The sequence below is a fragment of the Quercus lobata genome, chromosome 7 (assembly GCF_001633185.2).
Source record: "Quercus lobata isolate SW786 chromosome 7, ValleyOak3.0 Primary Assembly, whole genome shotgun sequence".
Classification (NCBI taxonomy): Eukaryota; Viridiplantae; Streptophyta; class Magnoliopsida; order Fagales; family Fagaceae; genus Quercus; species Quercus lobata.
This window is the reverse complement of record NC_044910.1, coordinates 16,851,269-16,923,357: the sequence shown is the minus strand read 5'-3', so window position 1 is coordinate 16,923,357 and position 72,089 is coordinate 16,851,269. Positions and strand designations below refer to the sequence as shown.

General features: G+C 33.4%; 1 protein-coding gene and 1 pseudogene across 2 annotated transcripts; both read right to left on the bottom strand.

The window, feature by feature from the left end:
- Positions 1–34,752: 34,752 nt before the first annotated feature.
- LOC115952456 (WUSCHEL-related homeobox 11-like) lies at positions 34,753–36,908 on the bottom strand. 2 transcript variants are annotated; one of them, XM_031069633.1, is made up of 3 exons: positions 36,254–36,908; positions 35,273–35,448; positions 34,753–34,793 (listed from the first exon to the last, which is right to left on the bottom strand). In XM_031069633.1, the coding sequence occupies exons 1-3, from the start codon at positions 36,816–36,818 to the stop codon at positions 34,776–34,778; spliced, it is 759 nt and encodes a 252-aa protein (XP_030925493.1). In that variant the 5' UTR covers positions 36,819–36,908; the 3' UTR covers positions 34,753–34,775. The 2 variants fall into 2 exon arrangements, with proteins under 2 accessions (XP_030925493.1, XP_030925492.1); XM_031069632.1 differs by lacking the exon at positions 34,753–34,793 and having other exon boundaries at positions 35,252–35,448; positions 36,254–36,818.
- Positions 36,909–48,685: 11,777 nt separating this feature from the next.
- LOC115951681 lies at positions 48,686–67,974 on the bottom strand (annotated as a pseudogene).
- Positions 67,975–72,089: the final 4,115 nt, after the last annotated feature.

Sequence of the window (72,089 nt, the reverse complement as noted above, 5' to 3'; positions counted from 1 at the left end):
TTCGGGGGGTATTAAGTGAGAACCAGAAACGTGATTTATGAGTGCTAATGATTTGGCCCAAGCATTAGCAAAAATTTTGTAAAATGTTTTTTAAGGTTCTGGCAGCCCGTTAACTTGGCTTTGGTGAAGAGAAATATATCATCTGCAAAGAATAAATAAGATATCTGAACTTGCCCTCTAAACACAATGGGGTGGATCTTATTGTCCCTAACCGCCTCTTCCAGCAGAATGGAAAGGTATTCTAAACACAAAATAAAGAGATATGGGGATAAAGGATCACCTTGACGCACTCCCCTACTAGGGATCACTTCTAGAAGCAAAGATTTGTTCCATTGGCTAGAGTATCGAGTAAAGGAGACCATGTTCATAATAAGTGTAATTAACGTTGGCGGGACTTGGAAGAACTCAAGCGATTCTTGGATAAAAGTCCATTCTAAGCGATCATAAGCTTTATCTAAATCAAGCTTTAGAGTTATGTAACCCCTTTGTCCACTTCTACGGACTAGCGTACGAATAATCTCCTAAACCAAAATAATATTGTCACTAGTTCTATGACCAGGGACAAACCCTACCTAACAAGGTGTGGGTTCTTTTTTTCTAAATAGCATATAGGCCAAAGTAGAAGAATAAGGATCCTGGGCCCTGTGCTTAAGTTTAAGGGATTGGGCTTGGTTCACCGCAGCTAAGATGGGCTGATTTCGAACCAGGTTGTGCATAAAGCATGAATCCTACAATACATACATACTAACACATAGAAAATATATACGTATTGCATAGTAAAGAATAGTAAAGAATGATATAAGTAAAGAGGTAAAGAAGTAAAATGTTAGGGATCCTCAAGGTAATAAGAAAAGCTTCATTATTTTCTTAAGTTTCTTAATACATTATGCTTTCATTGCACTTACAAGGTCCAAATAAGTTCAAAAATCACAGACTTAGATAATTCTTTTAGGCTTCCAAGACTTGTGAGGTTTGAATCCCTTTGAATCCAAGTATATTCTCTAGTATCTCTCACAGGATCCTGGATGGTGTTTTCCCTCTCTTTTCCTTTTTGAACTCTAGAAGAGTTTTCTAAAGGATCTTTTCCCTCTGATTCACTATTGCTGAATGATTTTCACTGTTGGCTCCCCCTCCTTTTATAGTGCCATCTTAGGGTTTTTGGTGTACCACTGATTCCTTCCATTTGTTGCCCAGAGTACCAGAACCAATGTTGTGTCTGCAACATTAGTGGCTGGTCCCTTCCTTATTTTCTCATTATTTTCCTCTTTTGAGGTTCCCTCTCCAAAAGCACCTAGCTGGCCTTCCTCTTCTAAGAGGTCCCAAGGGCTGACTTCTAATCTTTCTTTTCCTAAAGCTTCTAGATAACACTCTTCAGATCCACCTTTTTGGCTGCTTTACCTTTTGTCGTTTTCTCTAAATGGGCAAATTCCCTTCTATCAGGATGAAAGATCCTCAGCCACTTTCCTTCATGGTCCATCTTGATAAGCCAAGAATGTATTGATCCCTTGTGATGAATTAATCAATTAATTAACCAAGTTAATTAATTAATTCAATTTGCATGCAATAAGCGTGGTAGTACAAATAAATCACCAACTAAATTAAAATGCAGTGGAAAATAAATTGACACAATGATTTGTTTACGAATGGGAAAAACTTACACGGCAAAAACTCCATCGAGTGATTTTAAGGTCACCACTCTCGAGAATTCACTATTATTACAATAAGCGGTTACAAGTAAAGGAATTCCAATACCTTATATTAACTTACAGTTGAATCCTTACCTCAATATCCAATTGGAGTTTTTCTCTAGTGACAATATCTCATTTCAATGTACGGCTCCCAATACGTGACTAACCAATTCGATGCACGAATCCCAGTACACGACTTACTCACCAACTTGAGAAGGATGTTGGCTACAAAGTTCTTCAGTTCATCAACATGATGAAGATCATGAAACTCCTTGGTTACAAAACCCTACGATGTACAAAAACAACAGCTTCTTGAATAGAAAGATGAACTAGGGCATATGTCTCAAGTTCACAATATGCTTGTGAAAATTTTTTGTATTGAGTTGCATCAGCTGTAACGGCCCTTAAAACAATCCTTATATATGTTTAGGGTTGTGAGAAAAGAAAGCTTAAACATCTATTCAAGGATTGGAGTGAAATTAGCTCTAAAAAACTAAATTTCGTAAACCTCAACAGATAACCTATCTATCGAGCAGTTGTCGAGCATCGAGCTGAAACAGCCTTTTAAACCTTAATAGATACTAGCTGTCGAGCTTTAAAATCCAACACTTCTTCACTTGTTTCTTGGACAGACTTGCATGGTTTTAACACTTGAATTTGAAACCTTATTCCTTGAAGCATTAGACATATCCTAGATTTACCCAATTACAAGTAAAGTGCGTTTTGTCAAAGGATTAACCAATTCTATATTGACATATGTTCCTAACAATGAATCACATATGTCCTAAAAATCTCCCCCTTTGGCAATCTATGACAAAACCACAACAAATAAATGAACATATGAGAGAAGTCATAAATCACTCAACTCATACTCACTTGTTGAATACAATAAAATTTATCATAACACAAACTCTTGAAAAACTTTACAAGAAGAGAGTTCATGGCAAGAAAACTTTGACAACCTGTATTTCTGAAACACTTTAAACAAAACTCATCACGACATCTTAGTGTGAAACAGAAATAAAAGATATAAGAATTATGTGTGTAAAGAGATAAAAGAAACAACACATGTAAAGATAGGTGAAAGAACTGTAATAACAACCTCATCATATATATAGCATCATAAGTACGAGGTTTGCTATCACAATGTAAGAACAATGTATCTCTAAAAGAATAAAAGAAAAAAAATACATAAGTCCTCATTACATCCCTTAAAAATATAGACACTCACCCTAACAAAAATCTTCTATACTAACTCTCACCCTATGTATATTACTACTCTCATATCAAAATTATTCCCCCTTTTTGTCACGAGTGACAAAGGGTAAGTAAATCAAGTAGACATCTCATCATCACTGGGCGAGCTAGCATCCTTATCCTTAGCATCATCATCGTCGTCAGAGTCACCGTCATCATCCTTGTCCTCAGATGCCTCTGGAGAAGGAGGAGACTCCACGAAGCCACCATGGCGAGCCTGCCATCTAACAATACGGCCGACACGGGTGTTCAACTAACATAACTCATCATTGAGGGTGTTAAGATGAGCATCCATGCGCTACAATTGCGCTATGACTGCCTCGAGGGTTACACCACCCACCGATGAAAAAGGTGCGGATGTGGAAGGAGCGGAAGAAGTTGGAGGAGTTGTTGTCTCTGTTTGTGGCCGCTTTGGTTGAAGTTGGGCCTCACTCTGTCTGAGGGTAGCCACATCTATGGCACACATAATCAAGAAATGAGGAGACACGGGATAAGAGACAGAAAAATGGTGAAGGATTCGCATGATAGCCGAAGGAAAAATGAGCTTATCACGGGTCGCTGTATCCCTATAGACATCTATAAGGGATAGGATGAAGTGAGAGGGAAAATCAATAGAAAGTCTCTCAAGAAGGGATAACAAAAATCGAGCATGAGGCTCTGTGATAGAGTTATAGTGAGACAATGGATGGAGAACGAATGTCATCACCATGTGAAGGAATCTTGGACCTTTTGCAAAGCCTGAGCAAGGGGTGTTTTAACGGTCACCCTCAGATGAAGGTGTCTCACAAAATAGAGATGAGAGTTCATCTTTGGACATAGTCCTCAAACAATCGTAGCTAGGATAGTCAGGATGCGCTACCCTAGGAACGTGTAGCACCTTGGCTACAATATTCGGAGTAACTACGATGCGCGTACCTCAAACGTGAGTAATAAAATGAGGTATTAAAGTATCGAATCTGTTCATATTGAAGTAAAACTCCAATATGATCATGGAGGGACAAGTGACCGGGATGCCACGTAGTGACTCCTAACCCCGACTGTAGATGACAATGGGAAGGTCAACATCAGAAAAATCCAATAGAATGACTTAGCGTTCCGAATGAATGCCGCGTCGTGAAAAGTTCTCCGAGATGTCCGACTTGGCCTTCTCATCATGGAACCTAACATGGGAGGGGGTAGGATCAGAGGAAGATGCCCCAAAACGAAAAGGGTTCTGAGATGGAGTGGATTTTCATTTAGGTGCCGTAGAGCAACTAACCAAAAGAGAGAGAGAGAAAGAGAGAGAGAGAGAGAGAGAGAGAGAGAAAGAAACACACAGAAAAGCACTAATCACAGATCAATATCAAAATAAAGAAAAATGAAGGTACGTATGCATGAAAAATGCATGAACATACAACATGCAAACTTAAAAACATCATGGGCTCAGCCCAATCCAAACCTACCAACACACATCATTGCAACAAAGTAAACACGCATCTAAAATGCATTAAACATTGTTATAATGTAGATGCGATGCAATGCATGATGTTTTAAACTCATTTGTACAAAAGCCCATTCCAAAAATTTTGCAAAAACCTCAACAATTTTGAAAAGAATCCCAAATAATTTCAAAAACCCCAAAAGTTAGGTCAAAAGATATGAAATGCATGATTTATGAGTGAAAAAGCATCATACCAGAGAAGAAAAATGATCTAGAGGCCGAAGATCTCTTGGGAATGAGGTTTGGAGTGAGAGAGAGGTGATTAAGAAGGTAAGGAGAAGTTTTCTGTTGAGAGAGATTGGGAAGAAATGAAGAAAACATTGCACAGACCCTATTTATAGGAACTCCAATTTCTCAATGGATCGAGTGTTATCAAGATCTGTCGAGAATAAAAACGCGAGAAACAGCTATCGAGCAACTATTGAGGATCTGTCGAGAGGTGTCCACAGCAAAAAGAGCTTGATGGATTGAGAAGCTATCGAGCATCTAGAAAGTTCCTCGATGGATCGAGTAGCTGTAGAGAAGCTATCGAGAATGCGATAAAAAAAAGCTGAAAGGGCTCAATAGATAGCCTAGGTATCGAAAGGTGTCCAGCAGCTATCAAGATTGCTTAAAAGTAGTTTTTCAAAGAAGATAAAAATACAGATATGAATGCAATCAAACACGCTACTCAACTAAAGATCCAACCAACATTTTAAGCTCTCAAAATCATCTCTCAACAAGAAAAATGTCAAGCACATAAATCCAAAACACACACACACACATATAACAAGTCTAACCAATTTTTTATTTCAAAAACAAGTTAAGACAGTTTAGTGAGTATACATTAACACATATATTCCTTGTGATAGCCAAATCACATTGTACCTACACATGTATCAAAAGTAGCAAAGAATATCGCGTGTTGGGTGTGAAAAACATCACAAGATTGCATAAGTGTCTACATGTTATAACGATTTAAGATATGAGAAAATCACTTTAACTCATACATAATCATAACTGTTTGATGGGGACTATCACCTTCGAGGTATATCTTATAACTTCCACATCTCCTAAAAGACATGCTTGTAATCATATATAAAGCATTTTGATTCTATTTGCTTTTTATTTGTCTTTGCATATTTTTCTTTTAAGCAAACCATGCATGGGTATATAAGAGATAAGAAAGAAATACCCAATGATGTTATGCTTTTGACATTCCACTTTTGCTATGCCGAAGCATACAAATGTCATTTCATGATTAGTGGGCAACACTGGTGAGATAATTATTTATACTTTTCTCTTAGGATTTTCTAGTTCTTCCCATCAAAAAGAGTGATACCAGTGTCAAGTATAAGAGATTACTTAATCTTACTCATCACAAACACGAGCTATAAAACTCACTTGCTTAGTTTTGCATAGAGATATGCATCTAAGCTACAAAAAGAACATGTATTAAGGATGGATTTTATGATGTTCATGCATTGTTTTATATTGTTGTTCATAGTGTGCACACTAGGTGTTTGATAAAATGCCTCTTAGGCATTTTCTCACTTGTTTGGACTTCGACGAGTACCAAATTTTGGGGTTTCTCATGTTTCCTCATTAGGAACATGTTTAGTTCATTGGTTGTGTAGTTAACATACCTTGTCCCACATGTGCATTTTCCATGCATTGGTCATGCATTGCACATAGCCATCTCTTGCACACACCTTTTCTACCTTTGTCATGCATTGGTCTATACCTTGTTTCTTCATCCTAGCATGTCATTTTTACCTTATACTTTGTAGTATTTTGTTTTTTCTTAGGTTTGAGATTCATTTTCTCATTCATCTCACACCCCTCATGCATCTTTATCATTGTTCGTACCTTCATCTCTTGCCCTCTTTTCTCCTTGACCCCTTTGTCTATTCGTATCAAAAAGGGGGAGAGTATACTCTAGAGTAGTATACCGGAGAGTTTTGTCATTTCTATATGACTCTTGTGCACATTCTTGGGGGGAGAAATTCTAGTTCTCATGCACATTTGTAAGGGGAGAGATATAGGGGAAATGTATATACCAAGGGGGAGAAGGCATTATGTTAATAAGAAAACTATGTTCTATTTGTTTTCTTGTTGGCTTTATGGTGCTTTGAGTTATGCTTTGTTGTTCTCATCGCATCATGTTTGTATATTGGACATGCATACATCCTTATGTTATTGTGCTTCATTAAATGCATGTTCGGATGATTATTTGCTTTACTATGTGATCATTGTTGTCATTTCTATATGACTGTTTTGGTGTATGATCAAGTTGCTCAAATGTTTCACATCATGTTTACTTGACTGCAATTTAATTGTTACATTATACTTGTCCTTTTATTACTTGCTTTATCTTGAGGGTCTAATGTATTTTGTGAAAGTGTTTCAGGTTACAGGTATATATGTTCCAAGTTCATCACAGCTCCTATGATTCATGATAGGCGGAGTGATAGGAGAAAGAGAGAAAGAGCTTTATGTTATGTTAACTATGTTTTTTGCTTTGCTCATAGTTCATGATTATGCTTAGCTATTTAATATATATATATATATATATATATTTTATACCCATGCTTTGTAGTTTTGTACTTGTTACTAAATGTTATGCATTTTCTTTAAGTACATCACTCTTGTGCCCTTTGTTGGATTTTATATCCTTAATGCAATTTCCTTGCGTTGTTGCATTGGTTCAGTGTTGGACATGCAAATGATACTTTACAGTGAGCTTATTAGCTTGCATGTCCGTATGTTCATTCCTTATGTGAATGAGCATTGTGGTCACTATTTATAGTGATTGTTCGTTTTTGGTCAAGCCATGGTTTATTGCTTAATTCCATTTTGCTTGGTCGCATTATGCTTGCTCCATATGCATTACAAGTTTTCTGCATATAATGATCATATTGTGTTGTTGTGTTTTCAGAAGATACTTGTTCTTATGGTTCAAGAGCTTCACAGATTCTAGAGTTAGGTATGAGAGAGTTTTGTTCAACTATTCCCAACTCACATGTTAAGTTTAGAGTTTGTTTTAGGGTTTTGTCACTGAATAGCCAAAGGGGGAGATTGTAAGGTTGAATTTAATCAACCATTTTTTTGGCTTTATTCCATGCCAATTTGCTTGTAATTCAACACTTAGAAACCCTGTATTTAGGTGGGAATCATGTAAGGGTAGTGTGTGAGAGAGTGTGAAGAAATGCTCAAGATTGTGCACTGAAACAGGGACTCACGACTGGCAAGCTGCCAGAGGATGCACACAAGTGAAGCATGCAGAGAAGCTGAACCGTCATGCCAGTTATAGCACTACACGACAAAAAGTCCAGACTGGCCATTCAGTTAGGTCACGGCTTGAACTCGCGACTTAGTCAAGTTGCAAGGCCAGGTTGCTAGCCAGCTCTGTTTTGAAAAACTGACTCTTCGCATTCCATTCTCACATAAGTATAAATACCCCTTATACCCACGAAATGTAGAGAGTTTCGAAAGAGAATTTTGAGAGAAAAACCCTAGAGAAAAACAAGATTGACTCATCCACAATCTTTACATAGTGACTCTTCAAATTCCTCAACTTTTACCCTCTCCATTACTACATCCTTGAGAGGTACATTACCCAAAACCTTTTCTCACCATACCCATATCTGTGAGAAGGTTATTTGGTGTTTGGAAAGCAATTAGGAAGGAATCAATTGATATTGATTGATGCTATGGTCTATAGCGAAATCCAGTAAGCTAGAGAAGATAAAAGTTTGGCGCAACCTCGTTGGTGTAAGAGTTTCAAGGGTTTAGGTACACTGGGTAGATTAAGCTTGGAGGGTCTTCTGCTGTTCATGTATCCCAACTTGATTCTCTAGTCGATTATTGACCGCTTGGAGGGCGACAGAGAGGTTTTACGCCGAGAGCTTCGGTTTCCTCTTCGATAACACATCGCTGTGTTGTCTTTGTGTTTGCATCTCTCTTTCCTTAATCTTTGCCATTTAATTTCTGCTATGGATATGATTTTATATGGTTTAGATTGTTTATCAATTTTGTTTTAAGCTTATGTTCATATTCCGCACTTACATTATTTGATAATAAGCTTGAATTGGTAATTTGTAATTTGGGGGTCTAAACATTCATAGTGTTTTACATGCTATTTAAACTTTCAATACTCAATAGGCAATTGTTTTATTCTTATCCAAACAACTGTAGTTGTAACTTTGGCTGTACTAGGATGGAAATCCACCTACCATGCTTGGACATGGAGGTATTGTTCACCCACAAACCATGGACCATTGATGAGTGCGTCATGATAATCCCTTATGGCCTGTTTGGAAGTTTAGAGAGGGAGGAGAGTAGAGGGGAATGGTTCCCCTCTACCTTGTTTGGATGTTTTTAAAATTAGTAAGGGGGAAGGGAGTAATTAGTCATTCCCCTTATTTGGATGTTTTGAAAATTAGGATGGAGAGGAGAGGAAATGATTAAAATAGACAAATTTACCCCTATTTGAAAATGGACTTGCAACATTGATCTATTATTAATTTAGAAATGGTAAATTGGGAAATTTATCTAGTCAATAATTTATCTACTCTACTCTCCCTCCAAATCTCTCCAATTTGGGGAAATTAAAAATGAGGGGTTAGAGGTGGTTGAAACCCCTCCAAACTCCTCCCCCTCCTTCCTTAAAAAACTTCCAAACAAGGTAATTGAATTACTCTCCCTCCCTCTATTCTACTCCCCCTCCTTTTTTAAACTTCCAAACAGGCCATTAGGACATTAAATTTCATAATAAAGTATCCATAACCGATATCAATTAAATGCGTGTTACCTATTGGGCGCCATATACCGATATCCGAGTTGTTTACCCATAAGTTTCAGAATAATGCTAGTTTGCCACAGTCCTGACATTTTTCGCTTCAGGTCTGCTAACACATGTATTTCCCACTCCGCCTCATTCATGTGGTCCTCTTCCTTGGGCTGCACCTCATCTTCCACTCTCCTACCAGTCCTCTTGGTTTCAGCTTCCACTTCAGTTATTGCGTTTTCAAGCTCCGTTTCGTGCATAACAGCATCCAAAGTAGCTTCAGCATAAGATTTTTTCCTCGAGTTATCTTTTAGATAGGTAGTCACTGGGTCCTCGGTCTCTTGGGGTGTGTTGTTCATGTTGAGAGCATTTTTTCTTTCTTTCTTTCTTTTTCCTTGGTGTTTATTTGGTATTACGTTCTCAAACTGTACTTTTTTAAAATTTTAATTTTTCTCTCCTAAGTGTATATAACTTTCTTAACGAATCCCGTTTTCAAAATGTTGAAAAACAAACTCTATCAAATGGACCTAAATTAAGGTTATGGATTTTTTTTGACAAGTAAAAGCAAGAATGATGTAAGTTTTTAAAGTATAATACCACATCTTAAATACATCCTACGTACTAACTTTTCCCTATAAATTACATAATGAATTGCTTCAATAAAATTTAGATTTAGGCGAAGATGATGTGAATTTTTCTCAGGATGCGCTGTCCTAGCAAGCGAATATCTTGTGCAATGCATGACTATATTTCTGAGAACAATTTAGTAGTGTTATCCAATGAAATCTTGTTATTCTATGAAAATCTTTTTCTCACGGATTATTACTTTACTACTACTAATTCCACCGTCAAATTTCATTGAGGATTACATGTATATAGAATACATTTTCTTGACCATCATTTTCCTATATATGATTGTTGGGTTAAAAAAGATTGACCACGGTTAATTAATTAAATTACTCAAGTTGATTAATTAGGTCAAATTACAAGTAAATCATGGAGGCATCAACAAATCACCAATTAACTAATACTTAGTTAAAAATAAATAACTCGGTGATTTGTTGACGAATGAGAAAAACCTCTCGTAAGGCAAAAACCCCACCTGGTGAATTTAAGGCCACTATTTCCAAGAATCCACTAATCAATAATCAAGTGGTTACTAGTATGAAGAATCTTACCACTACCCTGGCCTATCACATAATACCAACCTACAATTGAACATTCACTTTAATATCCAATTGAACTTCTTGTAGCAAACTTTTTTGCTTTCCACAAATCTCCAATCAACTAACTCATTTGCATAGATCCTAGTACGTGACTGATTCCAGCAACTTAATTGATTGTTATTGGCTGCAAAGTTCTTCACTTCATAAATAATGAAGATCAAGAAGCATTTGGTTACAAAATCCTAAGGCTTATAAACACAATAGCTTCACACAGAGTATATGAGTTTTAGGTCTTTGTTTTCATATTTGATGACTTTTAAAATAAGCCTTATATATGACTAGGGTTGTAGAGAGAAAAACTCTAATCATTCAAGTCATCATGGGACAAATTTCAAATCAGAGAATTCTGAAATTGTAGTTCTCGATAGATCGAGCTTATGTCAAGCTTCTTCATTAATCTACAATAACAGCTAGTGTCAAACTTTAATGAAAAAGCTTTTCGTCACTTGTTTCTTGGATCAAACTTCATGTCTTTAATGAAATAGCTTTCCCTTACTTGTTTCTTGGATCAAACTTCATGTCTTTAATGATACCATTTGATATGTTAAAACAACATACTTCTTGATACATAAATCCAACTTAAATCCACCTAAATACAAGTAAAGTGTGTTTTGTCAAAAGATTAGCGAATTACATAGAAAATATAACCTTAACAATCTCCCTAATTATGAGAGAACTATAAAGCAACAATCTCCCTAATTATTACACATAAAATTACATAAGTCTAACTAATACAATGAACTCTTGAAAAACTTTGCAAGAAGAGAGATCAAGGTATGAGAGACTTGCAACTTGTCTTAGTTGAAACACTAAACAAGATTCATCAAGGCATCGAGTGTGAAATATAGACAAGTTATATAAATAAAGAAACATGTGTATTAAGAAAGAAGAGAAACAACACACGTGAGATAAAAGTGAAAACATACATCATCATCATATATATCAAGAGAAGTACAATGTTTGTAAAAAGGTCACAAGACCAAGGTACATGTAATTAGAACTATACATCAAAAACCTTACTACATATCTCAAAAGCACTATCTCCCTATCACTAGCCTAGCTCTCCCCCTAATAACAAGACTACTTTCTCATAACCAAAACCACTCCCCCTTTTTGTCATAAGTGACAAAGGGTGAATCATTGAGAGATAGTCATCTCATCATCATGTGTAGAGCCAAAAACATCATCTCCACTATTGGAGGACTCCACAGAGGGATCAGGCGAGGGAGAAGGGATGAAGCCACTGAGGCAAGACTATTGGCGAGCGATACGACCAATCCTAGTGCTCATCAGACACATCTCATTAGAAAGATAGTCAAGAAGACTACCAAAATCAACACGCATGAGATGAAGTTGATCCATGATAGTGGTGAGAGATGCCTCTACTCCAGAAGAAGAAGATGGAGCTAATGTATAAGAGAGTTGAGAGGCAAAGACAACATCCTTAGTAGCTCGGAAAGTAGCCCCCTCTTGCTGGGTTAGAGTAGACTCTTGACGAGGCCTCTTGGCCTTGGCCACCAGCTGTGTAGCACTCCTCTACATAGATTCCATACTAATAGCACCCATAATAGTGAAAAAAGGTGAAGAAGGAATAGGAATGTGCATGTGTGAGAATGCGTGTGATAGCTAAAGGGAAGATTAGCTTATCACGTGTAGCAGTATCTTGATAGCTAGATATCTATCATAGATACTATCATATGTGAGGGAAAGTCTATAGAGAGACCTTCCAAGAGAGAGAGAAAAGAAAACGAGCGCAATACTTAGTGATAGTGTTATAGTGAGACTGTGGAGTGAGAACAAAGGTCATCGCCCCATTTAGGATCCTTGGACCTTTAGCAAAGTCGTGGGTGGTGAAGTTAAGAGTATCATCCCACAACATAGGTTGCCCACAAAAATGTGAGGTAAGCTCGTCTAGAGATATAGAACTAAAATGAGGTGCATCAGGGTAGTTCTGATGAGCTACCTTAGGTACATGTAGTACCTCGGAAATGAGCTCCAGTGTAACTACAATACGTGTTCCTCGGAATACCATAGTAAACTGAGGAATAGAGGTATCAATAGCGTGTATGTTGGAGTAGAAATCCTATATAAACACGCCAAGACATCTATAGGGTTTCTCGTATAGAGATTCCCAACCCCAAGAGCTAAATGTATCGGGTAGAGGTGTAGAAAAAACCACAACGTGAGATCAAATTCTTAGAAGGGATAGACTTTTTGGGTGCCATAGTCAGGAAACTAAGGAAAAGAAGGGAAAAAACACACACACACACACACACACACACACACACACACAACCAAAAGAGATGCTCAGGAAAAGAAAGAAACGAAAAAGAGCAATGCATGGTAATGCATGAGCATGTTACGTGCAAAAATAAATTGCATCATGGGCAAAAACCCAATCCAAACTACAGCACTCACATTGTTTAATCAAACACAACCTAGAATGCATAAAAACATGATTATAATGCTAGAGAATGCAATGCATGTTCATGTGAGATCAACTCAACAAAACCCAACCCAAAAATTTTAGCAAAATCACAAAAACCCCAAATTTCCCCAAAACTTTGAAAACCTAGGTCTAAAATGCATGAAATGCATGAAAGATGAAGAAAAGAAAGGATTTAGATCACTTTCCAACAAATTTGAGCTTGAAAATGGTTGAAAACTTGAAGAGAGAATGATTTTTTTAGAGAAAAAGGGTTTTGGATCTAGAGAGAAGAGAGAAGTATCAAGATGTTTGAGTTTGAATAAAACTAGGTTGACCTCGAGTATATATAGAATTAGGCATCTCAATAGATCGAGCAGATATCGAGGAGGTGTCGAGAATAAAAGCTCGATGTTTCAAGATGTGTCAAGCAGGTGTCAACGGCTAAAAACTTCGATGTATCGAGGTAGGTGTCGAGCGAACAAAGAGTTCAGAAATTTGGCTCAATGGATCGGGCTATGTGTGGAGAGTATCAAGAGAAAACCAAAAAATCTCGATAAAAAAGGCTTATGTTGAGAGGTATCGAACTGCTATCGAGCTTGCTATTGAGCTAGTATCGAGCAGCACAGAAACATGAAATTTCAAGGGAGAAAAGACATGATATGAATGCAAATAAGATAAACACCATACCAAACATTAAAGAAGCATGTTAAGCACTCAAACACATCAAAAGACTCTAGATGCAAAGCAATCCTAGATCCAAAATACTAAACAAGCCTAACCGATTTTATTTCTAAAAACAAGTTAAGATAGTTTAGTGAGTTTATATTACCATATGTTTTCCTTTTAATGGCCAAATCACATTGTACGGATACAATAGTATCAAGACTAGCAAAGAGTTGCATGTTGTGTGTGAAACCTTTGCAAGAACGCATAAGTTTTTCATCATATGAAAATAATGATATAAGAGAATAAAAAATATCCACAGACAATCATAATCGTTTGATGGGGACCATCACCTTTGAGTTACATCATATAACTCCCACATCTCTTAGAAACACGCTTGCAACCATATTTAAAAGAATTTTGATTGTTTTTGCTTTTCATGTTCTTTACATAATTTTTAAGTGTAAAAAGACACATCATGCATGGGCATCTGGGAGAGAAAAAAGAAATACCCAATTATTTTAGCCAAACATCTTGTTCTTGCTGTACAAGTACTACACCTTACCAAGTTCTACTTTTGAGAGTTCCATATAGATGTTTTATGATTGACAAGTTTTAGTGGTAAGATGGTTATTTATGCTTTTCTCTTGGGATTTTTTAGTCATTCCCGTTAAAAAGAGTGATAAAGTTATGTTTGATAAAAGATTAACCAAATCATTCAAATCACATAACGAGCCATAAAGCTCACATTGCTTAATTGTACATAAAAATGTTCATCTAAGTTACAAAAGATACAAAGTTAAGAAACCTTATTTCAATGGCCATCTAAAGGTACACAAGTACTGGTATACACAAACACACAATGTTTTTGTATTTTTCAAAAATTTCCCTTTTTTATTTAAAAAATAAATAAATAAATAAAACACAAACAAACAAACAAACAAGCATATTAAAAAGCCTTAAAAACTAGACTGACTCAAAATAGCAAAAGCACACAAGAGATGCAAGATAAGTGAGTGAATCACTTAGAAAAGTCTTTTTCCTTCCAAACAAGAGATTTGGGGGAAGGGGAAGTTTTCATTTTCTAAGACCTCTGCTTAGGTGGATAAGAGGGAGGATTAAACCCATTGAAGGTTGTTAAAAAAAAAAAAAAAACAGCCTTAAGAAGTTCTCTGTTAGGACATATGTAGAACTTGTTAAAAATATATGTCATATAGAATTGGCTAATCCTTTAACAAAACATATTTTGCCTGTAATTGAATAGATCTAGGATGTGTTTAATACTTCAAGGAACAAGAGTTCAAATTCAAGTATTGAAGCCATGCAATACTGTCCAAGAATCAAGTGAAGAAGTGTTGTTTATTAAACCTCGACAGATAGCTCGACAAATGTATCTATCAAGATTTAATATATGATTCTCGACAGCTCTCGACAAAAGCTGTATCAATCGAGAATTACGAAATTTAGATTTTTAGATCTATTTTTCACGCATATCCAAGCTATTTGTGTAGGATTTCTTTTCTCACAAACCTAGACATATATAAGGATTATTTTAAGGGCTGTTAAAGGTGATGCAAAGTGATTATTCACTCAAATTATGACTAGAGACAATTTGCCCTAGTTCATCTTTCTCTTGAAGAAGCTGTTGTGTCTTTGCACCGAGGGTTTTGTAACCAAGGAGCTTTTTGATCTTCATCATCTAGATGAACTGAAGAACTTTGCAGTCAACATCTTTTTCAAGTTGGTGTGTTAGTCACGTACTGAAAAACTTTGCACTCAACATCTTTCTCAAGTTAGTTTAAAAAAATAAAAATTAAAAAATCAGAAAAATACAAAAACAATATGTGTTTTGTGTACATTGGTACTTGTGTACCTTGGATGGCCATTGAAACAAAGTTTTCTAAATTTTGTATCTTTTGTAGCTTAGATGAGCACCTCAATGCATAACTAAGCAACTGAGTTTTGTGGCTCATGTTTGTGATGAGTACAATTAAATAATCTTTTATACTTAACACTTATATCATTCCTTTTTACGGGAAGGACTAAAAAATCATAAAAGAAAGGCATAAATAACCATCGCACCACTAAAGCCCGCCAATCATGTATAACATCTGTGTGCTTCAGCATAACAAAATTATGATGTTTAACCTTACATAATTGGATATTTCTTCTCTCTTTTATATGTCCATGCATGATAAGCTCAAAAAAAAAAAAAAAAATACATGCAAAGAAAAACAAAAGCAAAATAAATTAAAATGTTTTTAAATATGGTTGCAAGCGTATTTCTAGGAGTTGTGGGAGTTATAGGATGTACCTCAAAGATAATAGTCCTCATAAGCAGTTATGATTGTGTGTGAGTTAAATTAATTTTTTCATATCTCAAATCGTCAAAACATGAGACACGTATGCACTCTTGTGATGTTTTCACACACAACACGCAAATTCTTTGCTACTTTTGATACATGTGCAGGTACAATGTGATTTGGCTATCACAAAGAATACATATGTTAATATATGCTCATTAAACTGTCTTGACTTGCTTTTGAAATACAAAATTGGTTAGACTTGTTGTGTGTGTGTGTGTGTGTGTGTTTTGGATCTTAAATGCTTTGCATATTTCTTGTTGAGAGATGTTTCTGAGAGCTTAAAATGTTGTTTGGATATTTGATTGAGTAGCTTGCTTGATTGTAATAGGCCAAGAATGTATTGAACCATTGTGATGAATTAATAAATTAATTAGCCAAGTTAATTAATTAATTCAATTAACATGCAAAACTTGTGGTAGCACAAACAAATCACCAATTAACTAAATGTAGCGGAAATAAAATTGACACAGTGATTTGCTTATGAATGGGGAAAACCTACACAACAAAAAACCCACCAGGTGATTTTAAGGTTACCACTCTTGAGAATTCATTATTATCACAAGCGGTTACAAGTAAAGGAATCTCAGTACCTTATACCAACCTACAGTTAAACATTTACCCCAATACTCAATTGGACCTGTTCTGTAGTGATAATCTCTCCTTTTAATGCATGGCTCCTAATACGTGACTAACCAATCAATGTGCGGATCCTAGTACGTGGCTTACTCACCAACTTGAGAAAGATGTTGGCTGCAAAGTTCTTTAGTTTATCACACGATGAAGATCACAAAACTCTTTGGTCACAAAACCCTACAGTGTACAAACACAGCAGCTTCTTCAAGAGAAAGATGAACTAGGGAAAATTCTGTCTCCGGTCACAATTTGCATGAACACAACTTTACTTCACACTCGTGCAACCTTTGACGGCCCTTAAAATAATTCTTATATATGTTTAGGGTTGTGAGAAAAGAAATCCCAAACATATACACACTGATTGGATGAAAATCAGAGCTGAAAATCCATTTTTCATAAACCTCAATAGATAGCTTATCTATCAAGCTAGCTGTCGAGCATCGGGCTTTAGCGGCTTTTAAATCTCAATAGATACCAACTATCGAGCTAACTATCAAGTTTTAAAATCCAACACTTCTTCACTTGTTTCTTAGATAGACTTGCATGATTTTAACACTTAATCTTGAAACCTTGTTCCTTGAAGTATTAAACACATCCAAGATCTACCCAATTACAAGTAAAGTGCGTTTTGTCAAAGGATTAGCCAATTACATAAAATATTGACATATGTTCCTAACATGATTCACATATGGCCTAACAATCTTTCCCTTTGGCAATCCGTGACAAAACCACAACAAACAAATAAACATATGAGTGAAGTCATAAATCACTTGACTCATACTCACTTGTTGAATACAATAAAATCTATCCTAACATAAACTCTTGAAAAACTTTGCAAGAAGAGAGTTCATGACAAGAAGACTTTGATAACTTATATTTCTGAAACACTTTAAACAAAACTCATAATGATATCTTAGTGTGAAATAAAAATAATAGATTGTATACAATAAATAAGAAACATGTGTATAAAGAGAGAAAAGAAACAACACATAGAGAGATAGGTGAAATGTGATAACAACATCATCAAATATATATCAGAGATAAGTACAATGTCATAAGATCGATGTACAAAAGATAATGTATCTAAAATAGAAAGAAAAGAAAAGATACAAAAAAAAAAAAAAAAAAATCCTCACTACATCCCTCATATACACTCCCCCTATCACAAAAATCTCCTATACTAACCCTCCCCCTATGAGTATGACTACTCTTATCTCAAAACTACTCCCCTTTTTGTCATGAGTGATAAAGGACAAGTACATCAAGTAGACATCTCATCATCATTGGGTGAGCTAGCACCATCATCACTGCTGGAGCCATCATCATTCTCATCCTCGGACGCCGGTGGAGATGTAGAAGAAGCAACAGTGAAACCACCCATAATAGCCTGTCGTCGTGCGATACGACCAACACGAGTGTTCACTTGACACAACTCATCACTGAGAGTGTCAAGGCGAGCATCCATGCACACAAGCTGTGGATGCTCACCTTGACACTCTCATTGATGATATGAGTCAGGTAACCACCCGTGTGGGTCGTATTGCACGACGTCAGGCTTGCCTTGGTGGCTTTGTTGCATCTCTCTCCATCTCCACAAGCTTCAGAGGATGAGGACAATGATGATGGCTTCAGTGATGATGATGATGATGATGAGGATGCTAGCTCTTCCGGTGATGAGGAGATGACCGCTTCTTAGTGACTTGCCCTTTGTCATTTATGACAAAAAAGAGTAGTTTTGGGTTGAAAGTAGTCATATACTTAGGAGGAGAGTTAGCATAGGACTTTTTGTTAGGGGGAGTGTTTTATTTGTTAAGGGATATAGTGAGGATTTATGTATCTTTTCTTTTCTTTCTTTTCAGATACATTATCTTTTTGTATACCGGTCTTGTGACCATTTAGTGATAGCAAACATTGTACTTATATCTTTTTTTATATATATGATGATTTTCACACTAAGATGCCTTGATAAGTTTTGTTTAAAGTGTTTCGTTTAAAGTGTTTCAGAAAGACAGGTTGTCAAAATCTATCATGCCACGAACTCTCTTCTTGTAAAGTTTTTCAAGAGTTTTTGTTAGGATTAGATTTTATTGTATTCAACAAGTGATTATGAGTTGAGTGATTTATGACTTCTTTCATACTTCATTTGTTTGTTGTGGTTTTGTCACGGATTGCCAAAGGGGGAGATTGTTAGGACATATGTAGAACTTGTTAAGAACATATTTCATATAGAATTGGCTAATCTTTTGACAAAACGCACTTTACTTGTAATTAGGTAGATCTAGGATGTGTTTAATACTTCAAGGAATAAGAGTTCAAGTCCAAGTATTGAAGCCATGCAAATCTATCTAAGAATCAAGTGAAGAAGTATTGTTCATTAAAGCTCGAAAGATAGCTCGACAAATGTTTCTATCGAGATTTAATATGTGATTCTCGACAGTTGTCGACAAAATTGATAGGCCAAAAACGAATTGACCCCTTATGATAAATTAACCAATTAATTTAGCCAAGTGAATTAATTATGTTAATTAACATGCAAACGCATGGTAGCACAAACAAATCACCAAATAACTAAATATGCAGTGGAAAATAAATGACACGATGATTTGTTTACGAATGGGGAAAATCTAACAACAAAAACCCCACCAAGTAATTTTCAGGTCACCACTCCTGAAATTCCACTATTATCACAAAAAGTGATTACAAATAAAGAAATCCTAGTACCTTATATCAACCTACAGTTGAACCCTTACCCCAATACCCAATTGGACTTGTTTTGTAGTGACAATTTCCCTTTTCGATGCACAGCTTCCAAGTACGTGACTAATCAATGCACGGATTCCAGTACGCAACTTCAATTACCAATTAGAGAAGGTTGTTGACTGCAAAGTTCTTCAGTTCATTAATCCATCCTAATGATGAAGATCAAAAAGATGCTTGATCACAAAACCCTACGGTGCATATACACAACAACTTCTTCACAACAATGATGAACTAGGGCAAAACTTTGTCTCCGGTTACAAATTGCTTGAACAAACTTTGCTCAACACTTGTGCAACTTGCATACATTTTGACAGCCCTTAAAATAATCATTTTATATATCTAGGGTTATAAGAAAAGAAGACCCAAACACATAATCATGGATTAGTCAAAACAGAACTGGAATTTTGTTTTTCATAAAGCTCGACAGATAGCTGTCTGTCGAGGTGCTGTCGAGCAGCTGTTAAGTCTCAGGGCTAAAATAGCTTCTTAAGCTCGATGGATAGCTAGCTGTCGAGCTTTAATGAACAGCACTTCTTTAGCTTGAATCTTGGATAGACTTGCATGTCTTAACACTTGATCTTGAAATACAGTTTCTTGAAGTATTAAACACATCCTAGATCTACCCAAATACAAGTAAAGTGTGTTTTGTCAAAGGATAAGTCAATTACATAAAATAGTGACATATGTTCCTAACAAGTAAATCACATATGTCTTAACAAAAAGCTATACCTATCGAGAATTACAAAACTCAGATTTCGAAATCTATTTTTCACACATATCCAAGCTATTTGTGTAGGGTTTCTTTTCTCACAACCCTAGACATATATAAATATTATTTTAAGGGCCGTCAAAGGTGATGTAAAGTGATTATTCACTCAAATTGTGACCGAAGACAATTTGCCTTAGTTAATCTTTTTTTTGAAGAATCTGCTGCATCTTTACGCTGAGGGTTTTGTAACCAAGGAGTTTCTTGATCTTCATCGTCTAGATGAACTGAAGAACTTTGCAGCCAACATCTTTCTCAAGTTAGTGTGTTAGTCATGTACTGGGATCCGTACATCGATTGGTTAGTCACGTATTTGGAGTCGTGCATTGAAAGGAGAGATTGTCACTACATTACAAGTCCAATTGTGTATTGGGATAAGGGTTGAACTATAGTTAGGTATAAGGTACTGGGATTCCTTTACTTGTAACCGCTTGTTTTGATAATAGTAGATTCTCGAGAGTGGTGACCTTAAATTCATCCGATGGGGTTTTGCCTCGGTGGTTTTTCTCATTCATAAACAAATCACCCGTGTCAAATTTATTTTCTGCTACATTTAGTTATTTGGTAATTTGTTTGTACTACCACTCTTATTGCATGAAATTGAATCTAATTAATTAACTTAGCTAATTTATTGATTAAGTTACCCAAGGGGTCAATACATTCTTAGCCTATCATTCTCCAAGAGGAGCCAAGAAATTTTGGAATTGATTTTGGCTTCCAAAGGATTACACACTATTACTTCATTGACTAGCAAGCCACTTATAGCAATTTGGACGAGTGTGTTGCGATGCTCGACAGTGATGACAGAAATGTGGTTTCTTTAGTTGAGACTTCTTATTGGCGGAGTGATTCTGCTTAGTCTCTTTCTTAACAATTTTAGGAGGTGCTCCTAGAATGGATTTTCCATTATCAAGTTTATCCTTACTAACGATTTCTATCTTAGGCTCATTTATTTAAAGTACTAGAGGAAGTACTGCAAGAGGAGAGAGAGTGATCATACCCGAAACCAGTTTTGTCAGATGCAGCCTTTTAAAAATTGAGCATTTCATACAGCTTGGCACTTGAAGCTCTTTCTAGTTAAGGTCTTACTTGAAACGGTTCTGCATCCAATTTCTTGGTCTTTTCAGCTAGGAAGTTTTTTTCAAACCGTAGTGCTCCAATGGTTTGGTTTGCTTCATCAACTTTGGTAGAAAGTCCTTCTCATTCTAACTCCACTTCACTCAGCTTCCTCGTAGCTAGCCTATAAAACTTTTCATATTTATTAGAATTTTTGTAAAGCTTTGCGTAGATAGTATGGATATCATCTTTTTCATCCATCTTCTCAAATTTTAACTCCATCAATTCCTCTTCCTCATCAACTAGTTCTTCAGATTCCTTGGGGAATTCAATTGTTTCTATGAAGGCTATGAATGTTCCTTCTTGATTACTATCCTCTGAATCTACTTCTAGTTCGGTATCACTCAAGGTGGCAACTAGGGTTTTGCTCTTGCCAGTTGATTTGAGATAAGTAGGACATTCTTGCTTCATATGTTCATACCCTTGACACCCATAACATTTTGGACCAGTCAGAGTGTTTCTGCTTTGTCCAACTTCTTTGGATTCTCTCTTGAATCTATCTTGAGACTTAGATTGAGAAAATCCATACTGTTTGTGATCCTTGTCACTTGCCTTGACATTCGCATTCTTGATGAACTTTTTGAATTGTCTAGTGATGAATGATTTAAACTTTGAGTTCTCATCTTCAGACGACTCATCTCCTTCATCATTCTTCATTCTTACCTCCCTTGCCAATCCTCACTAATCCTAATTCATAGGTTTGCAGATTTCCTATCAGCCTTGTCAAAGGAGTGGTGTCAATGTTCTTTGATTCTTCTATGGCAGTGATCTTAGCATAGAACCGCTCTAGAAGTGATCTAAGGATTTTCCTTACAATCTTAGGTTCTGGAATCCTTTCACCTAAGTTAAAGCCGAATTCACTATGTCCTTGAGCTTGGTATAGAATTCATGGAACGTCTCATCATCATCCATCCTAATTTCTTCAAAGCTAATGGTAAGCCTTTTAAGCTTGGTATCTTTCACAGCTTTGGTGCCTTCATACATGTTTTGAATGATTGTCCATGCTTCCTTAGCACTTTCAGTTAATGATATTTTCTTAAACTCCTCGTTAGTCACAGCACTAAATAAGGCATTCAACGCTTAACTGTTAAAATTTGCAACTTTGATCTTGTTTTCATCCCATGACGCTGATGATTCAATAGGTTTGGTCTATCCAACTTCAACAGCCAGCCATACCTTTTCATCTAAAGACCGTAAAAAAGCTCTCGTGCATACTTTCCATTATGCATAGTCAGTACCATAAAAAAGAGTAACAATGGGGTCAATGGATCATACAGAAAAGATTAAAACCTAATTAGAGTGTACCCGCTCTGATACCACTTGTTAGGTTAAAAAAGATTGACCCCGGTTAATTAATTCAATTAATCTAAGTTAATTAATTAGGTTAAATTACATTCAAATTGTGGAGACACCAACAAATCATCAAATAACTAAATGCAGTGGAAAATAAATAACTCGATGATTTGTTGACAAATAGGGAAATCTCTTAGTAGGAAAAAACTCCACTAGGTGAATTTAAGGTCACCACTTCCAAGAATCCACTAATCAACAATCAAGCGGTTACAAGTATAAGGAATCTTACCACTACCCTTGCTTATCTCAAAATACCAACCTACGGTTGAACCTTCACTTCAATAGCTAATTGAACTTGATATTGTAGTAGACTTTTTTGTTTTGCACAAATCTCCAATCTGTGACTAACTCCTTTGTATGGATCCTAGTATGCGAATGACTCTAGAAACTTGATTGATTGTTGTTGGTTGCAAATTTTTTCACTTCATAAACAATGAAGATTAGGAAGCACTTGGTTACAAAACCTTAAGGCGTACAAACGTAATAGCTTCACACAGAGTATATGAGTTCTAGGTCTCTGTTTCTATACTTGATGACTTTTAAAATAAGTCTTATATGTGACTAGGGTTGTAAAGAGAAAAACTCTAATCATTCAAGTCATCATGGGCTTGTGGGCGCAAGGGAAAAAGAAGTGTCAAAGTCGCCACTTAGTTATATGGTTTAGGAATCATGAATATAGCGTCCTTTCGAGGAAGGACCTTTGGTCTTACTATCAGAGTATGGGTTTGGAGTTTAGGTACGCTCTTGGAAAGGTGTTAGGCACCCAAGATCGCCCAACCCTAAGGTTGGCCTCCCGTCATTGTGTCTTATGTCCTAACCTTATTAAAAACATGTTTAACACTTGTATCTATACTCTCACACACACTAGTATACATCTAAGCATACAATCATGGCATCATTCATCCCAAAACACATACTTATCTACCCTTAAACAAGAGAGAGACAAACACAAAAGAAAACTTAGCATTCATCTAACATATGAAAATCCTATCATACATCTAAAACAAGGCAGCAACCTAAACACGGTAGCAAGGCATTAACGTATTAAAAACCCTAATCATGCATCTAAGCATGTTCCATCATATCATCAAAGTAAAACCCTAACACAAATGCATGGACATTGCTAATGTATGACTTACCCTTTACTTACCTCTCAGTAGCACAATACCTATGGCATCAATGCATAAGCATGTGAATGAATGTCACTAAAACTAAGAAAAACCTAATCTAAACATGTGATAACAAACAAACATATTAAAGGCGGACAAACAATTATGGGGCTTAAAACATGAGAAAAAGAGGCTACAAAGAACAAACATGTGAAAGAAAAAACAAAACAAACAAAGATTTAGGGTTCCTGGGTAACGACATCACACATGCTAGAATAAGTCTGCATACGCATGAATTCAGCTTGCGTGTGCAAGCTAAATCATGCATACGCAGTTCCTTACCTAGAAAACCTAAAAACACAGAACCAAAGCATAACTTTAAAACAACAAACTAACAACCTACGTACACAAAAAAAGAAAGGAACAAAAGGGCTAAACTAAGCAAACAAGTATGAACATAAACCAAACCAAAAACGAGATTAAAACAAAAGAAGAAAGACAAAAAATAAAAAGAAAAATCTAGAAAGAATACCTTAAAGCAAAAGCTCCTAGGCTTATTTTTTATCGTTCCCTTTAGTCAAATCTATCACAATTCAATAAAATAGTGATTAGCAATCTTAAACTCAAAGCATTGGGGCCAGAAAAAGTCTCAATCAAATAAAAAATGACTTGAGCATGTTTTGTGAAAAAACTCCCTTTTGGTTCACTATTTTCTAGTGAATCTTAAGTTTTTCCCATGAGATTTTTTGTGTGTTTTGAAAATGTACCATGTAAGGCCTTTTATAGTTGAACAAATGGGGTTTGGAATGGCTCCCAAATTATGTGGGATTCATTTCAAACCTCGACCATTATTGCAAAAAACTTGTCTTTCTTATACTTCGAAACCCTAGATACGTACGCAGGAGTGTGCCTGCGTACGCATGCTTAAGCTTGCATAAGCAAGCCACAACTCACGTACTCAAGCCGAGGACCACTTTGGTTATTTAATTTTCCAAAAATAGATTTTCGCTCATTTAAAATGTTATTTTTTTCCATTTTACTCCTCAAGTCAATTTAATATCTAATTGGGCTCTAAACTGGCCTTATACCTTAAAGTTTGAGCATCATTGGGGAACGGGCCCTAAGTCGTAAGAGGTACAAAATGCGGTGTCTACAGGACCGAATTTCAGAATTGAGAATTTTGAAATCATAATTCTCGATAGATCGAGCTTGTCGACAGCTTCTTCATTAATCTTCGATAGCAACTAGTGTTGAGCTTTAATGTAACAGCTTTTCTTCACTTGTTTCTTGGATCAAACTTCATGCCTTTAAATATACCACTTGATATGTTAGAACAACATACTTCTTGATACATTAAACCCAACTTAGATCTATTGAAATACAAGTAAAATGCGTTTTGTCAAAAGATTAGCCAATCATATAGAAAATATGACCCTAGCAATGATCATACACCTCATTTGGTGTGCTAGCCGTACACTCTCCATTTTCTAATTTTTTATTTCCCTCAAATACGCTACTCAAAGCATTAGAGGATTTTGTCCTTGTTTTGAACAACCAATTTGGAACCTACTAACATGTCTTTTTTAAACAATTTATATGATGTCTGTAAAGCTAAATGAAATATATTTTGAATACTATGATTATGATCTTGTGGTTGAAGAAACACCTTTTCCACTATTTTTCATTTATAACTTTTCACAATCAAAATATTAGCAAAGTTGGGTGGTAATATGTCTATGTAAACTACTTGAAAACAACATAATATTTTGAAATTTAAAAAACATAATATATTGGAATTTAGCTTGCCACTCAGAATGGGAAGTCAAAATATAGCAAAACAAATTATGAAAGATTAATTTCTCAGCACAAAGGAAACCAAAATTTATAAGATATATTTTTTTTTAATAAAAGATGATTAGTTTATTAGACCCATGTTATATTAATTTAACAACATAATATATTGATTTGCTTTCTTGATGTTAGAGTATCAACCAATATCGTTTGCTCTCTTAGCGCATTTACACGTTGGCTATTAACTTGCTTTCTTAGCATTTACATAGTTGGCTTCTCATTTACACATTATTTTGGGATTTACTTCATACAAAAGACACATATCATGCTAAGTAGTTTCTTAAATTTTATTAAAATTTAAATTGCAAGGAAATTGAATTATTTATTGTTGAATACAAATATAAAAATGAAATATATCATTAAAATCTTTGTTTAGATGGAAGGCTAAACTTTGGTGGAAGGTTTAATGAATCATTCATCTAAAGATTTGCTTAGGTGTATGGCTAAGGAGTCACAGATGGTGGTAATTGGTAGTGAAAGAGTTTTCTAAGAATGTGACATATAGCAACACCTCTCACACACACATGTAATAATAATAATAATAATTTATATCTTTATCATGCTTGGCTTATAAAGATAAGGAGGAATGCGGTTTCAATGTACACCTGGTTGTTTGTTTAATGTGGACTTTACCTTCAAGGACAAGGGGTATATTTTGGAGTTCAAATCTAGTTTTCTAAGAACTTTTTCGAGGTTCTGTATCATAGGTTCTAGTGGTTTGCAATCTTTGTTAGATTTTGCAAATTTTTTCTCCTTTAATTTGAAGGGAAGATTTATTTAGAAAATTGTGGGGAATTTTTCTAATCTTACAAACACACACATAGGACTCAAGGACTATTATTTATACAGTCATAAGAGAGTTCCAGAGATGAAACAATGTAGTGACCTTGCATACAATTAATAAATTAATTCTCGTACATGCATTTAATATAAAAACCAAGATAAATGCAAAGTTTTTCAGACAATAAAAACCCTACAAAAGATGTTGCCATATTGTCAAAAGAATTTAAAACAAGAAAGAAAAAGAAATAAAAGACAAAAAGAGAGAGACATGCTTTTCTCAACTGTTGAAATTTTTTTTTGGTTAAAAATATGTAGTTAAATGATTAAATTTACTATATCCTATTAGTTTCAACTTTTGAGAAAATCAGTAATTTAATATAGTATCAAAGCAAGAGGTTCTAAGTTAGATTCCCATTAGTTTAATTGATAACATAGATTTCAAATCTTTTGTGTTTAAAATATTGATAACACTAAAAACAATTTTGTCATATCGTCAAAATAGTTCAAAACAAGAAAAAAAAAATGAAATAAATGACAACAGATAAAAGAGATCGAGATAAATTTCTCAACCAATTGACATTTTTTTAAGGGTAATACAGATATATATTAACTTTTTTTTTTAATAAAGAATTTTAACATATAACGTCCGTTTCTGATGATACTCTTTATTATCAAACTAAGTTATCAATCGGTTTTTAGTGTAGACAAGAATTTAACCTCAGATCTCTTATTTAATCATCAGAAACTTTTTCAGTTGAATTAACTGGAACCCACTAAATATACATTAACTTGAAATTTAAAGGCAAATAAAATATAATGGAAATATCTTAACTAGTTCCTGTAAACACATACGTTATATAGCTATAGGCCTATACATGTTTCATTGGCGTAAGGATGGCGGCGATAGGGATGATGATACTAGCCATTTCCATTGGCAGTGCTATCATGATCGATTCATGGGTATGGCAACCATGTATATCAATGCATTTTGCGATCTGAAAACTACTGTGTCATCTAATTTTAAACAAGGTGGCAACCATGTCAAGGCACGCCAGCTGAAAGAAAGGGAATTTCATAATACTAATACGTGAGCAGAAACAAAACTGAAACGAGATGACAACTTAAAAAATTTATGAGCTCGATTGATGTAGGACAGACAACATAGACTTTCTTGGAGTAGAGAGATCATCATAAGTCAGCAAACAAGAAATTTAGGAAGTATAAAAATATTAGTAGAAATCATCAGAGCCGACAAGGGAATTGCTTAAAAGGCCAATTTGCAAAGTGAAGAAATTATGATCTAATCTTCAAATGACCAAGACATATCTCAATGGTAGATTTGTAAAAATTCACATCTAATAAAAAGATATTAAGTGGAGTTGTAGTCTTAGGCTACAATTAAATTTATTGTCAAACTTTATTCATTTACATTATGCTCTATTATAAAAATGATTATACTGTGTGGTTTTGCAACTAGTATATATAAAACTGAAACTATTTGACTTTTAATTAATCTCATAACATTGCGCCATGTAAGCTTTTAAAGTATCACAATTTTACATATTATTTACACACAATTGGATTTAAATTCTATTCTATTTTTAATTCCCCCATTAGAATCTTGGAATATCATATTTTCTTTAAATAGTAGAATATATATAATTCCATATACAAACAATTTTATATAATAAATCCTTAATTTCATAAATGAGTAATGTTATAGTCACAAACTATTTTACAACATTTTTATAAACTATTGATGTGACCAGCTTTTTATTGGTTTTCATCTAGACTCACCATTGACATCACTTTTTCATTTACCAATAACTACTCACCACATCAACAATTTATAAAAAAATTTGTAAAAATGTTTTTATCTCTAGCATTATTCTTTCATAAGAGTATATAGGTGCTTCTAAAAACACAACCATAATAATTATGTATTAATAACTACTATAATTTTAAAATTACTATTTAAACAAAAAAAAAAATCAAATTTTATTAAACTTTCTCTTTTGTGTGTGTACTTTATGTTCTTGTTTTAATTTTTTTTTAATTGCTACAGTGAATTTTTAATAATATTTTAATCCCTCCATTAGTCACCTCCATGATTTCCGTCTGTTGGCTGACGGAAATGACTAAAATAACACGCGTTAATTGATTTAGGGACTAAAAGTGATGAAATATAAATGTAGGAATCAAAATGGAAAAAAGTCAAAATGTAGGGACTAAAAGTGCATTTATGCCTATATATATATATATAAAGCTGAAGATATTTGAATTTTAGTTGATATCTTAATATTTTGGCACATAAGCTTTTGAGGTCATATAGTGTTACACACCCTATTAATTATAATGTCTTTAAATAATAGAAAATATAGAGAAGAATATATAGTTTTTTTTTTTTTTTTTTTGAAAATGAGAAGAATATATAGTTTCATATACAAACATAATCATAATAAATTGATAACACTATGATATATTCATATTCAAAAACAATAATAATTAATACCTATTAATAACTACCTTATGTAATTATCAAATTTTATATTTAAAAAAATAGAAAAAAAATCATGTTACGTTAACCAATTAGTTTTTTTTTTTCCTCTAAAAAATGTTATTGTCGGATATGGAAAGTAGAAACCATCAATGGAAAAAGCTCAAATTAAGTACACTAACACTCACTATGTCCCATCATTTTCAAAAGTATCTGAAGAGCTTTTTAATGCTATACATTTGACTTGTTAGCTCCAAAGAGAGATGGAATGAGTATAATTAAGAGAAGGACAACTCAAAAATAAGTCACATGTACCCCATAATACCTATGTATCTCATTTTTAACACAGCACTTGATGTTAAAAGCTGCGGGGAAAAAAGAAAAAAGCAAAATCCCATTCTAGCGGAGTTGGTCAGATGGTAAAGATGCAAGCTTCAATTTTCTCTGAAGAATAGAATAGAAAATGTTGCATTGTAATTGATTCAATTTCAGTTTAGGGGACCAAAGCATCATTAGTTGAACTAAAAAGTCCTGCATGTTTGCTGATCTTAATGAAAAGTAAACTCATATAATATTTACATCTCAGGCATGCTTAAGTGTGCTCTTTTTGTTGCACAACTTGACTACGCTAAACAGACCCTAATAAATCTTCATTCTGCTTTAATAAAAGGACACGACAATTTTCAAGTTTTCAATGGAAGGCCCTAGCTTTCCCGATGCAAAATGAGCAAACTTGACCAAGATACAAAGAGTAGAAAAGAATTAATTGACAGCCGGAAATGCGAATCATATATATATTATATTCAAGTCAAAACATAATAATCAAACTAAATTAGTTTCTAAGTGTAGTTTAATTTTGCATGAAATGTCCATTTAATTTTCTTTATTTGGAGTCAAGTGGCCCATTTATAATATTCAATACAAAAATCAATATAACCATATCATCACTTAGGTAAGATCACCTCACCATCACTATTGTTAAAGGTTTTTGTGCATATGCAAGGATTATAACCTAGTACATTAATAAACGAGAAGGGAAGATGTTAAGCTATAAACAATTTTACTAAAAATTGTTTAAAATCTAACGTGGTAAAGAATGTGATTGATTTCATATCAACAAAATAATACATAAATTCTTTATTTCTTTAAAAGTTAACACATTAGTTTGTAAGAATTATATTGTAAAATTTGTAATACCCCTAACTTTAGACATAATTTTAGGGGATACTATAATCAAAACACAAAAGAAAAAGAAACAATATTATACTTTCACTAAAGTTTTGAGTATGGAACAATCGAAAAATTATCTTATAATTTGGGTACCCCCATATTAAGTAATTTGAGTATTGCTACTTGTTAGAATATGTTATAATTGATGAATTTCAAAATTCGAAGAATTTAAATTGAAACTAAACCAATGAGTGAAAAAAGTGAGAGAAAGAGAAAGAAAATGAGGAAAAGAGCGAGGGATTGAGAGAAACTAAATTGAAACAATATTTCTCACTTAATAATCTATTACAATTGAGATTAGATATTTATACATGATTAGAGAACCTTCCCTCTTCTTAACTAACAGAATAATCAACTGGAATGAAATTTGTTATAATGAACAATGTCTAACTAAATCTTGAATCACTCCCAATAGTTGGATCAAAACGGCGTCACAACCTTTAATAAGAAGCTCTTGTTATAAAATGGCATCATGTGGAGAGCGTGTTTAGTTGACTTAAGTGAAACGACATCGTACTCATTAAATGTCACAACATCATTTTGCTTTTTTGATACTGTTCCAATACTAACATGATTAACCTTCTTGTTCATTTGGAATAGAACTTGGTTTAACAATATTATATATTATGATACTTCCATGAATAATTAAACTATGGTTTTGTAGAATATCATAAGTTACAGGTAATTGTACTAAACCTTATGTATTTATATACATACATTGAGTTCATTGTAATACATACTTATGAATAATAAAGATGTAACCACTTGGGACTTTTAGGGACAAAATGGTCTTATGCCCTTTTCATCCAAATTATATAGCCTTATGCCCCCCTTCCCAAACTAATTAGGAAAATGCCATTTCTTTTGTAACTCGATTTTCTCAAAATCAAGTTAAAAAAAAAAAAAAAAAAAAAATTGGAGCCCTATAGTGACGTTTTTAAGGATCTATAGTGACGTTTTATAACTTGATATCCATGAAATCGAGTTATAGGAAATTTTATTGCCTATAACTCGATTTCATGGATATCAAGTTACCAAATGCCACTATAGGTCTTTAAAAACGTCACTATAGGTCCTTGAAAACGTCACTATAGGGCTTAACTCGATTTTTAAAAAGTTGAGTTTTGAAAAAAGGGCATTTCCCTAATTAGTTTTGGAAGATGAGAAAAAGGCTATATAATTTGGGTGAAAAGGGTATAAGGCAATTTTGTCCGGACTTTTAGTAGTTAAGGGGTTTTTATTGTAGATGTAGGATGTCAGGCCAAACAACATTAGTCCTTTGGCATTTTCTCTCTACATCATTTTGTACGCGCCATTTTCCTTTTGTTTTAAGTTGGTATCATAGCCATAATCTTTTTTACTCATCAACCTTTATTGTCGCTTCTATTCAACATCATAGCCCACACCTAAGATCTAAATCCATGAGGATCTCATCTATACCTAGACTCCTTAGATTTGCAACTGAGTCCTCTCAAAATTTTCATTTCAATGTTACACACACCTTTAAGCACCATTGCAATTCTGTAAGGTTGAATTTATTCAACCATCTAATTGGCTTTATTCCGTGCCAAATTTGCTTGTAATTCAGCATTTAGTAACCCTGTATTTAGGTGGGTTTGATATAAGGGTAGTGAGTGAGATAGAGTGAAGATTGCTCAAGAGTGTGCAAGAAAACAGAGACTCGCGGCTGGGACTCTCGGGTGACTCGCGACTGCAAGCCGCCAAACGCAGCACATGTGCCAAGCATGTTGGAAGATGAACAGTCATGCTAGTTGGAGCACTACAGGACAAAACAGGACAACTGGCCATATGGTTATCTCGCGACTTGATCTCGCGACTTAGTCAAGCCGCGAGGTCAACCCGCGAGCCACCCCTGTTTTGTTAAACCTGACGTTTCACATTCCTCTCCCACTACAGTATAAATACTCCTTTTACCCACGATTGTAAGAGAGCTTCTAGAGAGAATTTTGAGAGTGAAACCCTAAAGAAAAACAAGATTGATTCACCCACAATCTATACCTTAAAGTCTCTTCAAATTCCTCAACTCTCTTCCTCTCCATTGTCAAATCCTTGAGAGGCATTATACCAAACCTGGTTCTCACCATCATCATCACTGTGAGACAGCTGTTTGGATTTCTGGGAAGCAGTTAGGAAGGAACCAATCTTCATTGGTTAATGCTACGGTCTAGTAGCGGAATCCGGGAAACTAGAAAAAAAAAGGTTTGGCGCAACCTCGTTGGAGCAAGAAGCTTGGAGGGCTTAAGTGCACTGGGTAGATTAGGCTTGGAGGGTCTATTGCTGTCCATGTATCCCAACTGTATTTTCTAGTGGATTGTTTACCGCTTGGAGGGCATCGGAGAGGTTTTACGCCGAGAGCTTCGGTTTCCTCTTCGATAACACATCGCGTGTTGTCTTTGTGTTTGCATCTTCCTTCCTCTCTATCTTTGCCTTTTTATTATTTGCTGTGGATTAAGTTTTGTTTTGGCTTAGATAGTTTTTAACCAATTTCATATTATAGCATATGTTAAGTTTCCGCACACTAGTTGTTTGACATATTACTTAAATTGGTTAAGTTGTAATTTGGGGGTCTAAACGTTCAAAGGTGTTTATACACGATTTTGAACTTTCAAATTCTAATCATCTACTTCCTTGTGGTCGTACGCACCACTTCCTCCTCTATAGACACCCTCCATGTGTCTCACAAGCACTTAAAGCCCTCACAACACGTCGTTTTTTTTTCTAATTATGTGTCTGACCTACTATCTAATTTCTATACATCCTTACCCCTAAAGTGTTGGACACATACCTATTTATGCTACCATGCTAGAGCTCTTTCCAAGTCTCATGTTCAATCTTCTTCATGCTTTTTTTTTCATTGCCCAAGTAGCATGTAACTATTTTCACATGCATCACACAGGTCTCTCTATCTTCAACAATGATCTTGTTGGGTTAAAATAAATTGACCCTGGTTAATTAATTCAATTATCCAAGTTAATTAATTAGGTCAAATTACATGCAAATCGTAGGGCACCAATAAATCACCAAATAAACTAAGTGCAGCAAAAATTAAATAAGCATGATGATTTGTTGATAAATAGGGAAAACCTCTTGCAAGGCAAAAACCCCACTAGGTAAATTTCAAGTCACCACACCCAATAATCCACTAATCAATAATCAAGCAGTTACAAGTATGAAAAATCTTACCACTACCCTAACCTATCCCAAAATACCAATCTACAGTTGAATCTTCGCTCCAATACCCAATTGGACTTGAACGTGTAGTAGACTTCTTTGCTTTGCACAAATCTCTAATCTGTGACTTACTCCTTTGCATGGATCCTATTATGTGACTAACTCTAACAACTTGATTGATTGTTATTGGTTACAAAGTTTTTCACTTCAAAGAAGTAGCTTCTTACAGAGTATATGAGTTCTGAATCTCTGTTTTCGTACTTGATGACTTTTAAAATAAGCTTTGTATATGACTAAGGTTGTAAAGAGAGAAATCCTAATCATTCAAGTCATCATAGACTGAAATTTAGATTTGAGAATTCTGAATTCATTAGTCTCGATATATCGAGCTTGTGTCGAGCTTCTTCATTAAACCTCGATAGATATTAGTGTCGAGCTTCACTAAATCAGTTTTTCTTTATTTGTTTCTTAAATCAATCTTCATGTCTTTAATGATACCACTTGATATATCTGAGCAACATACTTCTTAATATATTAAATCCAACTTAAATCTACCTAATTACAAGTAAAATGCATTTTGTCAAAGGATAAGTTAATACATAAAAAATATGACTCTAACAAATCTTTTATTTTTATTTAATAAAAATTGGAATTTCTTAATGGCTTTTGATTCATTCAATGGGTTTTTAAGATCTTCCTTGCAGTGAAGACTTTCCTCCAAACTCAAGCTTTTGTTAAGCCTCCGCTTTGAAAAGGAGAGGGACATCAGAAAATATTAGGAGAGATTCCCAAAATTAAGTAGACCATGATTTTGTAAACTACCTGGGCTAAGCCTAATGTACTCTTTTACATATAATATATTTAGTTCTTTGTAATACAAAATTTCAAATAATAAAAATGTCTTAGTTAAGAATCTTTTTACTGTGTATGTAAAATGTCAAGCTAAAAACACAAATCATTTATCTTTCTCTCTCTGCATCGTTTTTTTTTTTTTTTTTTAATATTTTAAAACTGTCTTTTAACATAAAACAAGGGAAAATAAGGAGGCCAAATTACTTTTTTGACATTGAACTATGCATCAGACTTCTATGTCATTTTTTAAACATCAAATGTGTTAGTTTAGTAAAGTTTTTACAAGAGTTCAACGTTATCTTTGACCTCACTTGCTGCCAAAGTTGATTGCCAAAATCATACACATCCTTGCCCTCTTCAATCTAGAATTATAGTAAGAATCAAAGCTTAGAATCACTCAATTATAAAGCAATTTCTCAGTTGAGTAAATTGATACAATTTACAATTCGAAGATGAAAATGAAATTCTAACACAGTTTAAAAATCATAATCATAATTTACCCTAAAAAGAGATATTAAAAGAAGTCTAGAACTGACATAAGAACAAATAGAATGCAATAGATATAGAATATAGAATTGTGTATAGTAATCACAAAATAACGCTTTAATTTATAAGTATCCCAGAACCACATGGATAAAGCCTAGACAGTAGTCACAGCAGAAGAAGGAAAAGAAAACGAAAGATGTTAGAGAAGAAGAAGAAGAAAAAAGAAGAAGAAAGATGTTCGAAGCTCCACTGTTTGGTGCAGCTTTATTTCCTATGTTGGTCTTGAAACCTGTGACCAAAATTGTATTTATCTTAAATTAGCTGCTTTTTTGGATTGCATGAACTGTGCCAACATAAATAAATAAGAAAGAAATTACGAGAGAGAAAAATTAGAACCCATAAATAATAGTAAGTACTCCTTAAAATAACCACCAGACTGTACTTAGAAACATCAAGTACTAGTAAAAAATGATAAAGGAATTTTGAATTATAAATTTATAATAGTAGAAATCATCTTTCGGAATCTTTTTCTGATTAAACTAGGACATGATTTTACAATACTTAAGAGAGAGAGAGAGATCACTATATTCCAATACTAACTAATTTGAGCATGAGGAAGTTTTTTAGTGATTATAACGGAACAAAATAGCTGAAGAAGAACGGGAGAGAGAGAGAGAGAGAGAGAGAGAGAGAGAATTGTAAGGAAGGAGGGGGTGTTGTGAATTTTGTTCCAAGTGTTACAGAAAATTAATTTGTTGAGGTGTTTACCAGGAAATAGCTTTCACCATGCTGCAAGCCCTGGATTAAGTAGCCAAATTCATTGATAGGTACTGGTACTCCAGAGGAATGGATCAACACTACATCTTGACCAAACATTGCTTTCATGTCAAGTGGCCCCCTTGGAACTTCTGTTAAAACCCCATTAATAAAAACTGTGATGAATCCTGAACAAAGAAAAGAGAATCAAAGGGTGAAAGGTTGAGCTTTTGGAATTAAATTCTCAATTCTTAGTTCTGAGATCATGAATTTTCTTCTTAAATCAACAAAGATCTCTAAAAGGAAATTAAGGAGTACTGTAAACTATATAAGGTACTATACTAATGGTTTTTTTTTTTTTTTTTCCTCTTTGGGGAAAAATTATGGAAAAGGAGTGCATGGAAAAGAGCTCTCATGTTTTTACGGGAAAGTGCAATTTTCATAATTCGAATCATAAACAAAAACTGTCATATCAGTGAAAAGTTGCTACTTTTTTCACCAGCAGTCTTCCTAATTAAAATTGATGACAAAGGGAAAAAAGTTATATTAGAAAGAAGATTATTTTAGAAAGAAGACTTAGGGTAGTAAATAGTTATATTAGAAAACCAATGATAATGTTCCTAAAAATAAAAAAAACCAAGGATAATTACCCTGAGTAACTTAACTTGGGAAAAGGGAAAAAAGTACTTAAGAGGAACAGAGAAAAAGGGATTTCCAAGCAAGATGAAAACATCAAAACAATTACTTAAATGATAAATAAAAGAGAATGAATATATATATATATATATATATATATTATTTTTTGAAACTATATAAGAAGTTAATTATGTGAGAGATGTTTAGAATCTTGTAACTTAATGGTATGCCATTTTTTATTTTATTAAAATGAGGGTTTAAATCCTCTTCCTGATATTGTAAATTTTGAATTTAAAAAAAAAATAAAAATAAAAATTATGTGAGAGACCGAGACCGAATCATCAGCCATGCATTTACCAGATTGGTACTGCAAATGTGAAGTATCGGAAGCACATAAACCAGGCGTTACAGCCGAGCTTTGCTCGATTTCCGGGAAACCCATTTGACCAGAGACTGAAAAAAGACATTGGTCCACAGCAACATCGTTGCCCATAACTCCACATGAAGAAGAAGAGGAACCCAGATGATACGAAGGTGATGATAAAGGCCCAAAACTAAAACCAGAGCTACTCTCAAATAACTGAGTTGCACCACAGGTACTAGTGACTACTAGTTGTGGTTGTGCTTGAGCCTGATTTCTTTGTTCAAGATTAGCTTGCATCTGGCGTTGTCGGCGACGAGATCTTGAGCGTCGGTTCTGGAACCAGTAGAAAACATTTGCATCCCCAACTGAACCGAATTTCTCAAGAAGTTTTCTTATTCTCACTGTTTCATCTTTGGGAGGATTAACCATCCCACTGTTAAAGATAGACTCTAGTATTAGGATTTGCTCTGGCTTGGGAGTCCACCTTGATCTCACTGGTTCATTTCTCTCTGAGCCTTGGCTTGGACTGTTAGCCTCTTGCCCTTGTTGATCTTCCATTACTCGAAGAAGAGAAAGAAAAAATGAAATGGTTCTTGATGCAAAAATCTAGGTAGGAAAACCAGGAAGCAACAAGAACACATATACTAACCGCTTTAAAAGGATGAAGCTCTCTATCTATCTATATAAATATATATATAAAGGGAATATATTTTATCTCACTGAAATTACAAACACACCCTTAATATATTGATTTTCTTCACCTAGGACCAAAATGGTTCAATACCTTATACACCGTTTGTTTTACCCCCATGTTTTACCAAAAACCTTTCCAATATGAAAACAGGTAGGGATGGCATTAGGGCAGTGTAGGATCGGACTAGGGGTGACTTGTTTTTGTCATGTTCACTTTTCGAACGGAAAAAACCCTTGTAGAGCAAGGTAAATTAGAAGTATTTTTCAATCCCTAATGTGGTTATTTCATGGACAAATAAAAAGAAAAAGAAGATGGGCAATTGTGGAGTGTTAAGCAAGCAAGAAACCAGTGTGGTGGGATGGGATGTGTAAAAAAATATATAAATAAGATATGTATAAAAAAAATATTAATTGATTTAAATATTTTTTAAATAAAAACATAATATACACATTTAGAAATGGGTGTGGTAAGCAAAACTTGTAGTTGTCTCATCACCTTTTTGGGATTGAAAAACTTGCATGAGATAGAACGGAGCAAGGAGAATTGGGTGGGATGAAGAATTTCTGCCTTCTCTAGAAAAAGGGTTTAAAATTAGTCCCTTAGAAAATTTTATGTAATTCTGTTTTAAGATTTATTTTTATTTTTTTATATGTTTTAAGTGGAAGAGGGAGATTTAACTACTGAACGTATTTATTGAAAATATATAATAAATAAAAAAATGCCAATTGACCTAAAGGTAGTTGGCTTTGTCGTTTAAGTTTGGCACTGAACGATGATGTTTTCCTTTTAGTTTATGTGTAAGACTAGAAAACATAAATGGGAAAAAAATGATTAAACCATGTTAACTACTACAACAAATAAGATAAAGAAAAATTAACTATCTATCGGAATTTATTTTTTAAATAATAGTATCAATTAAAAGATATTAATCAATATATATTCATTAACAAAAAAATTTAAAAAGAGTTATAAAAAATTTAAACGAATAATTTAAAAGAGTAAATTCAGAAAATAAACTAACTAACAAGCCTTAAAATTTGACAATACATATATATATATTTTTAGAAAATCTGTATGCTCATTAATTATTTTAAGAATTTGTAGAATGCTTAATATTTTTTTTCTTTTTTGTACTTTAATTCCTTAACTTTCATTTTCAATTATTATAGACGTGTATGAAAGCCCTAAAAAGGTTGTTGCCAAATTGCAAAAAGAGTTTTTTTTTTTTTTTTTTTTTTTTTAAAGCTTCCTTTTCTGATAATTGACAGTGGAAAATTCGCCCACGTTATGTACCACGTTTTTTTTTATATATATATACATATAAATAAAAATAAATGAATTAAATGGGTAGCCTTCAAAAAATTGCGAAAGAAAAACAGAAGTGCAAAATGGTGTTTATTTTAATTTGAAATGTGGGTTGAATCCTAAAATATATCAAAATAATTTTTTGCGCTTGGTTGAAAGAAAGAAGTAATTTTTTAAATTTCACTACTTTTAAAAGTGAGAGGTTATTGGTTGAAACTTGAAAGAAAGCTCTCTTTTTTCTTTATTTTTTTATTTCTTTTTCCAGGGGACTTATTATTAAGTACTGTAGGACTTATTTTTAACATTTGTTGAGCAAATGTGGGCAAATTTGTCTAATGCACTTAAGTGATAAAGGGGAGCTTGGACGTCTTTCCCCCTTTTGCAAGAGTTAGGGCAAACACCATGAAATCTATATATTAGAAATCTTAAAAGTTTAGTAGATTTTAGTTAGTTCAAAATCTATTTTATTTATGGGAAAAGAAAAATTAAATGCATCACTCATTTCAATAATATTTGTAGCGTATTTATCCAAGTCACTTCCGTGAAGAAATACAAGAAATGCTATTAGACTTATAGGTCATTGGCTACATAATGATACTTATTGTTCAAAGAATTTTCATTGTAGCCAAGTTTAGTAACGTGAGCTTGTAACCAAATGAGGTTTTAAGGTGGTTGAAATTATGGTGAAATTGACTTGTTTGGAATTGTGTAGTCTACTAGTCTGAAGTTAACCTTAGTGTGCCCCCTCATCCTTGGGTTAATGGACAAATACTTCGTTCAAAAAAAAAAACTCCATTGTAAAACATGACTTGTTTGAAGGATTGTGAGTCATTTTCAAAAGAGAAATGTCTTTTTTACAATTAATTAATATAAATTGTAATTTATACCTCATAATGTTTGGGGTCATTTTTATTTTATTCTCTAAAACTTACAAATTTGGATTGTTTCTCCTAACATTATGTAATATTTTGATTCGAGCCCTTTCATCTTTGCTTTATGCTGATGTTTCCATTAAATGTCACTTAAGCTTCTCATGTGTGTTAGTTGGTAAATGAAATCATATCATGTCAATTAAATCAATTGAATGGCATAAAAACACTTTAAAAACTAAAACTAATCTCTAAAATCCAAAAATTACGTAAAGTAAATAAATTAAATATTTTTTTTCCATCATTTTCTTGACACCCAGTCATAAACTTAATCTCCAAACATATTATATTTAAATTATTTGTATTTGATGTGAAAAACGAGTGGCCTCAAGATTTATTTTTATATAATTTGTTAGTAGATGTAGTGATTCTCTCTCTAAACTAAGGCTTCCTTCTTCTTTTTTGTTTTCCCCACTTGATATCTTTTGTTTTGCCAAACCAAATAAAATAAATTTTGCGTGCACTCCCCATTTCCCGGGTAGCTCATATGGAGGATAGCCTAAAATTTGGAGTTCAAACTCAGGTCAAGCTCTTATGGAGGATAGCCTAAAATTTGGAGTGTAGTTCCCATTTCCCAGCTTAGTCATTGCCCAGTTAAATCAAAATTTTGCTCAGTTGTTTAAGAATACTCCCAAAAACATCATCTTTATCTTTACAGCTTGGTCCATTTGGTTGAAACGAAATGGGTCAATATTTGGAAATGAATTTATGCCTCCTTCGTGATAATTTTCTCTTTCACGTTCAACCAAAGTCTTTTACGAGCATCAAAACTATTTCCAAAACAAAAGTCATCCATGTTGTGCCTGTGGTATATATGGCAATGTCAGCTCCTCGCACAGGGAAATTAAGTACTGATGGGTGTTCTAAAGGGACTTAATAGAGATGAAATGGGCAATACATCATAGGATTCTCACTTGGTTTAGGGCGGATTAGCAGTATAACTTATGAATCATGGGCTATTAGTTTTGGTTTAGTACTAGTGTGGATTAGAGGATTTATGAAAGTATTATTAGTAATTAACTCCTTACCTAGCCAACAGGGACAGCTCAAGGCCTAAACCAATTAGGCCTCTGCCTAAGACCCCAATAAGAAAGGCCAAGTGATCTAGACCTAAAGTGCCCAATTGCCGAAATGGTTTTTGTTTGAAAGCCTAAATTGTTTAAATAAATAAATAAGTTGTAAGTACGTCAAACTATTATTACGACTAATTTACCCCGAATAGTTTGAGACTATAGTTTTCTTTTTTCTTTTTTATGTTAGTATCCCACATAATAAATTGTCAACATTATCCAAGCAATCTCCTACACATCTGCGTACTAAACAATCTTTCTCTTTCTCAACAATAAAACTGCTATTGGAAATCAAATTTTATTTTTCTTTCACCATTCATCACCTTGTCCAAGGTAAAGTAAACCTCATTTAAGAAAAAAAAAATATAATAAATCTCCATATCTTTTTGTTAAATTTTTTATCTATATAAAAATTAATCTTTGTTTGGTTAGTATTAATTTATCAAGTTATGTATTGAATCCATTTCGTTCAAATAGCTTGAGAATATAGAGTGATCTCTTGTTCAATGAAGTTGCAACAGTGGATTTGATAAAATTGATTCTATTTTATATTATTGATAGTATTTACTTTATTTATAATTTTTTTTTTTTTACTTTGAATGTCCTCTAGAAATTATCAATTTAGATATGAGTTTTTTTTTTAATTAATTGAATATTAAATAATATCTCTTGATAAATTTGTTACTAGCAATTTATAAAATCACAATTGGATAAAAATATTAATCAAAAGTAGTCAGAATATAATGAAAAAAAAAATATACAACATAAAATTAACATCAAAAATAATTGTAATGATATTTAAATATATATGTAAAATAAATTTATTGATTATATAAAAAATTACAATGCATTAAATTTGTACCCCAAATTATAACTTGTTTGTGATACCCAAATTGTGTGGATTTTATTGGACTTCGATTTTATACAAGTGATTATGATGAACTTCAATTGCAACATGAATAGTCCTTTGGAGTGTCAGTGCAAATGTAATCAGCGCTTTTCCTTAATCATTACATGAACGACAAAAAATAGCCGAGTCTACTCAATATCAACCGCTTAGCATTATGTTCTATAATATTTGAAATATTTTTCTAAAGTGTTTCCAAGCGAAAAATAAATAAATAAATAAAAAAGAAAAAAAAATGCATCCAATCAAATTGTTTCAATAGTGCCAAACAGTAGGAAGATAGCACCTAAATATCAAAGGCCCAAGTTTTTATCTTTGAGTCCGAAACAGTAAACAACCAGAGTTTAATACAGTCAATTAAATTAAAAATAAAAATAAAGAAAGCCAACAACACATTGTCATTTGAAGACTTTAAAGAGGAAAATAAAAAACTCCAAACACAAGTCATTCAAATTTTTTAATAAACAAAATCAAACAAATTGATACTATGGATTTGTTATGTAAAAGGAGGTTTTTGTTTTGAGAAGGACCATCGGCCATAGAAATAGGTTGGGTAACCTATTTAATTTTTTTTTTTTTAGCAATGTTGCGTTTACAAAAAATTTTATAATAGTTTTTTAGTAATTGAGTTGGTAAGTTTTTACTAATTCTTATTTAAGTCTATCATTAATATTACTTTATTATCTATCACTAATAATTTGTCACAACAATTATGAAAAATATTATCATTTTTTTTTTTTTTGGCTCTCTCTTAATTTTGCTGATTAATTTTCAATTTCAAAACCGGGAAATGTAATTTTTTATTAATCCAAAATTTAAAATTTTATTATCTATATTGTAGGGGCGGTTTTTGGGGCCCAGGCCCAGCAAGTAGGTGGTTCTGGCCCAAAAGTCCCCAGACAATGAATTTGTAGAGACTGGGTTACAGAACTAGGACTAGACGAAGTGAACGTCAGTTAGATGTACGCCATGCAACAGGTTGAACGTGAGAATATTCCATTTACGTTTAATGGGATATCGGTCCGATGAGACGTATAAGTGCACCTCTTGCTCTATTTATAGACTACAGAGTTCTTTCACCTTTCTCTCTCCCTTTTTTCTTAATTCCTCGATCCCCTCTTCATGGGGATCTCCTTCTCTTATATAGCCTCCTTAAATTGATAAGGACCTTACACTTGTTAACCATCTGGACTTTCACTTGAGTGTCTGTCCCATCGGACATCTTCTTTATCTTTCTGTGAGTTGCACTGGCCAATGTAACACTGTTCGCCTGTCTTCTCCACATTAATGCGGCTGAAAAAGTAGCTTTCTTGTATTTAATGCGGCAGTTGTGGCTTCTCCCTGATGTCTTACATTTTCTCCTTTCCTGCTGTGTGAGGCTCACCCTCCTACCCACGTTCACCTGGATAGGTTCCTCACTGTGGAGGGGACGCACGTTGGGCCCATATTCGTGTGTCCGAGGAGGCATTCCTCCTCAGACGTCTTTTAGATCAAACCGGGCTCAACAGGGTTGGGCCAGAAGTCACTTGGGCCCCTATTCCCTATTGGGTCATGGTTAGGTTTCGTGTGGGTTCCCAGACCCATTGTTGATTTTGGGAACTTCACCCCTACATATATATATATATATATATATATATACTTATTTTGTAAGGATGCCACAGCCCACGGTGTGAACACCCAGTTCCATCACCTCACCTTTCAGTTTCACTCCCCGCATTGCCAACACGGTCTCCAACATATAACTATGTTGTCGTCACCAATCACCATTGTTTTCTAACTATCAAACACATTTTCAGTTACCCCAAATTTGTTTCAGTCACCAACAAGGATGCATACTTTTGCCAAAACAATTTCTTGCACTTACAATTAAATCTCTAGCGTGCTGCGTACTTGATTTTTGCCTACCTTAATAGTTTAAGATAAGTTTTGACATGCAGACTCAATTACTCCAATTGATAAAATTTTATATTATTAAATAAAAGATATATGATTTAAACCATGCCTGAGCATAATAATAAAGAGAATTATTATAAAGCAAACGTTATAAATTGATTCAATTATATTTATAAAATAAATAGATAATTTTCGGCATATAAAATAGTCTAATTGGCGGGACTTTTTTACTTTCTTTAATTTTTGGATTAGTGGCTGGTCCAAATTTTTTTATTATAAAAAATGGCATATACTTTATTTATTTGTTCAAATGCAGCAAACCCAAAGAAGAACACGTACGTTGTCATCAACAAATTAAGCATGTTTGGCAAAGTAATGGGCTCCCTTTTCTTTTCTTTTTCTTTTTTTTTTCCTTTTTTTTAATATCAAAGTTAAAAGAAAATTCAATTTGATCTCACATTGGAGTCCAAATTTTATGTTACATGTCTCATCTAATTTTTTTAATTTTGGTGCAAATATTTACTACTCTACCAAAATCAAAGAGTCTAATTTAATATTCTTAATTTTTTATGCTAAAAAAGTTATTAAGTAAGAAAACTATAAAATCAAAATTAATAAACCTTGAAAAAAGTCATCATCAATTTATTATTATTATTATTATTTAAATGTTTTCTTTCATCTTTTTCAAATAAAATTATATTTATTTTATTGGTAACTATTTTATATATTTAAATATACAAAAGTTATATATAATTAAAAAATTTAATGCGGTTTTATTTATGCTTATTGTAAATGTATCTTATGTATATGTATAAGGCTACAAGTTAGTATTATATATAAGAATGCCATTTAATCAAAAAAAAAAAAAAACTTTTTTTTGGGATAAAATCAAAAAACTTAATTAACTCAATAGTTAGGTTTGACCAATAATCAATCAATATTATATATATAAAGCAGAGACCTCATACGGAAGTGTATGAGGTCCTGCCATGTGGCGCTCTAATATTTCATTTAGCCTCTTTTTACCTCTTTTCTTTAAGTTCTTTTTTTTTTTTTACTGTTACCCAAAAGATCACGTTAACTTGTTTTTAACTGTTATCTAAAAGGTGGGCTGTTATTGAAAATTAGACCAAACCTTATGAAAAGCCCAAACCCACTTAATTCCCTTACATATTATGACCCAAGCATTATCCTTTCCCACATGTAGTTAAAATCAAAGACTCTAAGTCGCTTACAAACTCTCTTTCTCCTCTCCCACGTGTAGATGAAACTTAAAAACCAAGATCTTGACTTACTTAGAATTTCTTTTCCTCCGTACAAGCTTCTCTTCAGACTACACCCACTTTTTAGCTACTTTGAAAACAATGGTTTGCAGTTAGGAAATTGTGATTCCATCTGACAAAACCAACGTTTCTACTCATTTTCCAAGTCTTAATTCAGATGTACAGTTAAGGAAAACATACAATCACTCTAAAAAAATCCCACTACTTTATTCTCTCTTCCTCTTCCAAAACTCTCTCTCTCTCTCTCTCTCTCTCTCTCTCTCTCTCTCTCTCTCTCTCTCTCTCTCATTTTGAGTGGTATATTAGGATTCCCCAAATTGAAGATAGTATTCAATTTTATCAATGGGTTACACATTGGAAAGATTGTCTTCTAATATAACGAGTACTTCTCTTTATGTGTTACCGAAAATATCAAATGGTATGTGATATGACATAGACACTAATAGTCATATTACATTTAACTATATTCATATTAAATTTTGAGTTGTCAATGATATTATGGTACTAGATATGAAAACCAATTTGTTGTAATGACTTTTGATATGCTCCTACAACCGATTAAGAAATTCACAGCAAGTTGGACCAAACTATTTGTGATGCCCTTCAATTGCAAGTGTTTTTATTTTTTTATAAGCAAATGCATGAAAGTGGTAGGTCCATCATAAGCATATAGATGATCATAAGTTCAGATATTGACAAACAATTGAGATATTGTAGTCATAGATTCTTATAGCATTTTTCTTTTCTGAAAATCTAAACAATTTATAGGATTCTAGCAAAAAATATTTGGCATATAATCTATGATGCAAATATAATTTTGGTATACCATATGGAAGAAACTAGAGAGGACTACAAAAAACTTTTAGTTAGATGCATACCATTTTTTTTTTAAGTCTTATTGTAGTATTTACTTGGTTTGGCTTAAAGTATAATTTCATTGGCAAAATCAATGATATGTTTATTCAACTAAATCCATGAGAAACAAGGGTATGCCATAGGTGATCTTTTTATTGTAAATGTTACTTCATTTAATTATTGTTAGTTACTGATTTATATAGTTTTAAATATATTTTTTTTAAAAAATATTGTGGCTAACAATATGTACTTATTTTACTTATTACAGCAAATCTATGTTTATTTAGATGTTCATTTCTATGAATCCTCTTCAAGCTTTTCTTGCTTACTCAATTCCTATTAATGTAAATGGTGAAGATTGGAATCCTATAGAAAACTAAGTTTATTGTTTCAATTTGAGACCAACATAATTTAATTATACTTTATATGCAAAACTTGAGACCAACATACTTTTTCGTAGGAGTACGTGAGGTTATGCCATGTGGTGCTCTAATTTTGCATTTAGCTTTTTTTTTTTTTTTTTTTTTTTTTTTTTTTTACCTTTTTTCATTAAGTTTTTTTTTATTTTTTTTTTTAATGTTACCTAAAAGATCAGATTTACTTATTTTTACTATTATCTCATTAATTTCTTGAAATTTCACCACACCTTTCTCTCTTCTTCATGTCTTTTAACTTACCCACCGTTTTAGTTTTAAAAGCAAAAGAAAAAAAAATTAAGGACTAATATAACTAACCAGATAAGGCCATAGGGAAAGATAGAGAGACACGAAAATGTTGTGGATTGTTAAATGTAACACATTTTTTTACTATTACCTAAATAAAAAAGCTAATATTAACAAAGCATTTGTAAAAAAGAGAAAGAGAGGAATTTGAGAGGTAACCACCATCATATGCTAGCCTAACCCCTACAGGAAATTCTTTTTTTGTTATTGCCTTTTGAGATGAATTCATTACTAACAAAATTATATAACAATTATGATATAATATATGTACAACATTCTCCAAAATCATCTTACATAAAACATTACAATCTTATCCGTGTATCGCACTGGCAACTTACTAGTGTTATATTAGTTACTCAACTTCTTCACTTTTTCTTCATATGGGACTTTCCCTCGTGAGTGGATTATTGTCTTTTTGTGGGCTTTGAGGCCTATCTTTGTAGGCCACAAACAAATCCTATTAGCTCCCCCTTGTATAATGAGTTTTTTAAAAATAAAAAACAAAAAACTAATTACAACAAATCATCCTTCAACTCTTGAATGTCATCGATAAAAATCACATGTCAACTTTAAACATGCATCCATGGGGCCCTCATACATTTACATCATGGGAAGATTGCACTATCATTCTTCTTTGATCTAATGCCATTAGCAATAATATTTGGGACTTTTTCCAAAATCATTTTGCATTGCCTTTGTTGGCTTGTCTTGTGCAATGCACATACATGCATCCCATCACTGCTCAAACGACGAAAGCGGCATTGATAATTTTCTGTTCCAACTACAAAGGACTTCGATAACACCTTGCCATGCACATTAGCACATACTACCATGAGTTCTAATGCCACTTAATTTGTTGGAAAACCGGTGGGCTTTTACACATTCACACTTCCAAAAACTCACATATCTCTCACATTGGAAGAGTCTCACATTCTCAAAGGAAGATAGAATATAGAGGATGAAGGAAGAAAGCTCTTCTTGTATTGTTATTTCTCTTCTTCACTCTTGATTTGGAATGGGAAAAAGTGTGTGAATATATATATATATATATATATATATATATATATATATAACGACTTCTTTTTGCTAACTTATATCTTAAAACAAATGGTGTTTAATAATCAAAATTTATGTTTAACTCTCAACATTAACAACCTATTTTGAGCCTACTTAGTTTTTAATTGAAAATAATTTTCTAAAATAAGATGATCTGCACTAATACAATAAAAATATCTGAGCGGCTGAGCCCCTATCTTCTTGTTCATCAAACTAACAATGATATGAATTTGTGAGGATTTTTATGTAGATTAATCCATTTCAAGTTTTTCATGCAAAGCCCCAAATTGGTCAATGTATATGCTCCATGTATCTTAATGGGTGTTTTATAGCACCCGTCAATGTGATAAAATTTAAAATTAACTATTCACCTTTTTTTAGGGATATGGAAAAGGCTGTATATGTATTAAATGTGTGTCAGTTTAGATGGAGAAAGTCAAATCATTTTGTAACTTGACCAAAATGCCATTGAACCCAAAATTGAAAAAAAAATGTGTTCTTTATCTCTAAATTACTCTCAGCCTTATTATAAACTCCCAAATTTATCCCCACTCTATGACCACAAAATACACAGAAATGGCATATAGAGAAAATCATAGCAACATCTGGGTATGGACAAAGACCTCCATCTGACCATCATTGATCTCATTCTAAAATCAGATTTGAATCTTCTAACACCATTGGGTCGAGATGACAAGGAGTAGCTCCGATGCATCCATCTAGCTTCAATTCCAATTTGGTTTTGGGGCTACAAAGTGAGAGAGGAGTTGGTCTTGGGTGAAATTAAGAAATATTAACTCTTAATGCTTTTCAATTGGTAGGTAAGAGGAAGGATGAGAAATTTGAGAGAGTGGGTTCTTTGAAGATGTGTTTGTGTGGAGGAAAATAGAAAGTGTAGAAGAAGAAAGAAGATAAAAGTGTGGAGGAAAGCAGATAAAGAATATGAAGAAAGTGGATATTTGTGAAGAAATGGGTGGATGAGAAAAAAAGAGGAAAAAATATAATAAAAAAAAGTAAAGAAAACAAAGGGTCATATGTTGGTGGGTCAGTGGGTGTTGGGTAAAGGCATAAAAAAAACTTTTATTTAATAACAAAATATAATTAAGTATAAAAGACCTTTTTGTTTTTTAGAATGAAGTATAAACGGGGTGGCAATTTGTGTTCGTGGGTCGGGTTCATGTCGTGTTGAGCCATGAGTATTCGGCTATATAGGTTAACCCGAATCCGACCTATTTAGTAAACGTGTCAGGAATCTTCAATCCGAGCACAACCTATTTATTAAACAGGTCAATTTGACCCAACTCGTTGAATTCGTTTAATTCACAAGTCATGTAAAGATCAATACAAATGACCCATTTAATAATCTATTTGATTAATAGGTCATACCTACATATATAATTTTTATCAATTCCCATATATCTAAAATTAAAATACAATTATGACTATAAATATAGTAATAAACATATAAAAAAAATTAATGAAGCAATAATATCAAAATAAATAATAACTTTATAAGTTAAATGGGTCAGACAGGTTTACATGTAAAACACTAACACGACCCGTTTATTAAATGGGTTAGCCGTGTCAACCTAAATTTGACCCAAACCCATTTTACCTCAACCCATGACCTGTTTATAAACGGGTTAATCGTGTCGTGTTTGCAAGTCATGTCGAATTTTGCCACCACTAGTACTGCTTAATGCTTATATGCTTAGATGTAATAGGTTCCATTACAATCAAACTTTTATATGACATATAAAAACTACAAATATTAACAAATATAAAAAATAAAATAAATTAAACAACAAAAGGAATCAATGGTAAGTATTGACTTACTTGTTTAATGAGTTGCATCAAGTTTATGTGAGAACTAACAAACCGTTTAATAAAGACATTTATACTTTCCGATCTTTCAATTGTTTTCATTCCACCAAAAAAATGTCCTCAAAGGTAACATGGTACCCAAAAATGCATGATTTGATATAAACCAATTACATGCTTGTTAGTAAGCATGTCATACTTTTCCATAACTTGAGTCCATTGACTCTCAAATTCTTCACATGAGTCTAACTTGTATAACTTGTAGAACTTTATGCACCAATTTGAATATTGATTACGAAGAATAGATGTAAACCAATTTAGCGGTAATATGCCATATACAAATTAAAAGGCATGTTTTGTGAGTGGTAATTCTTTTGATATTGCCTCCATAATCCATGGATCTTGATCTATCAAAATTGCCTTGGGTTGTTTCTTCATTGAACATGCAAAATTCCACTAATAAAAAAAAAAAATTATTGGAATATGTAAACATTTCAAATGATATGTATTAATATTAGCTACTAATCATGGGATTCAAACTTTTCAGCACAAAAATTAGCCCAATAAATTGCAACTTTCGTGAACAAGAGGAAACAATACAATAATATAAACAAGAAAAATTGCATCTTGACTGAAGTGAACTCCACCCCATGCAGCAATTAAAAACAAAACTACCCCCATTAGCTCTTTTTTTATTATAATATAAATAAGTAAACTTTTATTGAAACAACAAACAGTATTTATCCCTATTTACTCACAAATTTCTAATTGGTTTTGCTTCTTTCACATACAAACAAAAAGAAGAATCTCAATTCTCACTCATCTAATAGTTTATACAAAACCCAAAATTCCTTTTTCAATTCCACGCAAAACAAGCAGAAAATAACACCAATAATTCCAACACAAACAAACCATTTTCACCCAAGAAACAAAACGCTAATTAAATAAAATGCAAAAATAGTTGTACAAATTTATAAGATAAATAGAGTACCTTCATTAGCCATCGAAAAGCACTAATTGTTTCATTTTGAAGAAGTGCACAACCAAAGAGAATCGACTTTCCATGATTATTGACATCAAAAAAAATACTAAAAGGCATATCATAATCATTTACCTACTAAGTAGTATAAAAAACAACCACATCTCCATATTTTTTGTACCAATCAAAACTATGAGAGTGCGACCAAAAAATATGCTCTAACATTTTCTCTTCATCGGTTGTGAATACATATTGAAACTTAGAATTCCTTTCTTTAGCAACTTTACAAAATTGTAAGAGATCCATAGCATCATTTACAACATGCATCTTTCTCATTTTCACATAAAAATTACGAATACCCCGTTGAAAAAATGGAAGATGTCCATGTTTCACATTCTTCTTAAGTTCCATGACACGTATTATTTCTTTAACTGAAAGTCCTGCTTCTTTGTATAAGAGAATGCAATTTTTATCATCTTCAGTGATAACTCGATTGGCCAGAAGAAATCGTACACTCAAAGGAGACAACAATTCATGATTGTGATCTACAACAAAAATAGTGACATGCCATTCTTTCGGAAAAATGTCTATTGACTTTCGCAATACAATAGTTAGACAAGCTTTGCATCCATATTTTAAAGACTTCCTATTTCGTTGCTCCTTAGATGGATTCACCATTTTTAGCGGTTGCCTACCTTCCCGATGACAAAAGAAATTATGTCTTCCTATTTCTCCATTTATTTTTCTCTGAACGACCTTTTCGAATTGTAAAACCATTTCGATTTGCATAATTTTTATAGAAAATGAAAACTTCTTCTTCACTAAGAAAACACTGACCAACAAAAGGCTCAAATTCATTTTCTATTGAATTTATATCCTCATATTCTTCAATAACCCCTATCTCATCTATTGGACATTCATTCCAATAAATTATTTCCCCTCCACACGTGTTATTACTTTTTTCATCATTCGGAAACTCATTTAACTTAACACAATTCCTTAAAACACTTCCATGAATCTCACTTGCAATTAAATCATCTTCAATTTGTGCTATATTAAAACAAGAATTAAAAAAAAAAAAAATCAATATCATATTATACGTTAAATGAAATATGGATTACAAATAAAATAAAAAATAATAGTACCTTCTTGAGGTAGTTCATTTAAGTCAAAGCAATTCATTGGAACAAGTTGATGAGTCTCACTTGCAACTAAATTATCATCCATTTGTGCTACATTAAAACAAGATTAAAACAATCAATATTCAATATCATATTTTAGGACAAATGAAAAAGAAATGATACAAAAAAAAAAAAAAATAGTGCATTCTTGAAGTAATTCATTTAAGTTAAAACAATTCCTTTTATCAACTTGATAAGTCTCACTTATAACTAAATTCTCATCCATTGGTGCTATATTAAAACAAGATTAAAACAATCCACATCATATTTTAGGATAAATGAAAAAAAAAATGATACAAATAAAATAAGATTAACCTCATATTCAAATATATTTAAAAATAAATATAAATTTAATAAAATAAAATTATTGTACCTTGCAAATAATTGCTTAATCCTTCATTGAACACTTGAACTTTTCTTCATCTCTTTTTTTTTTTTTTTTTTGGAAGTGGGTTTGATAATGGTAAAGTGAAAGAAAGTGAGTTTGATATTGGTAAAGTGAAAGAAGATGAAGAGTAAAATATTGATAAAGTGAAATTGGGTGGGAAATAAAAAGTGAAATGGAGGGAAATATGTTAAAGGGGCATTTTTGTCCTATAATTATTGTAGAAACCAAAGTACACGTCTAACATCAAACACAACTGAAAAGTAAAACTTTGTCAATTTCCTATGCAGGTGAAAAGTACATGTCTAATATTAACAGGTGCTGGTCGGCACCTGTTAACAAAGTCCTATCTTAATTACAAGATCGATATATATGGAAAATGATCATTATTTACAATGATATGCCCATTCCTAGCACACAGGAGAGTAAAAAGTGAGCAAAGGAGAAATGTTGAAAACTCTATTTGTTTGAATATTTATACTAGAGTGATGCATACTATTTTCAACCTATTACGAACAATATTAGAGAACGTTTGGTACATTGAGTGAAGATTATAACAGGAATGGTAATATTTATTACTGAGAATAAAATATGTTGTAATGAAATAAATTACAAAACATATTCATAAGTTTGGTTGTGAGTTGTGACGTTAAAATAAAAATAAGATATATTTTAGGAAATATCTTATTCATACAATTATATTTCCTAAAAATAATATTTTTTAAATATGAGAGAGATTAGTTATTTTTTATAATTTTTTATTTTCATAATTGCTATGTGTATATAGAAAGTTTATTTATTTGGAAATATATTAATTTTAGAAATTATTACATCTACTAAGGAATAGCAATTACAAGAATGGTTATTCCATATAATAAAAACATAATCAAACTACCGAATAGCTAAATAATAGAAATAATTATTACATTACAGTGTCTATTACAGTCTAACAAACATACCCTTAAGATTTCTCATAGTAGGTGTAATAATATTGTAATACTTTTTTCTCATTTTCTTTCTCATTGTGGGTTCCAATTAGTTTAACTGGTAAAATCTTTTGTTATCGAATAAGAGGTCTGGGGTCATTAGAAGCAGATTTCATAAATTGAAATTATCTCTAAAATTAAAAAATATATATTCTTTAAATTAATAATTATTTTAACCTCAAAAATACCCTTAATGCCTTAATTTTCAGAAATGATATCTTTTTGAAGTATTTTCTTTTGTGATTATATATATATATATATAGAGAGAGAGAGAGAGAGAGAGAGAGAGAGAGAGAGAGAGAGAGGTAGGTGTATTGGAAATTGTTAATACCTTTTCTAGTTAAAAGAGGTGAATAATTATTTATTTATTTTTAGCTTGGCTAATTAGAATCACTTATTACTACCTGAACCTCTCCCCTCTCCTTCAAATGTACCTAGGGAGGTGCCATTAGGCTCTCTTAGTGGTCAATGAAGAACTGAACACTTAAGGCTAAATTCATTCAATAAATTAAATCACACAAGTGTCACTAAAATGGCAAGTCGTGATTAGTGTATAAGAAAAATAATATCAATAATCAATCCTTTGTGTGTTGCACTAATCACATTCTATCATCTCAGATACTGTAAAAATATATATATAAAAGTTTAAATGCAAAAATACCCAATGGTGTTATCATTCTTCCTTATAACTCTATGTGATTTCCATATCCACCAAATTAATCATTGAGATTAACTTTCATTAGCTTTTATGAACGGAAAAATCAAGTAACTAAAGGCCCAAATCAATCTATGGGTCTTCTTAATATAGTTATGTGATGATCATGTGATATTTTAGTCCATAAAAGCTAACAAAAGTTAGTCCTATAGAATATGAAAAATATAAAACCTCTCAAGAGTAACGAATAATTGAAATCCTAGGAACAGTTTTTGCAACTTACTCAAATCCCAGAGACAGTTTTTGCAATTAGGCATAAAATATGAATATATATATATATATATATATATATTTGTGAAATTTAGTAATTTACTATATGTATGTGTAGTAACAAGCAAGTCCATTAAATACCGTGAAGGTTGCATGGGGAAAAGTATGAAAGGAATGGCCAAAATGGTAAAAAGAAAAGAGAAAATGAATGGCAAAGTGTGAAAGGTGGACAAAGGAAACTAGGGTTTCGGCGAGCAAGTGCATGTGAAGGTATGCATGGAAAGCTGGGTCGCTAAAGGAAGAAGCAAATTAAAAAATAATAAAATAGGGGGAACAATCCAAGCGGGGATAGATATAGTCAAGAAACCGTGCAATAATTTATTAGTTCTGACGTTAAGCAAACATGGCTTACAGTGAAACTGCCTCCCCCTTTCTCTGTTAACTTTTTATATTAAACGATAGGAGGCTAAGGGGTCGTAAAGGTTGGCTTAAACCTCGAACTCTTTCTGTATCTCTATATAATATTATTACACTATTGTACAAAACATGAAACCGACTACTGCGCTTTCTTTCTTTCTTCTTTGAGAAAATCTAGTGACCAGTATTTTATTATAATTATGAGGCAGAAAAATATGAGTGTGAGTGATGAATAAATTTAAAATTGTGAATCTATGTGAAAAGTGATAAACAAGTTATGATATAAAAAGTTGTTATCATAGAATTATTTTTCTTCTTTAGACGCAGTTTCAGTTCATGCTCCCTCCTTTATTACTTGGGTTCTAGCAAGGGTGTTTTTGTACATAATGCACTCATTAAGATGGAAGGGTATTTGTTTATTAATTTTTGTTACATCCTAATTCAAGTAGGATTATTTTGAAACCTCTTTAACAAGTGCACAAGCGATTGCTGATAGAAACTTGTTTTGTATTCAATGCGTATAAAGTCGGAAAAAATTTCACACACAAAAAAAAAAAAAAAAAAAGAAAGAAAGAAAGAAAGAAAGAAAGTCATTAATGTGTGACAAGTTGTTATATTAATAAGTGAAAAAATTAATTCAATAAAAAATCTAAATAAAAAATCAGTAAAAATTTATCATCTCAACCTTTATTTTGCATGCACCTTTTTTTTCCATTACCTCTAGACAGGTTCGGCTTTTGCATCATTCGTTAGGTTTGCTGTGATTGATGGTGCCGGCCCCTTTCGTCTTATCTCATGCTGTGACCTTTCCATTGCAAATAGGGATAGTGCATGCATTCTTGAATTTACCATGATGCTATTTTCTGCGCATTGATTTACAATATATATGTCGACTAAGTATAGTAAATTTGATGGATATAGTTGTTACAAGAGTTCATAAATTAAGAAAAGTTAAAAGTGAAATATTTTTGAATGAGAGCTGCATGCAAGAAATGCTTGGAATGCTACAATTAAAAAAAAAAAAAAAAAATCCAGAGTGATAGCTACTAAATTTCCATGTCACGCTATGAACTTCCACAACAACTTCATAATAATTAAATAAATAAATAAAACAACAAAAACCTCAACAATCTCAAATTACTGTTTCAATTTAAAATTAGATTATAGAAAAAAATTTATAGTAGCTTAAATATGGTTAAGTTCTGGAAAATAAATTTAAAAAATAAATTACAATTTACACCTTTTAAATTTAATTTGTTTTTAATTCAATAATTTAAATATCCTTTTTTCCCTTCCGAATCTTTAACTTTAAGTTTTTCAATTTAGTACTTCTGTCCAATTTCATTATTTATTTTAGTAAATTGAGAATAAATATAAGTTAAAAGACTAAAATTAAATTATCAAAATTTTAAAGAAAAAAAAAATTCAAAGTAGTGCATGATAAATAAATGATGGCGACTTTACCAATTACCATATGATTGCATTCATTCATTTACAACTATAGCAGCATAAACATTGTCAGAATTATGAAATAATTCTTTTGCACTCAATGAAAATAAAATGTACAAGCGATGCCCTTATATAAAAATAATTATAAGTGTGTATTTTGCAGTACAATAAAACTAAAGTGGGCCTATAGTGCAATGGACTAATATAGACAAACAAGAATGAACGAGCAAAAAAAGTTAAGTCTCACGTATAATGAAAATTAAAGTTCCATCAGATAAATCACAATCAAAGTAGATGATGCTGTTTACGTAACTAACAACCTGAGCTTTAACCTTGCTTTTCAACTCCTAGCAAGCAGCTTTTGTTTCCAAAATAAACAATTTCTAATATATATGCAATTGAGTTATATAGTACTCTGACATTTTTCACCTATTTATTTGAGATTTATTTGCTTTACAGATGAACATTTATTTATATATATTTTTGCAATTAAGCCTTTCTTCGAATTGATGTTTTGTTAATGGTTTCTAAGTTGAGCTTCAACTCATCGAAGCACTCAAGACCAAGGTCCTAAAACAAAATAACCCAAATTGAGACAATCCTAACTCTACCAAATTACTCACGAGTTGAACTCTGTTAAAGTAGACTAAGCTTAATAAAATCAAAACTCAATTCAATTCAGCTCGTCTTCTTTATTGGTTAGACGTAACTGTTACAAAAATACTCACCAAATTTGATATTTTTGTCCACTTAACTATGTGATGCTTCCAAGTTTAATCACACTGAGTGAAATTGAATGATGATAATTAACGGCATGTTAAAGATAATCATTTTATTTTTATTATGGTCTCTATTAGAAATTATTTCGAATTCTTATTTTGAGTTAGTTACTTACATAATGAAAATGGAAAGTCTAATTCTTTCAAATAATTAATTAATTTTGTATTTCTTGTCCATAGAAAAAAAGGAGTTGAACCCTTACATATAGGATTAAAATACTCGACCTTATTTATAGGCACTACTAATGATAAGTGGGATAGATTGTTATTTAGGCCAACACAAGACATGTATTATGGTTGTATTTCAAAGTGAAAAGATATCCCGCACCATTTGGACTGAAAGATATTCACATGTTTGAGTTGAATAAGAGAGTTGAGGTTTGTTTATTCTTTGAGTGTGAAAATGTGTATAGAGTTTTGGGATTGTGAAGAGGCCTAGCTAGCTAACTCGAGTTTAATCCAACCGATTAAGCAAATGGAATCATCATGGACGAAGTAAAAAAGTATACATGCATATATAAAAGTTGAACTGCGGAGCAAGTTTGCAATACATATATATAGTAAGTACGGATTCGATTGCTTTACTTTTCTTTTCTTTTTTTTCTTTGAGGAATTTCGATTGCTTTACTTAAAACGGTGACGAAGATTGATTGATGTGATCCATGGAGTTTTTTTTTTTTTTTTTTTTTAGAAGTTGTGTGTTTTATGGAGCTGATTCATTGCTTTTCCTCTTCAATTATTAGTTTTTTTTTTTTTTTTTTTTTTTTTTTTTTTTTCATGTTAAGTTTATGTTGTAATGTATATATTAGTAACCAGGAAAGGGGAGGAACCTTACCCTATAAAGGTGAAAGATGAATAAGCTAGGAATGTATAATTAGCCAATTCGAGGTTAGACATTTAGAAAATTTCGAACTTAGGTATGTGGCGGGCAAAAATTAAGCCGTCAAACTTTTAACCTCACACAATTAATTGATAGAGATGGGGTGTTGTTCAACCTTGATTGCCCTGTTTAAGTGAGTTAAACTCGAAATGAGAGGATAAGTACTAGGAATGAGTGTGAAACAAGGAAATTGATTAACAATAGTCTCGGATTAATTAAGTTATGTTCATCGGGATTGGTCTGAGGTACAAATTTACACTTGTTCTTAGATTACAATGATGTTACTTTCGTTTTTTTTTTTTTTTTTTTTTTTTTTTTTTTTTTTAAGATGTTTCATCCCTTCTTCACAGAGGCCTCTCTACCTTATATAGTCATCCAAGTTGTACCTTGGCATTGCATTTGGAGGGCTAGAGTTCATTTTCCTTTATACTTGTCCCATCAAGGTCTTACTAAAACGTTTCTACACCAAACTGTGAGCTATGATGACACTATCCAAAAGTCATTTCCTCATTAATACAGCCAGTTAAGTGGATTCAGAATATTAAATGCGAAAGTAATGGATGTTTTATTTGTATTATTCCCCTTCTTGCTTAAAGACCAACTTTCCCTCTCTTCCTTAGTTTGTGTCTAATGGTCTTTAGCATTGGACTTTGACCCTTCCAAGGATGTGTCAGTATTCTCAAGATCCTCGGGCTTTTTAGTTTCCTTGAGCTTGTGGTTGTGTTGTTGTATTTGCCCCGAGGATTCTTTGATAGTATTTTTCAATGTGTGTTCTTGTGGTATTGATCTCTTCTCGTTCACTCGTATCCTTGACTTCTCATCCTCCCACAGTGAACATACTATACTAATTATATATAAGCGCTTAATATCTGTTCTTAGTATAAATTATTGGAATTCCATCAAAAAGTATAAATTATTGGGAGAAATTCATGTGTATCGATAGTCTTTCGTTTAATTCACATGCCATCAAACCTCATTAGAATTATGATTATTGGCTCTTTTTTGACAGAATATTTATCGCAGTTTTAATCGATTCAATCTTATAATGATTTATTATTGGGTCCAAAATAAATAGTTAGGTAACTATTTTTAAAAGCCTTATTATAAACTGTTAATTTTAAAAAGAAAGCGTTTGTCTTTTAAAAATGGAAAACGTTGAGAGGCATGTGCCCAAAAGAGGAACCATATGTCTGTCGGTGTCTTTGAATTTATTATCTCTAGCTAAATTCTTTGAATTAATTATGACGAAATTGGAAAAACTGATGGGTATTATAAAATAAAAAAATTTGAGTTGAGTCACTTCACTTGACTTGGGTTTAAAGGGTGGAGGGAGGAGGAGAGTTTGGTAGGTTGCCACTTCAGTTAGCTTTACAAGGTTTTCTAGGCAACTGGACTTTAGCTAGAAATGGAAAACTGCCTACTCATTGACAGCGAAAGGAATCTTCACTGTACGTGTGCCATTCTCGTTTTTTTCCTTCTCTACTTTTAGTTTACTACTGACACACCCACTTCAGTAACAGTGATTGATTTGATACAGCTGTGCCTAAACTGACCAAACAAATTTGAAATCTATATAATACATAAATAATAAATACTATTAAATAAAATCTGTTTTTTTTTTTTTTTTTAATTAGTTTAATGGATAAAATATCATATTGCTGTAAATGCATGAAGTTACATAAGTGTATAATGTTACTTTCATAAAATGAAGAAGTTATATTCTTTAATGCATGAAGTTACATAAGTTTAGCCCTAGGAGGGGAGGCCTAGCAGTGTGGGATCCTGTGTGCATGTTTATGGTCTTATATTCAAGTCGTAGCGGGTACCATGTGGGGGTGGGGGTGGGGGTGTATTGCACCCCACACTCTGGCTCCTTTGGGGTGCTAGAGTAAGGTCTATGGCGCCCCGGTCACAATAGCTATGACTCAATCTAATATTCTCTAGCGGAGAGTGCTCCTATTAGGTCATGCCTTGGGGGGTAAGTCACATATGATTGCTCCCGCCCCCCTTTCATTCATAAAAAATAAAAAATAAATAAAAAAGACGTTACATGAGTTTGTAATGTTACTTTCATAAAATGAAGAAGTTATATTCTTTAATGCATGATGTTGCATTCTTAAGAGTTCTCTCCATACAATTCTTAACGAGTATATATATGTGTGCTAATTACAAAGGAAGATACACTTGTATTCAAGATCGATAATAATTTATGTGAATGTCCACTTTAAGAATAAAGTTTATATATTATCTTCTCTATATATTTCTTTATCTTCTTAATATTCCTTTTAATTTATAACATAATATCAACACGAGTCTCTACCCAATTTCAGAAAGAAAGTTGTATTTCAATTGTTCTTTCAAATATCAAAGGTTATTTATGTAGTTCTCTCAACTCATTGTAAGTTTTATCAGTAGTTATCCTATTTATCTGTCGTCACATTGTTTTATGCTTAAATTTTTTAGTGTTTATTTAATGGATTATAATCTTATGGGTTTCTTGCTAAATATAAGATTTTTTTTTTTTTAAAAAAAAAAAATCTTAAGCATATTAAATTTAAATGTGACACATGTCTATTAATTTTGGATATAAATTAATAAAATAATTATGTATCAAGGATCCTTGATAAGATCCATGTTGATATAATAAATCTTGGAGATATTATTATGGATGGCAACCAAGAATCTCAGCAAGATCAAGTAAAAACAATGGTTTTAATTTGCCATCATTTCCATGAAAAGTGAGTACTTTATAACAAAAGATCCCATAAATTTGTGGGAGAAATACAAGTTCCACAAGAACTTGATTGTCGTAAAAGCTCAATATCATATGCACTTGAAGTTGCAATAATCCAAAAGTGCAAGTGATTTATTATTTAGCAATTTAAAATTAGCCCATAATTAAATTATGTGATAGAAGACACATATATCATGCCTCAAATGTGCTTTTGCAATAGCAATTTCGAGAGCATAAGTTCAAAAAGTATTACGAACTAATAGTCTTCTAGTGGTTGAACAAGATAATGAGCTTTTGCTAAAAAAACCATCAATCTCACCCAATCAATTCTACCCCATTCCCTGAAGTGACTGAAACCTCAATTGAAGAACATGGAGGAAATAATAATTGTGGGTGTGGATGTGGACATGGTTGGAACAACCAATATAGAGAGTGTAGTACTCATAATTCTTCAAAAATGAATAACTCATACCATTCTTAAAGATAAGAAGTCTTTTCAAAATTTAATATCATGCAAAGCCAATGTCAATGCCATATCAAGTTCATTGAACTTAATTGAAGGCTCTGGAAGAGCGATTATTATGTTGCCAAATGGCACAAAACTTTGTATTGACGATGCTTTATATTCTTCTAAATCTAGGAGAAATTTACTCAGCTTTAAGGATATACGTTATAATGGTTATCATATTGAAACCAATAATGAATGCAGTGAAGAATTTCTTTATATTACTTCAATAGTATCAAGCAAGAAGCTCATATTAGAAAAACTTCCTACTTTCTCTTTTGGGTTATATTATACTACAATGAAAACAATTTAAACAAATGTTGACCCAAAGGTTTTCATGCTTTGGCATGATTGTCTTGAACATTCAGGATCAATAATGATGCATCGAATTATTGAAAACTCTCATGGACATCCCCTAAAGAACTAGAAGATTCTTTTAACAAGTGATTATCCATGCAGTGCATATTCTCAAGGTATATTAATTATCAAACCATCACCTTCAAAGATTGTTGTTGAATGTCCATGTTTCTTAGAAAGAATTCAATGTGATATATGTGGACCTATACACCCTTACTATGATCCATTCAAGTATTTTATGGTTTTTATTGATGCATCAATCAGATGGTCACATGTGTGTCAACTTTCTACTAAGAATGTTGCATTTGTTAGAGCATCTCCAATGGCCTATGTAAACCCAAAATTCTCTCTATAATAGAGAGTGAAACCCAAAAAAAGCTCTCCAATGGACTCTTTATTCCTAGATTTTTTTTTGGCTCATGAACAGTAGCTCATCAAGTTTGATCAGCTACTGTTCACTTTTCAAATGCTTTTTTCCTACTATAATAATTAGATGTTGAATAAAAAAAGTTAGAAGATGTGTAGTTGTTAAAAAAAGTGATAGGCCACAAACTGAATGACCTCTTGTGATAGAAATTAATTAATTAATTAGTCAAGTTATTAATTAATCAATTTATCATACAAATGCGTGGTAGCGCAAACAAATCACCAATAAACTAATTATGTAGTGGAAAATAAATAACATGGTGATTTGTTTACGAATGGGAAAAACCTAACGGCAAAAACCCTACCGGGTGATTTTCAAGTCACCACTCCCGAAACTCCACTATTATCACAACAAGCGGTTATAAGTAAAGGAATCCCAAGTGCCTTACCAACCTACAGTTGAACCTTTACCCCAATACCCAATTGGACTTGTTCTATAGTGACAGTTCCCCTTTTTGATGCACGACTCCCAAGTACATGACTAACCAATTCCGCGGATCCCAGTACGCGGCTTCAATCACCAACTAAGAAGGTTGTTGGTTGCAAAGTTCTTCAGTTCATCCACACGATGAAGATCAAGAAGATGCTTGGTCACAAAACCCTATGGTGCACATACACAACAACTTCTTCAAGAGAAAGAGATGAACTAGAGCAAGAACTTCGTCTCCGGTCACAATTTGCTTGAATAGAGTTTGCTCAATGCTTGTGCCACTTGTGAACTGTTTGACGGCCCTTAAAACAATCCTTTTATATGTATAGGGTTAGGAGAAAAGAAAGCCCAAATATATATTCACGGATCCCAAAAAAATCATATTAGAATTCTGAAATTCTTAAACCTCGACAGATAGAAGGTGTCGAGCAGGTGTCGAGCACACCAGGTTTGAACAGCTTTCTTAACATTGATAGATGCAGCTATCAAACCAACTATCGAGCTTTAATGAATTTGCACTATCAGCTTGTTTTCTTAGACAGACTTGAAAGTTTCAACACTTGATCTTGAAACATGGTTTCTTGAAATATTTAAACACATCCTAAATCTACCCAAATATAAGTAAAGTGCGTTTTGTCAAAGGATAATCAAATTACATAAAGTAGTGACATATGTTCCTAACAAGTGAAACACATATGTCCTAACAATCTCCCCCTTTGGTGATCCGAGACAAAACCACAACAAACAAATGAACATATGAGAGAAGTCATAAATCACTCAACTCATATTCACTTGTTGAATACAATAAAATTTATCCTAACACAAACTCTTGAAAAATTTTGCAAGAAGAGAGTTTATAGCAAGTAGACTTTGATAACCTGTATTTCTGAAACACTTTAAACAAAACTTATCAAGGCATCTTTGTGTGAAACAGAAATAATAGATTGCATATAAGTAATAAGAAGCATGTGTATAAAGGTAGAAAAGAAACAACACATGAAGGGGTAGGTGAAAGAAAAACATACATCAATATAAATAGGAGTAAAGTACAATTTATATCTATAAATGGTCACAAGACCTCATGTACAAGAATAATGTATCTAAAAAGAAAGAAAAGAAAAGATACATACTATCCTCACTACATCCCTCAAAACATATCAACATTCCCCCTAACAAAATGGTCCTATACTAACTCTCCCCCTAAAAATGACTACTCTCATATCCAAAACTACTCTCATTTTTTTGTCACGAGTGACAAAGGGTAAGAGTGTTAAGTAGATATCTCATCGGTAGAGCTAGCATCTCCATCAGCATCATTCGAAGCATCATCGTCATCACCATCATCATTATCCTCATCCTCAGAATCAAAAACCATGGGAGAAGGTGGTGAAGGAGTAGCCTCAGGAGCAAAACCACCCATGGACGCCTGTCGCCGTGCAATATGACCGACATGAACATTTACCTGATACAACTCCGTAGAGAGTGTATCTAGGCAAGCATCCATGCGCTACAACTGCGTCATGATGTCTTCTAAAGTCACATCACCCGAAGAAGAGGGAGGAGCGAATGTGGATGGAGCAGAACGGGATGGAGCTAAACAGGAGGGAGGAGTTGCTGAATCCGACTACCGCGACCGAAACTGAGCCTCGCTACATTTAACAGTAGCGTAATCTATAGCACACATGACGGTGAAACGGTCAGAAGAGGGAAAAGGAACGGAAAAATGGCATAAGATCCTCATGATAGCGGAAGGAAAGATAAGCTTATCATGGGACGCCGAATCTAGATGACCATCTATAATAGAAAGAATGAAATGAGAAGGGAAATCTATAGTAAGATTCTTAAGAAGAGATAATAAAAATCGAGCACGAGGCTCTGTAATAGAGTTATAGTGAGAGAGTGGATGCAAAACAAAGGTCATCACCATGTTCATGAATCTAGGACCTTTAGCAAAAGGTCTACATGGTGTAAACTGACGCTCACCCCAAACAGAAGGGCGCTCACAGAAAGCAGACATGAGTTCATCCCTGGACACAGTCCTCAGACGCTCACAACTAGGATAGTCAGGAAACTCTATCCTAGAGACTCGAGGTACATCTGCAACAAGTTGCGGTGTGATAGGAATGCGCGTATCTCGAACACGAGTGAAGAAAAAAGGTACTGAATGATCAATCCCATGCATGTTGGAGTAAAACTCCTGGATAAACACGAGAGGACAGGTGACCAGGACGTCACACAATGACTCCCATCCCCTACTGTGAATGACAGAGGGAAGGTCAATGTCAGCAAAGTCCGATAGAATGACTTGGCGTTCTGAATGAATGCCTCGTCTAGAAAAGTTCTCTAAAAATGCCTTGAAGGCATCATCATCACGGAACTGAATATGAGACAAAGTAGGATCAGAGGATGAAGAAGCTCCGGAATGAAGAGGGTCCTGGGCTGAAATGGATTTACGCTTATGTGACATAGACACAACTAACGTAAACAAAAAAGAGAGGGAGAAAAAGAAAGACAATCAGAAAAGTCCCAAGCAATTTCAAATATAACAAATATATTGAAAAGAGAGTACGTATACATGGGAAATGCATGAACATGTGACATGCAAAAGAAATTTCATCATGGACTCAGCCCAATCCAAACCTATCAGCACACAAACAGATAGCACACTAGGGGTGTGCATGGGTCGGGTTGGGTCGGGTTGAGGGAATTTTTTGACCCGACCCACCATGGTGGGTCAAAAAAAATTCGACCCAACCCAACCCATCACATAAGTCCAACCCAACCCAACCCAACCCGCGTGGGTCGGGTTGGGTCGGGTTGAACCCATGGGTTTGACAATTTTTTTTATTATTAAATTGAGTAGAAAAAAAATATAAATATTAATATATTAAAAAAACCTAAAGATTAGTATCAATGTAACTCCTCAAAGACTCAACACTAATGACTAAACAACCATAGTAATTTATTAGAATTTGTGTGAATTAATTGGCTTTTATATAGGATAGGAAGAATTGGTTATTTAAAAAAATTTATTAATTATATAATATATTATATATATATATATATAATTAGTATTAGTAGAAGGAATTGAGGAAATGCAAATTATTAAATATAATATATATATATATATATATATAAGTGCCCTACAATTGATTTTTTTTTAAATTATTAAATATAAAATATATTTTAAATATATATTAAATATGGGTGGGTCGGGTCGGGTTTGGCGGGTTTGTAATTTTATGACCCAAACCCAACCCGACCCGCCATAATAATTTTTTTGATAACCCAACCCAACCCACCAAGCCTTAAAAACCGACCCAACCCGGTGGGTCGGGTCGGGTTGGGTCGGGTTTGGCGGGTCGGTGGGTTTTCTGCACACCCCTATAGCACACATCTAAATGAATGACAATACCATTATAATGCTAATGTGATGCAATGTATGAGGTTTTAAACTTATTTAAGTGAAAACCCATCCCAAAATTTCAATAAAAACTCATCAATTTTGAAAAACCCTAAAAAATTTTCAAAAACCCCAAAACCTAGGTTTCAAAACATGAAATGCATGAATGTGAAATGATTAGAAGCTTACCAAGTGAAGAAAAACTTGAAAAAGCTTGAAGAAATCTTGAGGAACAATTATTGGAGTGAGATGAGAGAGTTTGGGAGAGAAATCGAGAAGTATCAAGAGAGAGATCGAGAAAAATGAGTTCTGGATCGCATAGGGAGCTTAAATAGTGTACCAGTAAATCTCGACAAATGAAGGTGTTGAGAGGTGTCGAGACATCTGTCAAGAAAGGTGTCGAGAAAATGGTCTTCAACAGATGTAGGTATTGAGGAGGTATCGAGGAACAAATCATCAGATACCAGATCAGAATCTCGATCGATCTAGCAAGTGTCGAGGAGCTATCGAGGAGGCAGAAGTATTCTCAATCGATCCACTAGGTGTCAAAAAGCTATCGAGGAGGCAGAAGCATTCTCGATCGATCCACTAGGTGTCGAGGAGTTATCGAGATTGCGATAAGAAAAAGCTGAAGAAGCTCGATAGACAGCAAGGTATCGAGGAGGTATCGAAGAGGTGTCGAGCAAGCTTTTAAAACCAGTTTTTTGAGATGTGAAAAACACAGACATGAATGCAATCCAACATGAACTCAACCAATGATCCAATCAACATATTAAGCTTTCAAAATCATCTCTCAATAAAAATTTTATGCATATGGATCCTCAAAAACACACACACACACAAAACAAATCTAACCAATTTTATATTTCAAAAATAAGTCAAGACAGTTTAGTGAGCATACATAAACACATGTAAAACCTTGTGATGGCCAAATCACATTGTACTTACACATGTATCAAGAATAGCAAAGAATATTGCGTGTTGTATGTGAAAAATATCGCAAGATTGCATATGTGTATACAAGTTATGACGATTTGAGATATGAGAAAATCACTTTAACTCACACACAATCATAACTGCTTAATGGGGACTATCACTTTCGAGGTACATCCTATAACTCCCACATCTCCTAGAATACACGCTTGCAATCATTTTTAAAGCATTTTTTTATCTTTTTTCTTTTATTTATTTATTTGCATATTTTTTCTTTTAAGCATATCATGCATGGGCATATTAGAGAGAGAAAAGAAATACTCAATGATATTTGACATTCCAATTTTGCTATGCCTAAGCACACAAATGTCATTGACACTGCACTTTTGCTATGTCGAAGCATATAGGTGTCATATTATGATTAGCGGGCAACAATGGTGAGATGGTTATTAATGCCTTTCTCTTAAAATTTTTTAGTCATTCCCGTCAAAAAGAGTGATACGAGTGTTAAGTATAAGAGATAACTTAATCTTACTAATACTAACAAGAGCCACAAAGTTCACTTGCTTAGTTGTGCATAGAGATGCTCATCTAAGTTACAAATGATACAAAATTTAGAAGACTTTGTTTCAATGGCCATTCAAGGTACACAAGTACCAATGTACACAAAACACACACTGTTTTTGTATTTTTTTTATTTTTCAATTTTTTTTAAATTTTTATATGAAAAACAAAAAAAGGCAAAACTGAAAAATAACCAAACAAAAACATGTTAAACAATCAAAGTATAAAAACTAGACTGACTCAAAACTTGAAAACAAAACACATAAGTAATGCACACATAAAAACAAGAAGAGAGAGAGAAAAGTGACAGAATCATTTGAAACCCTTTTCCTTCCACACCCTGGAAGAACCTTTCATTTGATTATACCCTTGAATCGGTGGTGAGGGGGGAAGAATTAAAACCGTTCAAGTTTGAAAGGAACATGAGGGCTTTGAGAAGATCTCAAAGGGGAGCAAGAGAGGATTGAAGCTAATTCTGGTTCCCAGATGCTATCATGCCGTTGTTCTGTTGAGTGGCAAGCCACTTGTAGCAATTTGGTCGAGTATGACCGGCATCTCCACAATGATGACAGAGATGCTACTTCTTTTGTTTAGGCTTTTAAAAGTTAGCCTTCTTAGCCCTAGGGTTTTTAACATCTTTCTTCTCAAGCTTAGGGGGTGCTCCTAAGATAGATTTACCTTTGTCTATGTTCTCACTAGCTAATTCAGTTTTAATCTCATTGTTCTCAATTTTAACATTATTAGCAGGAGGAACAAAAACAGTAGTACTAGAAGAAGCAATATTAGAGGAAGAGAGACCATACCCTAAGCTTGTTCAATCTGAAGTAGATTTCTGAATGCTTAGCATCTCATCCAGCTTTGCGCTTGAAGTCCTTTCCAATTGAGCTCTGACTTGACACAACTTTGCTTCAAGCTTCTTAGTCTTCTCCCCCAATAAATTGTTCTCAAACCTCAATGCTCTAATGGTTTGATTAGCCTCATCAAACTTTGTGGAAAGCTCCTCGCGGTCAAGTTTCACATCACTGACCTTCTTGGTAGTTAGCCTATGCAGTTTCTCATGCTTCTCAGAAAGCTTGTCCAGTTTTTCATAGGTTGTATGAATGTCATCTTGATCATCCATCTTCTCAAACTTAGATTCCATTAAAACCTCTTCTTCAACCACATCTTCAACAATCCTATCAGTAGGATTAATAATGGCCGTGAAGGCATTTAAGATTTCGTCATCCTCATTGTCGGAATCATCCTCAGGCTTGGTGTCACTCAGGGTAATAGCAAGTTCCTTACTCTTCCCAATGCTCTTAAGATATGTAGGACACTCATGCTTCATGTGGCCGAAGCCTTGACAGCCAAAACACTTAGGTCTTGTCGAAACAGTGTACTGACCACCTTTCTTAGCATCCTTCTTCCCTTTGTCTTGGCCTTTAAACTGAGAAGAACTGGATTGCCTGCAGTCCTTGTCGAAACCCTTTCCATTTGCGTTCTATATAAACTTCTTGAACTGCCTGGTAATGTAGGACTTTATCTTGGAATCTTCATCATCAGAATATTCATCTATCTCACTCCTCTTGGCCTTCAGTGCCATGCTCTTGCCTTTACCTGTCTTGCCAATCCTTGTCAACCCTAGCTCGTAGGTCTGCAAGTTTCCAATCAGCTCGGTCAAAGGAATCTTATCAATATCTTTTGATTCCTCTATTGCCGTGATCTTGGTATGAAATCTTTCAAGTAGAGACCTGAGCACCTTCCTTACAATCTTGGGTTCAGGAATGGTTTCCCTAAGATTGAAGGTTGAGTTTACTATGTCCTTTAGCTTGACATAGAACTTATCGAATGACTCATCCTCCTCCATTTTTATCTCTTCAAAGCTTGTAGTGAGCCTCTGAAACTTTGAATCTTTTACAGCCTTTGTACCCTTATAGGTTGTCTCAAGGATGGTCCAAGTGTCCTTGGCAGTTTCAGTTGAGGATATCTTCTCGAACTCCTCATTCATTGTTGACTATACTGAACAACGCATTCAATGCTCTGCTGTTGAAATTTGCCGCCTTAATCTTGGCATCATCCCAGTCGGCTAGCGCTTCTGTAGGCTTAGTCCAGCCTATCTCCACAGCTTGCCACACTTTCTCATCTAAAGATTACAAGAAAACTCTCATGCGTACTTTCCAGTATGCATAGTTAGTGCCATCAAATGAAGGATGTATGATTAATAACTGTCCTCTATCCATGACAAACAAGAGTCAATGGATCAACACAGCAAAGATTAAAACCTAATCAGAGTGTGCCTACTCTGATACCACTTGATAGGCCACAAACTGAATGGTCCCTTGTGATAGAAATTAATTAATTAATTAGTCAAGTTATTAATTAATCAATTTATTATGCAAACGCGTGGTAGCACAAACAAATCACCAATAAACTAATTATGTAGCGGAAAATAAATAACATGGTGATTTGTTTACGAATGGGGAAAACCTAACGGCAAAAACCCCACCGGGTGATTTTCAGGTCACCACTCCCGAAACTCCACTATTATCACAACAAGCGGTTACAAGTAAAGGAATTCCAAGTATCTTACCAACCTACAATTGAACCCTTATCCCAATACCCAATTGGACTTATTCTGTAGTGACAGTTTCCCTTTCTGATGCACGACTCCCAAGTACGTGACTAACCAATTGCGTGGATCCCAGTACGTGACTTCAATCACCAACTAAGAAGGTTGTTGGTTGCAAAGTTCTTCAGTTCATCCACACGATGAAGATCAAGAAGATGCTTGGTCACAAAACCCTATGGTGCACATACACAACAACTTCTTTAAGAGAAAGAGATGAATTAGGGCAAGAACTTCGTCTACGGTCACAATTTGCTTGAATAGTGTTTGCTCAATACTTGTGCAACTTGTGAACTGTTTGACGGCCCTTAAAACAATCATTTTATATGTCTAGGGTTAGGAGAAAAGAAAGCCCAAAGACATATTCACGGATCCCAAGAAAATCATATTAGAATTCTGAAATTCTTAAACCTCGGCAGATAGGAGGTGTCGAGTAGCTGTCGAGCAGGTGTAAAGCACACTAGGTTTGAACAGCTTTCTTAACCTCGATAGATGCAGCTGTTGAGCTTTAATGAATTTGCACTATCAGCTTGTTTTCTTGGACAGACTTGAAGGCTTCAATACTTGATCTTGAAACATGGTTTCTTGAAGTATTTAAACACATCCTAAATCTACCCAAATACAAGTAAACTGCGTTTTGTCAAAGGATAAGCCAATACTTGATCTTGAAACATGGTTTCTTGAAGTATTTAAACACATCCTAAATCTACCCAAATACAAGTAAACTGCGTTTTGTCAAAGGATAAGCCAGTTACATAAAGTAGTGACATATGTTCCTAACAAGTGAAACACATATGTCCTAACAAAAAGAATAAATAATGAATAAAGAAATAATATTTAAATAAGATAGAGAATGGGATAGAGAATCTGTTGGAAGTGTATTTGAAAAAGTGAGTAGCTAAAAGGTAAAAGTCACTGTTCATTCTCCAAATAATACAAAAATTTGGAGATTCTGCTGGAGATGCTCTTAGGCTTCTTGGTCAAATAATTAGGTTGTGAGCACAATTTCCTAATTATCCAATTAGGAAAATTTTTTTAGATAATGCTGGTGAATTTACATCTCAAGCTTTTGATGACTATTGCATGTCTATTGGAGTTAATGTTGAACATCCTGTTGCCCATACACATACCCAAAATAGTTTAGCTAAATCACTTATCAAAAGACTTCAAATTATTGCTCAACCTTTGCTTATGAAATCAAAATTACCTGTTTCTACTTAGGGTTTTGCTATATTACAAGTTGCATTATTAGTTTGCATTAGGCCAACTACTTGTCATAATTTCTCACCATTGCAACTTGTACTTAGCCAAAAACCAAATATTTTTCACTTGCGCACATTTGGTTGTACTGTATATATACCTATTGCAACCCCACAACGCATTAAGATGGGTCCTCAATGTAGGCTTGGAAATTATGTTGGTTTTGATTCCTCATCCATCATTAGATATCTTAAACCTTGAACTCATGATGTTTGTAAGACACATTTTGAGGATTTTCATTTTAATAAAACAATCTTCCCACCATTTGGGGGAGAAAAATCGTTGCCTAAAGCATGACATAAGATTACTTGAAATATTTCGACATTATCTCATCTTGATCCTCGTACAAGTTAATGTGAACTAGAAGTTCAAAGGATTATTCATTTGCAAGGAATTGCAAATCAATTCCCGAATGTATTCATTGACAGTAAGAAAATAGTGAAATCTCACATTCCAACTATTACCAGGTCGGATTGAAGTCCCTATAGGACAATAAGTTAATATAGCAGCAAATGAATCAAAGCCACACTTGAAACGTGGAAGACCTGTTGGTGCTAAAGATAAAATCCCTCGGAAAAGAAAAGTACAAGAAAAACAAGTTGCGGCCACTAAAGAGGCCATACCAAGAAACAGGTCACAAAAATAATTAATCTATCCAAAAATCTCCTAAAAATGAACCTCCTAAAGAGGAATTTCCTAAAGAGTTAGCCCTTGAAAAGGATCAAATACCTAATAATAACGAGATTTCGATACATTGTTGTTGACAACATATTTTCATATAAAGTTGCCCTTGATATTATTGGAAGTAATAACAATAAATATGAACCACGAACTGTCGATGAATGTTGACATAGAAATGATTGGGCAATGTGGAAATAGGCAATCAAGCAGAAATAAATTAACTAATTAAACGTGAAGTATTTGGATCTATAGTCCAAACACTTGAATGTGTAATGTCTGTTGGATACTGTTAGATTCTAAAAGTTTAGAACAATTGGCAAATCGTAAATAATGCTCAAGGTGATTCAAGTCAAGATTCAAGAACATACAAGTTGCAAGAAGAAGATTTCATAATCTGTTTGGTTCGACCGATCGAGAGACAAGCTCGACCGATTGAGATTCGTATTTGCAAAATTTTAATTAAGCCCAAACAGCAGTTTAAGCCCATTAAGAATTAAGGTTTCAGATCTACTTCTCCTAGTATATAAAGGAAACTCTAAGCACGTTTTTATAAGACTTTTAAGAGAGAGAAGAGTGTGCCTCTTTTGTATATAGGGTTTTGTACCTAAAAAGCTCTCTGATATTTTCTACCGGTGTTATTACTTGAAGAATCTCAAGATCCGGTATTGTAGAAGTTGCTACCTTCTCTACTCATCAAAGGTACTGATGATCTAAACCTTCAAAGGTGTTCTTGGAGTCACAAACAGGAGAGTTTGTGTTGCTAAACCTTTGAGTGTGATCTCAAAGTCACAAACGTGGGTGTTTGTGTTTTGTAAAGCCCAAGGAAAGAAGTAGTCTATGGACTCGGAGCTATCATGGGGTCATGGTAGTAAGTTTTCTACTCAAGATAGCAATAGAATGTTAGTGGTCTAAGTCGTTGTTGTGTAAACTTCAATTCTTTCATAGTGGATTTGCTTTTTACCTTGATGATAGCTAGGTTAAATACTCCCCAGGTTTTTTACAATTTGGTTTTCTTGGGTTATCATATCGTGTGTTCTTTATATTTTCCGCTACTTTACATGATATGATTGTTATTGTTTTAACCTAGATCTGAATAATAAACTTAAGTATTCACTTGGTTAATTAATTAGGTTAAATAATCTAGTTTACAGGGGTCTAAAAACAAACAGATACAAATGGGTATTTGTACGTAAAAGAAATTAAAAAAAATGAAATTACAAGGTACAAAGCGATTTGTAACACAAGGTTTCTTGCAAAGACCTAGTATTGATTATGAAGAAACATACGCATTTGTAATGGACGCAATCACATTCAGATTTTTTATTAGCTTGGTAGCGAAAGAAAATTTGGATATGCGATTAATGGATATAGTTACAGCATATCTGTATGGCTCATTAGATAATGATATCTACATG

Coding starts and splice junctions, on each gene's coding strand:
- LOC115952456 (XM_031069632.1), bottom strand. CDS start 36,818: ATGGAAGATCAACAAGGGCAAGAGGCTAACAGTCCAAGCCAAGGCTCA. Junction 35,449..36,253: donor ACATTTGCAGTACCAATCTG/GTAAATGCATGG, acceptor TTCTTTGTTCAG/GATTCATCACAGTTTTTATT.